This window comes from Echiichthys vipera, assembly GCF_963691815.1.
Source record: "Echiichthys vipera genome assembly, chromosome: 22".
NCBI lineage: Eukaryota > Metazoa > Chordata > Actinopteri > Perciformes > Trachinidae > Echiichthys > Echiichthys vipera.
In genome coordinates, this window is record NC_139847.1 from 10591062 (window position 1) to 10662444 (window position 71383).

At 38.9% G+C, this 71383-nt stretch overlaps 4 protein-coding genes and 2 long non-coding RNA genes across 6 annotated transcripts in view; 2 read left to right on the top strand and 4 right to left on the bottom strand.

Annotated features, from left to right (window-relative positions):
- Positions 1–10637: 10637 nt before the first annotated feature.
- On the bottom strand, positions 10638–14980 carry LOC310963962 (uncharacterized protein; the record flags this gene model as incomplete). Its single annotated transcript, XM_083936919.1, has 14 exons — positions 14894–14980; positions 14721–14785; positions 14350–14519; positions 14077–14243; positions 13089–13153; positions 12718–12887; positions 12445–12611; positions 12271–12335; positions 11903–12072; positions 11630–11796; positions 11456–11520; positions 11088–11257; positions 10815–10981; positions 10638–10706 (listed from the first exon to the last, which is right to left on the bottom strand). Exons 1-14 carry the CDS (start codon positions 14894–14896, stop codon positions 10638–10640), a joined length of 1680 nt encoding a protein of 559 aa, XP_083793045.1. The 5' UTR covers positions 14897–14980.
- An 8670-nt stretch (positions 14981–23650) lies between these two features.
- LOC310963779 (uncharacterized protein) lies at positions 23651–29967 on the bottom strand. The gene is made up of 7 exons (XM_083936704.1): positions 27970–29967; positions 27790–27854; positions 27455–27633; positions 26604–26989; positions 26060–26121; positions 25819–25967; positions 23651–25717 (listed from the first exon to the last, which is right to left on the bottom strand). The coding sequence occupies exons 1-7, from the start codon at positions 29833–29835 to the stop codon at positions 25629–25631; spliced, it is 2796 nt and encodes a 931-aa protein (XP_083792830.1). The 5' UTR covers positions 29836–29967; the 3' UTR covers positions 23651–25628.
- Positions 29968–32353: 2386 nt separating this feature from the next.
- On the bottom strand, positions 32354–35579 carry LOC310963781. The gene is made up of 3 exons (XR_014593708.1): positions 35475–35579; positions 32585–32644; positions 32354–32480 (listed from the first exon to the last, which is right to left on the bottom strand). It is a non-coding gene; the product is annotated as an uncharacterized lncRNA (long non-coding RNA).
- A 1798-nt stretch (positions 35580–37377) lies between these two features.
- On the bottom strand, positions 37378–53991 carry LOC310963780. The gene is made up of 4 exons (XR_014593707.1): positions 53946–53991; positions 50412–50483; positions 38308–49985; positions 37378–37995 (listed from the first exon to the last, which is right to left on the bottom strand). It is a non-coding gene; the product is annotated as an uncharacterized lncRNA (long non-coding RNA).
- Positions 53992–58936: 4945 nt separating this feature from the next.
- LOC310964173 (uncharacterized protein) lies at positions 58937–68131 on the top strand. Its single transcript, XM_083937213.1, has 11 exons — positions 58937–59507; positions 59879–59910; positions 60011–60142; positions 60263–60296; positions 60408–60488; positions 60613–60759; positions 61578–61628; positions 61718–61796; positions 61999–62113; positions 62737–62836; positions 66097–68131. Exons 1-11 carry the CDS (start codon positions 59167–59169, stop codon positions 66962–66964), a joined length of 1980 nt encoding a protein of 659 aa, XP_083793339.1. The 5' UTR covers positions 58937–59166; the 3' UTR covers positions 66965–68131.
- Positions 68132–70020: 1889 nt separating this feature from the next.
- LOC310963963 (uncharacterized protein) overlaps positions 70021–71383 on the top strand; it is a gene marked incomplete at its 5' end in the record, with an annotated part of 4061 nt that continues 2698 nt past the window's right edge. Inside the window, 2 exons of the mRNA XM_083936920.1 lie at positions 70021–70152; positions 70657–70968. Coding sequence (XP_083793046.1) covers positions 70021–70152; positions 70657–70968 — 444 coding nt within the window. The remainder of the gene's footprint in view (positions 70153–70656; positions 70969–71383) is intronic.

The following is a 71383-nucleotide window of genomic DNA, read 5'->3' on the forward strand; positions in this document are numbered from 1 at the left end:
ACCCGATGCAATCTAAGTGAGAAACTTTCAAGAGTTAGAAAATTACCTAAATCTGAGGACAATAGTGCGGATGAAGCGAAGCCCAAAGCTCTCACTGAAGATGAAGTCGCACTGTAAAAAGGAACCAAACATGACAGCAGTTTAAGAAAAAAATGAGCTAGAAAAGCCAAGTTACTCAAAACAGCATGAAAGGTTATATATAGCTCTCAATTTTACCCACCATGGCGACCACTTTTTCTTCAAGAGCTTTGTATTCTGCAGTGTTGCGATTGTTAAGTGCTTCTACAAATGGTACTTCCAAGGTTGCTGTGAGAAGCACAACTGAGTATGGAGGTGTGGTGAAGCCAGTTGTGGTTGGCCCGATAGTTGTTGTTGGTACTGCAGGTGCTGTAAAATAGTGGTCAATGAAAAAAGGTAAATATTAGTGTATTGTCCAGCATTTATATTTATTGGAAGGAAGTTGAGGTTTGTGTATTAAATGTTCACTTACCAATGACTTTGATAGAGTCTGGATCAATTGTGATGTTGAAGGTACTGTTGGAGTTATTCAGAGCCCTTTTTAAGGTGTCTTCAACAACAACAGCCTGTGGGATTTGGTCAGGTGATGCCGTGTTGTTGAACTCGAGCCCCACGTCAACTTGAACTTTTTCCACGTTTTGTCTGTCATGGAAAAAGCACACGTGTTTGTCAAATTATGTCATGTACTTATACCGGGTTTTTAAGTTTTATTAATCACAATTAAGAGGGTTTTTCCCCCAACTCTTTGAACATCTTTTTTAATTTACTGTATCCAACAGTGTAGTAAGTATTCATAACCCGATGCAATCTAAGTGAGAAACTTTCAAGAGTTAGAAAAGTACCTAAATCGGATGACAATAGTGCGGATGAAGAGTAGCCCAAAGCTCTCACTGAAGATGAAGTCGCACTGTAAAAAGGAACCAAACATGACAGCAGTTTAAGAAAAAATGAGCTAGAAAAGCCAAGTTACTCAAAACAGCATGAAATGTTATCCATAGCTATAAATATTACCCACCATGGCGACCACTTCTTCTTCAAGAGCTTTGTATTCTGCAGTGCTGCGAACGTTGAGTGCTTCTACAAATGGTACTTCCAAGGTTGCTGTGAGAAGCACAACTGACTGTGGAGGTGTGATGAAGCCAGTTGTGGTTGGGCCGATAGTTGTTGTTGGTACTGCAGGTGCTGTAAAATAGTGGTCAATGAAAAAAGGTAAATATTAGTGTATTTTCCAGCATTTATATTTATTGGAAGGAAGTTGAGGTTTGTGTATTAAATGTTCACTTACCAATGACTTTGATAGAGTCTGGATCAATTGTGATGTTGAAGGTGCTGTTGGAGTTATTCACAGCCCTTTTCAAGGTTTCCTCAACAACAACAGCCTGTGGGATTTGGTCAGGTGATGCCGTGTTGTTGAACTCGAGCCCCACGTCAACTTGAACTTTTTCCACGTTTTGTCTGTCATGGAAAAAGCACACGTGTTTGTCAAATTATATCATGTACTTAGACCAGGTTTTTACATTTTATTAATCACAATTAAGAGGGTTTTTCCCCCAACTCTTTGAACATCTTTTTTTAATTTACTGTATTCCACAGTGTAGTAAGTATTCATAACCCGATGCAATCTAAGTGAGAAACTTTCAAGAGTTAGAAAAGTACCTAAATCGGATGACAATAGTGCGGATGAAGAGAAGCCCAAAGCTCTCACTGAAGATGAAGTCGCACTGTAAAAAGGAACCAAACATGACAGCAGTTTTAAAAAAAATGAGCTAGAAAAGCCAAGTTACTCAAAACAGCATGAAATGTTATCCATAGCTATAAATATTACCCACCATGGCGACCACTTCTTCTTCAAGAGCTTTGTATTCTGCAGTGCTGCGAACGTTGAGTGCTTCTACAAATGGTACTTCCAAGGTTGCTGTGAGAAGCACAACTGACTGTGGAGGTGTGATGAAGCCAGTTGTGGTTGGGCCGATAGTTGTTGTTGGTACTGCAGGTGCTGTAAAATAGTGGTCAATGAAAAAAGGTAAATATTAGTGTATTTTCCAGCATTTATATTTATTGGAAGGAAGTTGAGGTTTGTGTATTAAATGTTCACTTACCAATGACTTTGATAGAGTCTGGATCAATTGTGATGTTGAAGGTGCTGTTGGAGTTATTCACAGCCCTTTTCAAGGTTTCCTCAACAACAACAGCCTGTGGGATTTGGTCAGGTGATGCCGTGTTGTTGAACTCGAGCCCCACGTCAACTTGAACTTTTTCCACGATTTGTCTGTCATGGAAAAAGCACACGTGTTTGTCAAATTATATCATGTACTTAGACCAGGTTTTTACATTTTATTAATCACAATTAAGAGGGTTTTTCCCCCAACTCTTTGAACATCTTTTTTTAATTTACTGTATCCCACAGTGTAGTAAGTATTCATAACCCGATGCAATCTAAGTGAGAAACTTTCAAGAGTTAGAAAAGTACCTAAATCTGATGACAATAGTGCGGATGAAGAGAAGCCCAAAGCTCTCACTGAAGATGAAGTCGCACTGTAAAAAGGAACCAAACATGACAGCAGTTTTTAAAAAAATGAGCTAGAAAAGCCAAGTTACTCAAAACAGCATGAAATGTTATCCATAGCTATAAATATTACCCACCATGGCGACCACTTCTTCTTCAAGAGCTATGTATTCTGCAGTGTTGCGATTGTTGAGTGCTTCTACAAATGGTACTTCCAAGGTTGCTGTGAGAAGCACAACTGAGTATGGAGGTGTGATGAAGCCAGTTGTGGTTGGGCCGATAGTTGTTGTTGGTACTGCAGGTGCTGTAAAAGAGTGGTCAATGAAAAAAGGTAAATATTAGTGTATTGTCCAGCATTTATATTTATTGGAAGGAAGTTGAGGTTTGTGTATTAAATGTTCACTTACCAATGACTTTGATAGAGTCTGGATCAATTGTGATGTTGAAGGTACTGTTGGAGTTATTCACAGCCCTTTTCAAGGTTTCCTCAACAACAACAGCCTGTGGGATTTGGTCAGGTGATGCCGTGTTGTTGAACTCGAGCCCCACGTCAACTTGAACTTTTTCCACGATTTGTCTGTCATGGAAAAAGCACACGTGTTTGTCAAATTATATCATGTACTTAGACCAGGTTTTTACATTTTATTAATCACAATTAAGAGGGTTTTTCCCCCAACTCTTTGAACATCTTTTTTTAATTTACTGTATCCCACAGTGTAGTAAGTATTCATAACCCGATGCAATCTAAGTGAGAAACTTTCAAGAGTTAGAAAAGTACCTAAATCTGATGACAATAGTGCGGATGAAGAGAAGCCCAAAGCTCTCACTGAAGATGAAGTCGCACTGTAAAAAGGAACCAAACATGACAGCAGTTTAAAAAAAAAAATGAGCTAGAAAAGCCAAGTTACTCAAAACAGCATGAAATGTTATCCATAGCTATAAATATTACCCACCATGGCGACCACTTCTTCTTCAAGAGCTTTGTATTCTGCAGTGCTGCGAATGTTGAGTGCTTCTACAAATGGTACTTCCAAGGTTGCTGTGAGAAGCACAACTGACTGTGGAGGTGCGGTGAAGCCAGTTGTGGTTGGGCCGATAGTTGTTGTTGGTACTGCAGGTGCTGTAAAATAGTGGTCAATGAAAAAAGGTAAATATTAGTGTATTTTCCAGCATTTATATTTATTGGAAGGAAGTTGAGGTTTGTGTATTAAATGTTCACTTACCAATGACTTTGATAGAGTCTGGATCAATTGTGATGTTGAAGGTACTGTTGGAGTTATTCAGAGCCCTTTTTAAGGTGTCTTCAACAACAACAGCCTGTGGGATTTGGTCAGGTGATGCCGTGTTGTTGAACTCGAGCCCCACCTCAACTTGAACTTTTTCCACGTTTTGTCTGTCATGGAAAAAGCACACGTGTTTGTCAAATTATATCATGTACTTAGACCAGGTTTTTAAGTTTTATTAATCACAATTAAGTGGGTTTTTCCCCCAATTCTTTAAACATCTATTTTTAATTTACTGTATCCCACAGTGTAGTAAGTATTCATAACCCGATGCAATCTAAGTGAGAAACTTTCAAGAGTTAGAAAAGTACCTAAATCGGATGACAATAGTGCGGATGAAGAGAAGCCCAAAGCTCTCACTGAAGATGAAGTCGCACTGTAAAAAGGAACCAAACATGACAGCAGTTTAAGAAAAAAATGAGCTAGAAAAGCCAAGTTACTCAAAACAGCATGAAATGTTACCCATAGGTTTAAATATTACCCACCATGGCGACCACTTCTTCTTCAAGAGCTTTGTATTCTGCAGTGCTGCGAACGTTGAGTGCTTCTACAAAAGGTTCTTCCAAGGTTGCTGTGAAAAGCACAACTGACTGTGGAGGTGTGGTGAAGCCAGTTGTGGTTGGCCCGATAGTTGTTGTTGGTACTGCAGGTGCTGTAAAAGAGTGGTCAATGAAAAAAGGTAAATATTAGTGTATTGTCCAGCATTTATATTTATTGGAAGGAAGTTGAGGTTTGTGTATTAAATGTTCACTTACCAATGACTTTGATAGAGTCTGGATCAATTGTGATGTTGAAGGTACTGTTGGAGTTATTCAGAGCCCTTTTTAAGGTGTCTTCAACAACAACAGCCTGTGGGATTTGGTCAGGTGATACCGTGTTGTTGAACTCGAGCCCCACCTCAACTTGGGCTTTTTCCACGTTTTGTCTGTCATGAAAAAAGCATACGTGTTTGTCAAATTATATCATGTACTTAGACCAGGTTTTTAAGTTTTATTAATCACAATTAAGAGGGTTTTTCCCCCAACTCTTTGAACATCTTTTTTTAATTTACTGTATCCCACAGTGTAGTAAGTATTCATAACCCGATGCAATCTAAGTGAGAAACTTTCAAGAGTTAGAAAATTACCTAAATCGGATGACAATAGTGCGGATGAAGAGAAGCCCAAAGCTCTCACTGAAGATGAAGTCGCACTGTAAAAAGGAACCAAACATGACAGCAGTTTAAGAAAAAAATGAGCTAGAAAAGCCAAGTTACTCAAAACAGCATGAAAGGTTATATATAGCTCTAAATTTTACCCACCATGGCTACCACTTTTTCTTCAAGAGCTATGTATTCTGCAGTGTTGCGATTGTTAAGTGCTTCTACAAATGGTACTTCCAAGGTTGCTGTGAGAAGCACAACTGAGTATGGAGGTGTAATGAAGCCAGTTGTGGTTGACCCCATAGTTGTTGTTGGTACTGCAGGTGCTGTAAATGAGTGGTCAATGAAAGAAGGTAAATATTAGTATATTGTCCAGCATTTATATTTATTGGAAGGAAGCTGAGGTTTGTGTATTAAATGTTCACTTACGAATGACGTTGATAGAGTCTGGATCAATAGTGATGTTGAAGGTGCTGTTGGAGTTATTCACAGCCCTTTTCAAGGTATCCTCAACAACAACAGCCTGTGGGATTTGGTCAGGTGATGCCGTGTTGTTGAACTCGAGCCCCACGTCAACTTGAACTTTTTCCACGTTTTGTCTGTCATGGAAAAAGCACACGTGTTTGTCAAATTATGTCATGTACTTATACCGGGTTTTTAAGTTTTATTAATCACAATTAAGAGGGTTTTTCCCCCAACTCTTTGAACATCTTTTTTTAATTTACTGTATCCAACAGTGTAGTAAGTATTCATAACCCGATGCAATCTAAGTGAGAAACTTTCAAGAGTTAGAAAAGTACCTAAATCGGATGACAATAGTGCGGATGAAGAGTAGCCCAAAGCTCTCACTGAAGATGAAGTCGCACTGTAAAAAGGAACCAAACATGACAGCAGTTTAAGAAAAAAATGAGCTAGAAAAGCCAAGTTACTCAAAACAGCATGAAATGTTATCCATAGCTATAAATATTAGCCACCATGGCGACCACTTCTTCTTCAAGAGCTTTGTATTCTGCAGTGCTGCGAATGTTGAGTGCTTCTACAAATGGTACTTCCAAGGTTGCTGTGAGAAGCACAACTGACTGTGGAGGTGCGGTGAAGCCAGTTGTGATTGGCCCCATAGTTGTTGTTGGTACTGCAGGTGCTGTAAAAGAGTGGTCAATGAAAAAAGGTAAATATTAGTATATTGTCCAGCATTTATAATTTTTGGAAGGAAGTTGAGGTTTGTGTATTAAATGTTCACTTACCAATGACTTTGATAGAGTCTGGATCAATTGTGATGTTGAAGGTGCTGTTGGAGTTATTCACAGCCCTTTTCAAGGTTTCCTCAACAACAACAGCCTGTGGGATTTGGTCAGGTGATGCCGTGTTGTTGAACTCGAGCCCCACGTCAACTTGAACTTTTTCCACGTTTTGTCTGTCATGGAAAAAGCGCACGTGTTTGTCAAATTATATCATGTACTTAGACCAGGTTTTTAAGTTTTATTAATCACAATTAAGAGGGTTTTTCCCCCAACTCTTTGAACATCTTTTTTTAATTTACTGTATGCAACAGTGTAGTAAGTATTCATAACCCGATGCAATCTAAGTGAGAAACTTTCAAGAGTTAGAAAAGTACCTAAATCGGATGACAATAGTGCGGATGAAGAGAAGCCCAAAGCTCTCACTGAAGATGAAGTCGCACTGTAAAAAGGAACCAAACATGACAGCAGTTTAAGAAAAAATGAGCAAGAAAAGCCAAGTTACTCAAAACAGCATGAAATGTTATCCATAGCTATAAATATTACCCACCATGGCGACCACTTCTTCTTCAAGAGCTTTGTATTCTGCAGTGCTGCGAACGTTGAGTGCTTCTACAAATGGTACTTCCAAGGTTGCTGTGAGAAGCACAACTGACTGTGGAGGTGCGGTGAAGCCAGTTGTGGTTGGGCCGATAGTTGTTGTTGGTACTGCAGGTGCTGTAAATGAGTGGCCAATGAAAAAAGGTAAATATTAGTGTATTGTCCAGCATTTATATTTATTGGAAGGAAGTTGAGGTTTGTGTATTAAATGTTCACTTACCAATGACTTTGATAGAGTCTGGATCAATTGTGATGTTAAAGGGACTGTTAGAGTTATTCAGAGCCCTTTTTAAGGTGTCTTCAACAACAACAGCCTGTGGGATTTGGTCAGGTGATGCCGTGTTGTTGAACTCGAGCCCCACGTCAACTTGAACTTTTTCCACGTTTTGTCTGTCATGGAAAAAGCACACGTGTTTGTCAAATTATATCATGTACTTAGACCAGGTTTTTTAGTTTTATTGATCACAATTAAGAGGGTTTTTCCCCCAACTCTTTGAAAATCTTTTTTTTAATTTACTGTATCCCAAAGTGTAGTAAGTATTCATAACCCGATGCAATCTAAGTGAGAAACTTTCAAGAGTTAGAAAAGTACCTAAATCGGATGACAATAGTGCGGATGAAGAGAAGCCCAAAGCTCTCACTGAAGATGAAGTCGCACTGTAAAAAGGAACCAAACATGACAGCAGTTTAAGAAAAAAATGAGCTAGAAAAGCCAAGTTACTCAAAACAGCATGAAATGTTATCCATAGCTATAAATATTAGCCACCATGGCGACCACTTCTTCTTCAAGAGCTTTGTATTCTGCAGTGCTGCGAACGTTGAGTGCTTCTACAAATGGTACTTCCAAGGTTGCTGTGAGAAGCACAACTGACTGTGGAGGTGCGGTGAAGCCAGTTGTGGTTGGGCCGATAGTTGTTGTTGGTACTGCAGGTGCTGTAAAATAGTGGTCAATGAAAAAAGGTAAATATTAGTGTATTTTCCAGCATTTATATTTATTGGAAGGAAGTTGAGGTTTGTGTATTAAATGTTCACTTACCAATGACTTTGATAGAGTCTGGATCAATTGTGATGTTGAAGGTACTGTTGGAGTTATTCAGAGCCCTTTTTATGGTGTCTTCAACAACAACAGCCTGTGGGATTTGGTCAGGTGATGCCGTGTTGTTGAACTCGAGCCCCACGTCAACTTGAACTTTTTCCACGTTTTGTCTGTCATGGAAAAAGCACACGTGTTTGTCAAATTATATCATGTACTTACACCAGGTTTTTAAGTTTTATTAATCACAATTAAGTGGGTTTTTCCCCCAATTCTTTAAACATCAATTTTTAATTTACTGTATCCCACAGTGTAGTAAGTATTCATAACCCGATGCAATCTAAGTGAGAAACTTTCAGGAGTTAGAAAAGTACCTAAATCGGATGACAATAGTGCGGATGAAGAGAAGCCCAAAGCTCTCACTGAAGATGAAGTTGCACTGTAAAAAGGAACCAAACATGACAGCAGTTTAAGAAAAAAATGAGCTAGAAAAGCCAAGTTACTCAAAACAGCATGAAATGTTACCCATAGGTTTAAATATTACCCACCATGGCGACCACTTCTTCTTCAAGAGCTTTGTATTCTGCAGTGCTGCGAACGTTGAGTGCTTCTACAAAAGGTTCTTCCAAGGTTGCTGTGAGAAGCACAACTGACTGTGGAGGTGTGGTGAAGCCAGTTGTGGTTGGCCCGATAGTTGTTGTTGGTACTGCAGGTGCTGTAAAAGAGTGGTCAATGAAAAAAGGTAAATATTAGTGTATTGTCCAGCATTTATATTTATTGGAAGGAAGTTGAGGTTTGTGTATTAAATGTTCACTTACCAATGACTTTGATAGAGTCTGGATCAATTGTGATGTTGAAGGTACTGTTGGAGTTATTCAGAGCCCTTTTTAAGGTGTCTTCAACAACAACAGCCTGTGGGATTTGGTCAGGTGATACCGTGTTGTTGAACTCGAGCCCCACATCAACTTGGGCTTTTTCCACGTTTTGTCTGTCATGGAAAAAGCATACGTGTTTGTCAAATCATATCATGTACTTAGACCAGGTTTTTAAGTTTTATTAATCACAATTAAGAGGGTTTTTCCCCCAACTCTTTGAACATCTTTTTTTAATTTACTGTATCCCACAGTGTAGTAAGTATTCATAACCCGATGCAATCTAAGTGAGAAACTTTCAAGAGTTAGAAAAGTACCTAAATCGGATGACAATAGTGCGGATGAAGAGAAGCCCAAAGCTCTCACTGAAGATGAAGTCGCACTTTAAAAAGGAAACAAACATGACAGCAGTTTAAAAAAAAAATTAGCTAGAAAAGCCAAGTTACTCAAAACAGCATGAAAGGTTATATATAGCTCTAAATTTTACCCACCATGGCTACCACTTTTTCTTCAAGAGCTATGTATTCTGCAGTGTTGCGATTGTTAAGTGCTTCCTCAAATGGTACTTCCAAGGTTGCTGTGAGAAGCACAACTGAGTATGGAGGTGTGATGAAGCCAGTTGTGGTTGACCCCATAGTTGTTGTTGGTACTGCAGGTGCTGTAAAAGAGTGGTCAATGAAAGAAGGTAAATATTAGTATATTGTCCAGCATTTATATTTATTGGAAGGAAGCTGAGGTTTGTGTATTAAATGTTCACTTACGAATGACGTTGATAGAGTCTGGATCAATAGTGATGTTGAAGGTGCTGTTGGAGTTATTCACAGCCCTTTTCAAGGTTTCCTCAACAACAACAGCCTGTGGGATTTGGTCAGGTGATGCCGTGTTGTTGAACTCGAGCCCCACGTCTACTTGAACTTTTTCCACGTTTTGTCTGTCATGGAAAAAGCACACGTGTTTGTCAAATTATATCATGTACTTAGACCAGGTTTTTAAGTTTTATTAATCACAATTAAGTGGGTTTTTCCCCCAATTCTTTAAACATCAATTTTTAATTAACTGTATCCCACAGTGTAGTAAGTATTCATAACCCGATGCAATCTAAGTGAGAAACTTTCAAGAGTTAGAAAAGTACCTAAATCGGATGACAATAGTGCGGATGAAGAGAAGCCCAAAGCTCTCACTGAAGATGAAGTCGCACTGTAAAAAGGAACCAAACATGACAGCAGTTTTAAAAAAAAATGAGCTAGAAAAGCCAAGTTACTCAAAACAGCATGAAATGTTATCCATAGTCCTTAATTTTGCCCACCATGGCTACCACTTGTTCTTCAAGAGCTATGTATTCTGCAGTGTTGCGATCGTTGAGTGCTTCTACAAATGGTACTTCCAAGGTTGCTGTGAGAAGCACAGCTGACTGTGGAAGTGTGATGAAACCAGTTGTGATTGGCCCCATAGTTGTTGTTGGTACTGCAGGTGCTGTAAAATAGTGGTCAATGATGAAAGGTAAATACTAGTCGTGTATTGTCCAGCATTTATATTTATTGGAAGGATTTTAAAGTTTGTATATTAAGAGTTCACTTACCAATGACTTTGATAGAGTCTGGATCAAGAGTGATGCTGAAGGCATTGTTGTAGTTATTCAGAGCCGTTTTCAAGGTGTCTTCCACAACAACAGCCTGTGGGATTTGGTCAGGTGATGCCGTGTTGTTGAACTCGAGCCCCACCTCAACTTGGACTTTTCCCATGTTTTGTCTTTCATGGAAAAAGCACAAGTGTTTGTCAAATTATATCATCTACTTATACCAGGTTTTTAAGGGTTGTTTTCATCACAATTCAGAGTTTTTTCCAACTCTTTGAACATCTTTTTTTAAATTGACTGTATCCCACATTGTCGTGATTAGTCATAACCTGACGCAGTCTGAGTGAGAAACTTTCGAAGATTTAGCAAATTACCTAAATCGCATGACAAATGTGCGGATGAAGAGGACCTCAAAGCTCCAACTGAAGATGAAGTTGCACTGTAAAAAGAAAACAAAAATGAACGGAGTTTTCAAATGAAATGACATAGAAAGGCAAAGTTACTCAAAACAGCATGAAATGGTATCAATAATAAAAATTTTACCCACCATGGCTACCACTTGTTCTTCAAGAGCTTTGTATTCTGCAGTGCTGTGATCGTTAAGTGCTTCTACAAATGGTACTTCCAAGGTTGCTGTGAGAAGCACAACTGATTGTGGAAGTGTGATGAAGCCAGTTGTGGTTGGTCCGATAGTTGTTGTTGGTACTGCAGGTGCTGTAAAATAGTGGTCAATGATGAAAGGTAAATACTAGTTGTGTATTGTCCAGCATTTATATTTATTGGAAGGAATTCAAAGTTTGTATATTAAGTGTTCACTTACCAATGACTTTGATAGAGTCTGGATCAAGAGTTATGCTGAAGGCATTGTTGTAGTTGTTCACAGCCGTTTTCAAGGTGTCTTCAACAACAACAGCCTGTGGGATTTGGTTAGGTGATGCCGTGTTGTTGAACTTTAGCCCCGCCTCTACTTGGACTTTTCCCACGTTTTGTCTTTCATGGAAAAAGCAGATATGTTTGTCAAATCATATCATGTACTTAGACCAGGTTTTTAAATTCTTTTTAATCACAATTTAGAGGTTTTTTCCAACTCTTTAAAAACCTCTTTTTATTGACTGTATTCCAAAGTGTAGTCACTAGTCATAACCTGATGCAGTCTAAGTGAGAAACTTTCATGATTTTGCAAATTACCTAAATCGGATGACAAAGGTGCGGATGAAGAGAAGCCCAAAGCTCTCACTGAAAATGAAGTCGCACTGTAAAAACGAAATAAGAATTACAGCAGTTTTTATGTGATATGAGATAGAAAGGCAAAGTTACTCAAAACAGCATGAAATGTTATCCATAGCTCTTAATTTTACCAACCATGGCTACCACTTGTTCTTCAAGAGCTTTGTATTCTGCAGTGTTGCGATCGTTGAGTGCTTCTACAAATGGTACTTCCAAAGTTGCTGTGAGAAGCACAACTGACTGTGGAAGTGTGATGAAGCCAGTTGTGATTGGCCCCATAGTTGTTGTTGGTACTGCAGGTGCTGTAAAATAGTGGTCAATGATGAAAGGTAAATACTAGTTGTGTATTGTCCAGCATTTATATTTATTGGAAGGATTTTAAAGTTTGTATATTAAGAGTTCACTTACCAATGACTTTGATAGAGTCTGGATCAAGAGTTATGCTGAAGGCATTGTTGTAGTTGTTCACAGCCGTTTTCAAGGTGTCTTCAACAACAACAGCCTGTGGGATTTGGTTAGGTGATGCCGTGTTGTTGAACTTTAGCCCCGCCTCTACTTGGACTTTTCCCACGTTTTGTCTTTCATGGAAAAAGCAGATATGTTTGTCAAATCATATCATGTACTTAGACCAGGTTTTTAAATTCTTTTTAATCACAATTTAGAGGTTTTTTCCAACTCTTTAAAAACCTCTTTTTATTGACTGTATTCCAAAGTGTAGTCACTAGTCATAACCTGATGCAGTCTACGTGAGAAACTTTCATGATTTTGCAAATTACCTAAATCGGATGACAAAGGTGCGGATGAAGAGAAGCCCAAAGCTCTCACTGAAAATGAAGTCGCACTGTAAAAACGAAATAAGAATTACAGCAGTTTTTATGTGATATGAGATAGAAAGGCAAAGTTACTCAAAACAGCATGAAATGTTATCCATAGCTCTTAATTTTACCAACCATGGCTACCACTTGTTCTTCAAGAGCTTTGTATTCTGCAGTGTTGCGATCGTTGAGTGCTTCTACAAATGGTACTTCCAAAGTTGCTGTGAGAAGCACAACTGACTGTGGAAGTGTGATGAAACCAGTTGTGATTGGCCCCATAGTTGTTGTTGGTACTGCAGGTGCTGTAAAATAGTGGTCAATGATGAAAGGTAAATACTAGTTGTGTATTGTCCAGCATTTATATTTATTGGAAGGATTTTAAAGTTTGTATATTAAGAGTTCACTTACCAATGACTTTGATAGAGTCTGGATCAAGAGTGATGCTGAAGGCATTGTTGTAGTTATTCAGAGCCGTTTTCAAGGTGTCTTCCACAACAACAGCCTGTGGGATTTGGTCAGGTGATGCCGTGTTGTTGAACTCGAGCCCCACCTCAACTTGGACTTTTCCCATGTTTTGTCTTTCATGGAAAAAGCACACGTGTTTGTCAAATTATATCATCTACTTATACCAGGTTTTTAAGGGTTGTTTTCATCACAATTCAGAGTTTTTTCCAACTCTTTGAACATCTTTTTTTAAATTGACTGTATCCCACATTGCCGTGAGTAGTCATTACCTGACGCAGTCTGAGTGAGAAACTTTCGAAGATTTAGCAAATTACCTAAATCGCATGACAAATGTGCGGATGAAGAGGACCTCAAAGCTCCAACTGAAGATGAAGTTGCACTGTAAAAAGAAAACAAAAATGAACGGAGTTTTCAAATGAAATGACATAGAAAGGCAAAGTTACTCAAAACAGCATGAAATGGTATCAATAATAAAAATTTTACCCACCATGGCTACCACTTGTTCTTCAAGAGCTTTGTATTCTGCAGTGCTGTGATCGTTAAGTGCTTCTACAAATGGTACTTCCAAGGTTGCTGTGAGAAGCACAACTGATTGTGGAAGTGTGATGAAGCCAGTTGTGGTTGGTCCGATAGTTGTTGTTGGTACTGCAGGTGCTGTAAAATAGTGGTCAATGATGAAAGGTAAATACTAGTTGTGTATTGTCCAGCATTTATATTTATTGGAAGGAATTCAAAGGTTGTATATTAAGTGTTCACTTACCAATGACTTTGATAGAGTCTGGATCAAGAGTTATGCTGAAGGCATTGTTGTAGTTGTTCACAGCCGTTTTCAAGGTGTCTTCAACAACAACAGCCTGTGGGATTTGGTTAGGTGATGCCGTGTTGTTGAACTTTAGCCCCGCCTCTACTTGGACTTTTCCCACGTTTTGTCTTTCATGGAAAAAGCAGATATGTTTGTCAAATCATATCATGTACTTAGACCAGGTTTTTAAATTCTTTTTAATCACAATTTAGAGGTTTTTTCCAACTCTTTAAAAACCTCTTTTTATTGACTGTATTCCAAAGTGTAGTCACTAGTCATAACCTGATGCAGTCTACGTGAGAAACTTTCATGATTTTGCAAATTACCTAAATCGGATGACAAAGGTGCGGATGAAGAGAAGCCCAAAGCTCTCACTGAAAATGAAGTCGCACTGTAAAAACGAAATAAGAATTACAGCAGTTTTTATGTGATATGAGATAGAAAGGCAAAGTTACTCAAAACAGCATGAAATGTTATCCATAGCTCTTAATTTTACCCACCATGGCTACCACTTGTTCTTCAAGAGCTTTGTATTCTGCAGTGTTGCGATCGTTGAGTGCTTCTACAAATGGTACTTCCAAGGTTGCTGTGAGAAGCACAACTGACTGTGGAAGTGTGATGAAACCAGTTGTGATTGGCCCCATAGTTGTTGTTGGTACTGCAGGTGCTGTAAAATAGTGGTCAATGATGAAAGGTAAATACTAGTTGTGTATTGTCCAGCATTTATATTTATTGGAAGGATTTTAAAGTTTGTATATTAAGAGTTCACTTACCAATGACTTTGATAGAGTCTGGATCAAGAGTGATGCTGAAGGCATTGTTGTAGTTATTCAGAGCCGTTTTCAAGGTGTCTTCCACAACAACAGCCTGTGGGATTTGGTCAGGTGATGCCGTGTTGTTGAACTCGAGCCCCACCTCAACTTGGACTTTTCCCATGTTTTGTCTTTCATGGAAAAAGCACACGTGTTTGTCAAATTATATCATCTACTTATACCAGGTTTTTAAGGGTTGTTTTCATCACAATTCAGAGTTTTTTCCAACTCTTTGAACATCTTTTTTTAAATTGACTGTATCCCACATTGACGTGAGTAGTCATAACCTGACGCAGTCTGAGTGAGAAACTTTCGAAGATTTAGCAAATTACCTAAATCGCATGACAAATGTGCGGATGAAGAGGACCTCAAAGCTCCAACTGAAGATGAAGTTGCACTGTAAAAAGAAAACAAAAATGAACGGAGTTTTCAAATGAAATGACATAGAAAGGCAAAGTTACTCAAAACAGCATGAAATGGTATCAATAATAAAAATTTTACCCACCATGGCTACCACTTGTTCTTCAAGAGCTATGTATTCTGCAGTGCTGTGATCGTTAAGTGCTTCTACAAATGGTACTTCCAAGGTTGCTGTGAGAAGCACAACTGATTGTTGAGGTGCGGTGAAGCCAGTTGTGGTTGGGCCGATAGTTGTTGTTGGTACTGCAGGTGCTGTAAAATAGTCGTCAATGATGTACAGTAAATATTAGTTGTATATTGTCCATCATTTATATATATTGGAAGGAATTCAAAGTTTGTATATTAAGTGTTCACTTACCAATGACTTTGATAGAGTCTGGATCAAGAGTTATGCTGAAGGCATTGTTGTAGTTGTTCACAGCCGTTTTCAAGGTGTCTTCAACAACAACAGCCTGTGGGATTTGGTTAGGTGATGCCGTGTTGTTGAACTTTAGCCCCGCCTCTACTTGGACTTTTCCCACGTTTTGTCTTTCATGGAAAAAGCAGATATGTTTGTCAAATCATATCATGTACTTAGACCAGGTTTTTAAATTCTTTTTAATCACAATTTAGAGGTTTTTTCCAACTCTTTAAAAACCTCTTTTTATTGACTGTATTCCAAAGTGTAGTCACTAGTCATAACCTGATGCAGTCTAAGTGAGAAACTTTCATGATTTTGCAAATTACCTAAATCGGATGACAAAGGTGCGGATGAAGAGAAGCCCAAAGCTCTCACTGAAAATGAAGTCGCACTGTAAAAACGAAATAAGAATTACAGCAGTTTTTATGTGATATGAGATAGAAAGGCAAAGTTACTCAAAACAGCATGAAATGTTATCCATAGCTCTTAATTTTACCCACCATGTCTACCACTTGTTCTTCAAGAGCTATGTATTCTGCAGTGTTGCGATCGTTGAGTGCTTCTACAAATGGTACTTCCAAGGTTGCTGTGAGAAGCACAACTGACTGTGGAAGTGTGATGAAACCAGTTGTGATTGGCCCCATAGTTGTTGTTGGTACTGCAGGTGCTGTAAAATAGTGGTCAATGATGAAAGGTAAATACTAGTTGTGTATTGTCCAGCATTTATATTTATTGGAAGGATTTTAAAGTTTGTATATTAAGAGTTCACTTACCAATGACTTTGATAGAGTCTGGATCAAGAGTGATGCTGAAGGCATTGTTGTAGTTATTCAGAGCCGTTTTCAAGGTGTCTTCCACAACAACAGCCTGTGGGATTTGGTCAGGTGATGCCGTGTTGTTGAACTCGAGCCCCACCTCAACTTGGACTTTTCCCATGTTTTGTCTTTCATGGAAAAAGAACACGTGTTTGTCAAATTATATCATCTACTTATACCAGGTTTTTAAGGGTTGTTTTTTCCAATTCTTTGAATTTCTTTTTTTAAATTGACTGTACCCCACAGTGTAGTGAGTAGGCATAACCTGACGCAGTCTAAGTGAGAAACTTTCAACATTTAGCAAATTACCTAAATTGCATGACAAAAGTGCGGATGAAGTGAACCTCAAAGCTCCAACTGAAGATGAAGTTGCACTGTAAGAAAGAAACAAAAATTAAAGAGTTTTTGAATAAAATGATATAGAAAGGCAAAGTTACTCAAAGCAGCATGAAATGGTATCACTAACTTAAAATTTGACCCACCATGGCTACCACTTGTTCTTCAAGAGCTTTGTATTCTGCAGTGTTGCGATCGTTGAGTGCTTCTACAAATGGTACTTCCAAGGTTGCTGTGAGAAGCACAACTGACTGTGGAGGTGCGGTGAAGCCAGTTGTGGTTGGGCCGATAGTTGTTGTTGGTACTGCAGGTGCTGTATAATAGTGGTCAATGAAAAAAGGTAAATTTTAGTGTATTGTCCAGCATTTATATTTATTGGAAGGAAGTTGAGGTTTGTGTATTAAATGTTCACTTACCAATGACTTTGATAGAGTCTGGATCAAGAGTGATGCTGAAGGCATTGTTGTAGTTGTTCACAGCTGTTTTCAAGGTGTCTTCAACAACAACAGTCTGTGGGATTTGGTCAGGTGATGCCGTGTTGTTGAACTCTAGCCCCAACTCTACTTGGACTTTTCCCACGTTTTGTCTTTTATGGAAAAAGCATGTTAGTCAAATTATATCGTCTACTTATACCAGGTTTTTCCGTTTTTTAAAATCACAATTAAGAGGGTTTTTTTCAAACTCTTTAAACACCTGTTTTAATTGACTGTATTCCAGAGTGTAGTTAGTATTCATAACCCTATGCAATCTAAGTGAGAAACTTTCATGATTTTGCAAATTACCTAAATCTGATGACAAAGGTGCGGATGAAGAGAAGCCCAAAGCTTTCACTGAAGATGAAGTCGCACTGTAAAAAGGAAACAAAAATGACAGCAGTTTTTTTAAAAATGAGCTAGAAAAGCAAAGTTACTCAAAACAGCAAGAAATGTTATCCATAGCTCTAAATTTACCCACCATGGCTACCACTTGTTCTTCAAGTGCTATGTATTCTGCCGTGCTGTGATCGTTGAGTGCTTCTACAAATGGTTCTTCCAAAATTGCTTTGAGAAACACAACTGGTGAGGGAACTTTTATTAGGTGTGGCGTAGTTGTGACATCTGCACTACTAGTGCCACCTGCTGTAGACTTTTGTCCAGGTGTTACTGATCCATCAGGTGTATTTGTTTCATGTTTAGTTGAACCATATGTTGCGATTGTTCCAGTGGTATCCATTGATGTACCAGCAGTAGTCATATTACGCCCAATTGTGGATGTGGATATCCCAGCTATGTTTTCATTCGCCGATGTACTTAAAAGCTCAATGGCACCTATTTGTAGAAAATATGTTAAATGTGTTTGAAATAAAAACTTCTTTCAGCACTCATTCGCTTTCTTTATTACTAACTTACCCATAATTATCAGCAAAATTGATAAGATGGGTCCAACACCCATCTTGTTCAGTTTTGAATCTGTAAAATCAGATAGTACAGTTATATTCAACAGCAAGATATGTACAGCAAACATATGTATTGTTTTTTGTGAAGTCCCTTAGCGTTGAATTCATCGCATCTCCACTTTGATTACAATTCACACTAACACCAAAACAAAATTTGCCTCAATGTTTTCGGGTTTTAACGAACTTGCTAAATATTTTAGAAATTTTTATTTATTTATTTATTTTTTTGCATAAAATATTGGCTTTGCCATGACTATAAAAATGTTCTAGTAACATAATTAAAGTCAAAACATTAATTATTAACGTCCGCTACATTTGTCTTGTTAGAAATTATTTTATCAAAACTTGACGAACACAAAATCCGAAGGACACAGATTGTAAAATCTGTATGCACAGTTTACAGATCAGTGCGCACAGTTTCCAAATCTCAGGTCACAGTTTACTAATCCACAGATTATGAATCCGAGGGCACACATTATAAACTGTGGGCGTGGATTTTAAAACTGTTTGCACAGATTTACATGTGGCTCTTTTTTTCCTCACCGGGGGGGGGGAATGTGTGTGAATGTGAAATATACTTAGTAAGATAACAGACTGCTAAACAAACTCTGGGGGGTCAGTGCAGGCGTGAATGTGTATGTGTGAGAGAGTGTGGGGCACCCATGGTAAGCACTGAGTGAGTCAGAGGGTAGGCCTACAGGTCCAGATCAAAAAATACAAATAAAAAATAGAAGGATGGGTTAGAAGTTAGAAGCTTAAGAAAATGTATAATATGTAGTACATTTCTCTCTGGTCTCTCTGAAGTGATCAGTGCACACTGCATTGCAGAAAGTGTGTCTACAAATTACTATTATGAAAGGTCCTGTCCTCAAAATCATCAAAGTAAAAGTACAGAATAAGCATCATAAGGCGACCAATTAGGGCCACGTATGAAAAAAAAAAATGCGGACCTGGGGAGGGGGGTAATATTTCGAGATAGAAGTAGCCGATTTATGAGATTAAAATTTGGGAAAATGTATTGTAACATTAGTGTTTTGTAATACACTCGTTATTCTCACATTCTTTAATCTTTTTAAACTTCACGCATTCAACGTATTTTTTGGAGTTTAATTGCTGCAGAAATAGTACACAGCATGTGGCAGCTTCCGTGGTGAACCTGAAGTGATGTAATGTAGTTCAACAGGGGGAGTAAAACACACTAGAGGTGTAAAACAAAACATAATTTTTCTGACTTTTTTCCTCATAAATCTGCTAATTTTTTTATCTAGATTTGCCTCTTTTAATCTCATAAATCTGCTTTTTTCTTTTAGATTTTCCACTTTTAATCGTGTTAATCTGGTACTGTTTACTGGTGAATATACAATTTTTTTCTCAAAATGTTACCCCCCCCCCCTTCATACGTGACCCTAATACACAGTCGTTACATCAAAATATACTAAAAGTAAATAAAGTAAAGATAGGATGCTCATTATTGATGCATTAATGTGTTCATCACTTCAATGTTGCAGCTGGTTAAGGTGGAGCTCACTACAATTACTTCATATACTGCTTGTATATGTGTGTAATGTATATATATAACTAATAATATAACAATATAACTAATAATGTGTATACACATTATTAGTTAATGGAATCTGTAACATTTTCAGATAAATTGGGTTTTCAAGTATCAAATAGCATGATTTGAAAATTTTAAAGTACACTACTTGAGTAAATGTACATTTAACTCCAGTCAATAAATGTTATATGATAGCAATTGTGAAGTAGGCTATTCTGTTTATTCTCAATAGAAATTCTAATTAGAACAACTACTAATATTTTATCATTCACACACAAACTTAATAATTAATCCGGAAAGTGAACAACAGTTTTTAAGGTACACATTTCCATTTTACAACTATTAAGACATGTACTGCGGATGTAGATAAGGTGCTTAAGTGTGTGCTTAAGAGTGCTTAACATAGCATCAAAGTAGAGCTTGTTAATCAAATTTCGGGGGAAAGCTAAAGGTAGCGTTCATAATTGTCAGAGCAACCTAGGTCTGGTCTTTAATAATGTCTATAATAATGTTTAATAATGTCTGTCTATCTGTCCGTCCATCCATCCATCTATCTTATTCATAAATCTAACTTGTTTATATATCTGGGTTTTATATTTTTGAGGATTTATTCAGCCTGTGGAAAACAAATGTATAATGTCCTCTGAGATAATAACAGATGATATCATCAAGTCAGGATTAGAGACTTCACATTTCTAACCATTTGATTTTTGTCCATTTTTCATTTACCAGCTATTAGGGGTTTCACCGCAATACAATAGCTTACCTTGACTAACAATCTCACTATGGATCGAGATAAAAACTATTGTCCATAAAGAATCAATTCAGCCTCATGTTTTTATGATGCTGTTGTTGTTGTGTAAACATGCAACTGTTGAGGCGCCTGCATTGTTGTAGAAAAATATAATATTATATAACATAACATTTTAATAAAAATATGATCAAGTATAACAAAAATATAAAAAAACGTTTAAAACAAATAGTGAGACACACAAACATTCACACACTTTTGTCTGTCCACTCAATTTTTCAGGTATTTCCTTTAAGCTGTAACCATCCATATTTATATGCACTATATACCTATGCACAATATATATACAATATTAATAAATGATACCTACCCAAATTAGAAAAAGAAAAAGAGACTACTTTGAAGGATTAAGTCTGTTCGTTGATCAAGTGTAGATTCCACCTCCACCTTTCACCAAAGTAATGATATAATGGATCTCGGTGTGTTAATTTCTATTCCAGAATTGTTGTGGCACCACCTTAACTCACAACACATACCTGCCTGTCAACTTCTAAAAGTCATTTAAACCCTTTTGTGTTATGATTATTAAAAATGTCCCGCTTCTGCATTCCACTGAGTCTTTGTTAAGAAGGCCGTTTCAACAGTATGTCAGTAAGTTAATTAAAACTAATGAAGGCAAGGCATCTTTATTTATATAGCGCAATTCATACCAAGGCAACTCAATGTGCTTTACACAAAGACAAAACAGTTTTTAAAAACAGCATACAAACAAAAAACAATTAAAAGCCGAAGCAAAGAAGAATAAAAAGTAAAATAGAAGAAAATATACTGTCAAGTTATTAAAAAGAGCTCAGCTATAAGCACGTGAAAAGAAAAATGTTTTTAACCTGGATTTGAAAGTGCTCACAGTTGGGGCTGATTTTAGTTCTGCTGGTAGTTTGTTCCAGTTGTGTGCAGCATAACAGCTAAATGCTGCTTTGCTTCACCATATATAGTTTGAACTCTGTGCTCCACTATCTTACCTGAGTCCGTAGATCTCAGAGCTCTACTGGGTTTATACTCTAGTAACATGTCATTTATGTATTCTGGACCAAAACCATTCAGTGATTTGCAAACCAGTAGCAGAACTTGACAATGTATTCTGTAGCTGACTTGGAGCCAATGTAAGATCTTAAGAACTGGGGTGATTTGATCTGATCTCTTTGTTCTGGTTAAACCTTGAGCTGCAGCGTTCTGAAGGAGCTGCAGCTCTTTAATACTTTTTCGGGGGAGTCAGAAGTCAGAAAACCATTACATTAGTTGAGTCTATCAATGAAAGCATGAAGGAGCTTTCCCTGGTCACTTTGGAACATAAAAACCTTTAATTCTGGATAAGTTCTGAGTCTATCAGCACGCCAAGTTTTCAGACTTGGTCTTTAGTTTCTAAAGACAGTGACTCAATGACTCTCAGTTACTGACAGCAATCCTCTTCTCTTTATTGCCAAAAACAATGATCTCAGTTTTTTCTTGATTTAACTGAAAGACATTTTGGTTCTTCCAATGTTTGACTTTCTCTGAACAGTGACATAATGACTCCATTGGACTGCAGTCAGTGTGTCATCTGCATAGCTATGATAGTCGACCAGAGATTCTCTATGGGGTTTAGATCAGGACTCTGACACTTCCTCCTCCAAATTTAACTGACTTCTCCAGACACTTTGGGTTCAGTTATTCCCAGTCCGATGCCGAACATCATGTTTCCCATCAGACCCAAATAAATGGAACTTTAGCAATGTTATGTCATGGTTTGGGGGATGTTGTCTGCAGCAGGAGTTGGGCCTCTTGTACAGCTACATGGAAGGGTGAATGTAAATGTTCTGCAACATGCAGTACCTTCACTGCAATTATCTCCCAATCAGCCCACAATTTTCATTCAAGACAATGTCTCCTGTCACACGGCAAAATGGGTTATGCAGTTCCTTGAAGCTAATAATATTGAAACAATGAAATGGCCAGCCCAGAGTCCAGATGTAAACTGTATTTCTTGAGAGCCAAACCATCGTGCCAGATTGACTGGGCTAGGAAGGACGTTATATGTGGCTCTGATTAGAAAGTTCAGACTTGCCTGATGGATCTTTCACAGGTTGCGCCTTGAGAGAATGCTCTCCCACTTTTTCCACTGGCCTTGCTGACATTGGCTTCTTGATAGTGAACTTGTCCTCCTCCATCCTTTCTCCTTCTTAAAGTTTGTCCAGCCAGTTGGCTGGTGAGCGATGCTTGGTTTTGGCTCAACACAGTAACAACAATTCTTATTTTACAGCTAAACATGTTTTGGCAAAAATACTGTGCAATATGTTTCTCAAATCACTTTATGCGAGAAATAGACAATACAACAACAGAACGTTGATCCATATGTGATCAGCACTAGCTAGTTTCACAGTTTGATCTGCGTTCTGAGCAGTCATTGATAATGCGTCAACAAATCCGTTACAGTTTTTCTAACAGGTGTGACTATAGCTATTTTTAATCGTTTTTGTTCGGAAATGCCGGATTTCATGGCTTATTGTTGTTTGGAAGATTATAGCTAAGCTAATATAGGCTATGGCAACGATACAGCTCCTGTGGCCTTATATCTAACGTTAATTATAGTTCTGAGTATATCAATAAGGTATTATGTGTCGTGTTGTCATTCTGTATTTTATCCATATAATAATGGTACTGTGTCACTAACGTTACCTGAATGTTTACTGTAGCTGTGGCAACAACAAGCTAGCGTTTCAACATCAATAAGCCATAAAGATAGAATTTGACACTTTTGAACCAAACCAATTACAACTACCAACAGTCATACCCCTCAGGATCTTAACAATGTGTTGTCACAGGTTAAAATATCAAATAAGAAGCATATGTCCCTCTCCAACACAGCACCGGTCTCAAAGGTACTCTAACTATGGAAATGGCAACTTCCATTCGTAGAATATAAAAATAACAGTTGTTTTTCCATTTTTGTCTTCTGGTGAGTTTAATTTTTGTTATCATAACTAGAAAACGAAAATCAAATAAAACGCCTTGTTATTCAATTTTGATTTTAGTATTTTAAAACGAATATCAAATAACCACCAATTTTTTGTTTTTTAATATCCGTTTGTGAATTGAAAATTGAATGACCAAAAGATACACAGCTCATGATGAAGAGCAATTAATTAGACTTCTTTGTTGCATAGGATATATACGTAAGTGTGTTGCTAGTAAAATGACTTCTCTTGAACCACTTAACATCACCCTGCTGAATGTCCATGAGCAAGGCATTGATGCCTTTTATTAGATTAATGGTATTACATTTTTCCTTTCAAGTAATAATGGGACAACTGTGTATTTGAACCTAAATATGAATGGTTTTATCAAGTTGTGTTCCATTTAAACTGTCAGATTATTGATAAAAAGGGAAATAAGTAAAATGGATAGTTGCCAGTCATAAACTGATGGTGTTTCACAGAAAATTGGTCATTGAAATACCAAACGTTAATGAGTTAAATATAAACACAATTTATTAATAATATGTGTGGGTGTGGGTGTGTGGGAATGTGTGTTCTTCTGTTGGAAAGTCAATAGTGTGACTCATTCAACCCAGTCACTCGAACGCAATGTTGGCAGTGTACATTTCTGCAAACCACATGATAAATCTCAACATCTGACAACATGTTCATTCCCTACTTGTGACACACTGAAAACCACAGATGCTTTAACTTTATAAAATACATACACACCTAAAATCAATGAAAGTCATGATCGTTAATTTGCAAAGCGCGTGGTATGGAACCAACCATGTTATTTTGGGTCAATTTAGTTGAAGGACACCCGCATTTCTGATATACGGTCAATTTTATTATTTCTTTTGTCACTAGAATCATAAAACAAATAAAATATTGGTTGAGGTGTTACACCTGAATTGGCTCAGTTACTTGTCCCGGTATACTAGAGGCATTTTTGAGAAATAAATCATTATCATGTTTTAACAATGTTTTTTCCATTACCCTATGAGTTCTTATAAGAACTACAGTCATGGGACATATTAAGTGTTTTAAATGATTCTATGTTGACTGATAATGCCCAGACATAGATATCCTGCCTAGTGAGGCCTTTAAGATACAATATTTTAAAACTGAACTAATCAATGTAATATGAATGACTTTATGTAATATGAAACAAGTCACTCATAGTGAATGTTCCACTAAGTGATCATAATTATCGTTTTCATAAGCCCTCAGTGCTGTACATATTCTACCTTCACATATGACCCAGTCCATATGAGTTGGTTGACTAAACGATAGTTATCAACTTATTTAAGTTTAAAATCAACATCAACATGTTTTTCCAGAATTATTGTCACTGTAGTTAATCCCCAGAACAAGCAAATCATTTTGTATGTAAGTACATTCTGTTTGTCTATATTACTGAATATGTAAGAAAAACTCAACCCTAGGAATTAAATGCCATCTTCCAGTTTCCATCCAATGTAAAACAATAAACAATTTAGTGTCCCACACTTAAATGTTAATTTGAACTAGGTATTTTAAAATGTGTATAATAAAAATACTTCTGGAGAGATTTTCTTCATACAGTGTTGCTCCACTGCATGTCTCCAGAATTATTGTCACAGTAGTTAATCGTTAAAACAGGGACAAGGGGTATAAGTAGTCTTAGTGAAGACCCAGGGCCATTGGGAAACTGTGTTTCACTATTTCATTCCTGAACACACCTGAATCACTTACTCTATTCAGAAATACTGTATTTTTGGGGCAAGTAAGTTTCCGGAAACATTAAGACAGGGTTTGATTCTCTCAACATATCTTTAGTGTTTTTAATGGAATTATTTTCAATATAATGTTTTACACTTTTTTAATCCACTTAAGATGGTAAAAACTTAGTGATATAGAACAAACATTGTTTTATTGTAGTATTCTGATCATCAAGACAGTATTTTTTAAGCTGTCAAAAATACAGATAAGCTCACAGAATACACATATATGATAATATAAATACATATAAATAAGAAAAGTGACTGGATAATCATACAGGGCATCATGTTCAATTTAAATGTTTTTCTTATTCTTAGTATGTTATTTTAGCAGTTAAAACTGTGTTTTAAATAGTGAAAATTGCATGTGTGGTTTGTCTGATATACAAGCTTTTATATACATTACTCTTATTTCTAAGCCATTAATTATAGTGATAACTCTTTTAATTCAGTGGACCAGGCCACCCTCATGGATGGGTTTTCTAGGAACAAAACAGAGAAATCAGGAAAAGTTCTTGTGCCGTCAAGGTTGAATAGATGTGCCATTACAATCAACGTTCGTTATCGATCGTCATCTTATGTATGGTCATCCCAACTTTGAATTTAATATCTGGAAGTTCTTCCCAAGCCATATAACAACTGCAATCATCAGAAGTGCTCTTGGATTTTAAATGGGAACAAAGTCCTTTTTCATATCAGTAATAGAAGTCCTTTTCTAATGGTATTTCACATGGACATAACCCCTGCACTATTGCTGGCTTGACAGTAGCCATGACAGCAGCACAAAGAAGGATGCAGTGATGAGACTGATGTTGTGACTCACTCCACTTGAAACTTCTGTAATGGTTGACAAGAAGGAAACAACATCACTTTAGCAAATAAAAAACAAATCTGTGACATTTAAAATTTTTGATAAGGTAGCATCCAATATTGCTTACCTGTGCCATCCACAAAAATGGAGGTGGTGTTGATATTAAAGGCTGTGATGTTTGAAGCTGCAGCAACCAAAACACCTGCAATCTGAGTGGCATTGGGAACAGATGTGGATGCGAATCCAAGGTTCATGTTGTTGACGATTGATCCATTACTGCAGAGGTAATTACCAAAAAATTATGTTTTTTTTGCATGAAAGTATGACCAATACACTTAAGATTCTGTCAACATACATTAACAAATTACCTGAATGAAGTTACCGTCAAGAAGCGGAATGAAGAAAATACTCTTTGGTAGTAAGGTTCAAGCTGCAGATATACAAGCAAACCATTTGTATGTACATTTATTTTATTGGCTTGTGTTTTTTCACATTTGCATTGTTTTTTAGTTATTGTATTTTATTTGGTAAGTAATAATTCTATTCCATTTTCTTCAATAACTACCACATAGTTTCTGTCTTTTTACTGTATATGGATTGATGATCTATTTATTTATTTAGTGTTTTTTCTTTGAAAACTCAGCACCAGAAATGAAATACCATCTTCAAGTTTCTATCCATTGTGAAATAAGAAATGATTTGGTGTCCAGTAGATGGCAGTAGAAGCACCCACACAAAAATGTTAAATTGGATGTCTTTGCATTGGACTATGTGACAATTTTAGGTGAAAATCAAAGGAGGAGGATAAATCCATGAATGGAAATAAAAGATGGCACATTGCAAAAATATTGTGAAACTTTAAGTATCTAGACAAATGTTTCCATTTAATTAAGTAATTAAAAAATGACTTACGGTGGACTTTATTGTTGAGGCTCGACTTGTAAACGCTGCGGATGACGGATCCAGCAAGTCACTTGTGAATGTCTCATCAGAACTAAACGTCAGTTTCTTTGTTGTGACTGCCTCAGCAGTTGTGGTAGTTGTCATCACTGATGTAGTTGCAGCAGCGGTAGTTGCAGCACTCTTCACCGTAGTTGCAACATTTGTAATTGTAGCAGTGCTGGGGGCTGTAGTTGCCGCACTTAAAACTGTAGTTGCAGCACTGATCACTGTAGTTGCAGCATTTGTAATTGTAGCAGCACTGGTTGCTGTAGTTGCAGCACTGGTGGCTGTATTTGCAGCGGTTGAGATTACAGAAGCTGTAGTATTTAAAGTGGGGGCTGCAGTTGTGGTTACTTCTGTAAAAAAAAATGTAACAATATGAACAAATATATAGAAATAAATTATAAAAATCCATCTTTTGAACAAATATGCGGGTACATTACTGTAAGTTTTAATATTGCAAATCACAACAGTGTTAATATTTTTCACAGTAGACCTTCTGGCAATTATGATTGTGTATGTTTTTTGTCAACCTACCAATTTCTCAAAAAGGGATCAGGAAAGTAATCCATAGTCATTGGATAGTAAGGTCAGTAATGATATTGGCAGTGAATAAGGATAATTAAATTGTATTTGAACATGAAAATAGGTTATTCTCAGATAAAAATCCTGACTATATAATAAATCATCCTTGGATACTTCATACTAGGCATTTTACTGTGGTTCACCAAAAATGTTATATTATATTTAGTTAGTTATAGTATAGTTATATTTTCTTGCTCTTACTACTGGAGTGAAGAGGAGGGCTAGTGTTTACTTACCAATTACTTTGATGGAGGTGACTTCTATAGTCACGTTGAAGGTAGCGTTGGGGTTAGATATAGCCTCTACTAATGTTTGTGCAACAGCCTCAGCCTGTGGGATTTCTGCAGGTGAAGCAGTTTGATTGAACTCAATCCCCACTTCTGCTTCAGTATTATCCATTCGTGTTACAGCTGGTCTGCATCATAAAAGCAAGTACTATATTCATCAAATGATAATATTGATAACTTATGCATGTGTGGAATTATTAATTTATTATTATTATTAACTTAAAACATTGAAGACTACAACCAAAAAAAAGCAAAGTCAGTTGAACCAAAATGTAAAATGTTACCTAAACGCTATGACAAAAGTGCGGATGAAAAGGATGCCAAATCTGGCCCTGTAGATGACATCATACTGTGGGAATAAACCAAAAAAAAGATTTTAAAAGACAAAAACATACAATGTTCTTTAAATTAAATTATACAATGCAAACTTAATACACAGAACAATACTAGTAATGAGGACTTACCACTGCTACAACTCGTGCTTCAAGATTCTGAAATTCTGGGCTGGTTTTATCAGTGAGTGCTGGTACAAATGGTTCTACCAAGACCTGTTGGAGAACCACAACTGGTGCGGGAGCTGCTGCAGTAGTCGTAGACGTTGTTGTTGAATCTCCAAGTGTAGTTTGTGCACCAATTGTTGATCCTACAGCTGTTGTAGTTGAGCCGCCTGTTGTTGGGGATCCTCCAGTTGTAGTTGCTGCATTAGTTGTTGTGGGTCCTCCAGTTGTAATAGCTGCACCACTTGTTGTGGATCCTCCAGTTATAGTTGAACCTCCAGTTGTTGACACACCAGTTGTAGTTGATGCACCAGTCATTTTTGACACACTAGTTGTTGTTAAACCTTCAGTTGTAGTTGATGCACCAGTTGTTGTGGCTCCTTTAGTTGTAGTTGAACCTCCAGTTGTTGTGGGTCCTCCAGTTGTAATTGCTGCACCAGTTGTTGTGGATCCTCTAGTTATAGTTGAACTTCCAGTTGTTGACACACCAGTTGTAGTTGATGCACCAGTCATTGTTAACACACCAGTTGTTGTTAAACCTTCAGTTGTAGTTGATGCACCAGTTGTCGTGGCTCCTTTAGTTGTAGTTGAACCTCCAGTTGTTGTGGGTCCTCCAGTTGTAATTGCTGCACCAGTTGTTGTGGATCCTCTAGTTATAGTTGAACCTCCAGTTGTTGACACACCAGTTGTAGTCGATGCACCAGTCATTGTTGACACACCAGTTGTTGTTAAACCTTCAGTTGTAGTTGATGCACCAGTTGTTGTGGCTCCTTTAGTTATAGTTGAACCTCCAGTTGTTGTGGGACCTCCAGTTGTAATTGCTGCACCAGTTGTTGTGGATCCTCCAGTTATAGTTGAACCTCCAGTTGTTGACACACCAGTTGTAGTTGATTCATCAGTCATTGTTGACACACCAGTTGTTGTTAAACCTTCAGTTGTAGTTGATGCACCAGTTGTTGTGGCTCCTTTAGTTGTAGTTGAACCTCCAGTTGTTGCAGTGGATCCACCAGTTGTTGTGGATCCTCCAGCTGTAGTTGATGCACCAGTTGTTGTGGCTCCTTTAGTTGTAGTTGAACCTCCAGTTGTTGCAGTTGATCCAATTGTTGTTGTGGATCCTCCAGTTGTAGTTAAACCTCCAGTCGTTGCAGTTGATCCACCTGTTGTTGTGGATCCTACAGTTGTAGTTGATGCACCAGTTGTTGCAGTTGATCCACCTGTTGTTGTGGATCCTCCAGTTGTAGTTAAACCTCCAGTCGTTGCAGTTGATCCACCTGTTGTTGTGGATCCTACAGTTGTAGTTGATGCACCAGTTGTTGCAGTTGAACCTCCAGTTGTTGTGGATCCTCCAGTTGTAGATGAACCTCCAGTTGTTGTGGATTTTTCATTTGTAGTTGAACCTCCAGTTGTTGACACACTAGTTGTAGTTGATGCATCAGTTGTTGACGCACCTGTTGAAGTTGACTCCACTGTTGTAGTTGAACCTCCACGTGTTGACACACTGGTTGTAGTTGATGCATCAGATGTTGATGCACCTGTTAAAGTTGACCCCATTGTTGTAGTTGAACCTCCAGTTGTTGACACACTACTTGTAGTTGAAAAAACAGTTGTTGCCCCCTCTGATGTAGTTGAATCTCCAGTTGTGGATCCAGTTGTAGTCGGTGCACCAGTAGTTATACCATTTGTAGTTGATGCATCAGTTATAGTTGATCCACCGGTTGTAGTTGATCCACCTGTTATTGTTGATGAACTAGTTGTAGATGATGCACCAGTTGTGGATCCATCTGTTGTTGTGGATCCTCCAGTTATATGTGATGCACCAGGTGATGTTGACATGCCAGTTGTAGTTGATGCATCAGTTGTAGTGGATCCCCCTGTTGTTGCTGAACCACTAGTTCTAGTTGATTCACCAGTTGTAGAGCCTGCACTTGCTGAAGTTGATCTACCTGTTGTTGTTGACCCACCAGTTGTAGCTGGTTCACTAGTTGTAGACCCTGTCATTATTGTAGTTGATCCACCTGTTGTTGGTGTTGAATCTCCAGTTGTGGTTGATCCACTTGTTGCTGTTGAATCTCCAGTTGTAGTTGATGCTCCAGTAGTTGTGGAACCACCTGTTGTAGTTGATTCACCTGTTGTTGAATCTTCAGTTGTTGACCCACCAGTTGTAGCTGGTTCACCAGTTGTAGACCCTGCCATCATTGTAGTTGATCCACCTGTTGTGGGTGTTGAATCTCCATTTGTAGTTGGTCCATCTGTTGTTGTTGTTGGACCTTCAGTGGAAGTTGATGCACCAGTTGTAGACCCTGCTGTTGTTATAGTTGATTCATCTGTTGTTGACTCTCTGGTTGTAGATAATGACTCAGGTGTAGTCAATCCACTTGTTGTTGGATCACCGGTTGTAGTTGATGCACCAATTGTGGTTGATCCTCCTGATGTTGTTGGATCTCCGGTTGTAGTTGATGCACCAATTGTGGTTGATCCTCCTGATGTTGTTGAATCTCCAGGTGTAGTTGATGCACCAGTTGTAGTTGATCCACCTGTTGCTGAAACTCCTGTTGTAGTTAATACACCAGTTGTAGACCTTGCAGTTGTTGTAGTTGATTCACTTGTTGTTGATTGTCCAGTTGTTGTTGATGCACCAGTTGTAGTTGATCCACCTGTTGTTGAAACCCCAGCTGTAGTTGATACACCAGTTGTAGACTCTGCAGTTGTTGTAGTTGATTCACTTGTTGTGGGATCTCCGGTAGTTGATGCACCAATTGTGGTCAATCCTCCTGTTGTTATTAAATCTCCTGTTGTAGTTGATGCGCCAGTTGTAGTTGATCCACCTGTTGTTGAAGCTCCAGTTATAGTTGATGCACCAGGTGTTGTTGACCCACCTGTTGTTGAATCTCCAGTTGCAGTTGATGCAACATATGTAGTTGATCCACCAGTTGTTGTTGAATCTCCTGTTGTAGTTGATCCACCTGTCGTTGAACCTCCAGTTGTTGACCCACCAGTTATAGTTGATATAGCGGTTGTCATTGAACCTTCAGTTGAAGCTGATGCATCAGCTGTAGACCCTGCAGTTGTTGTAGTTGATGCACTTGTTGTTGTTAAATCTCCAGTTGTAGTTGATGTACCAGCTGTTGTTGACCTTCCTGTTGTTGTTGAATCTCCAGTTGTAGTTAATGCACCAGTTGAAGTTGATCCACCTGTTGCTGTTGAAACTCCAGAGGTAGTTGATACAACAGTTGTAGACCCTGCAGCTGTTGTAGTTGATTCACCTATTGTTGCATCTCCAGTTGTAGTTGAAGCACTAGGTGTTGTTGATCCATCTGTTGTTGAATCTCCAGGTGTAGTTGGTGCACCAGTTGTAGTCAATTCACCAATTGTTGTTGTTATTGGATCTCCAGTTGTAGACCCTGCATTTGTTGTAGTCGATTCACTTGTTGAATCTCCAGTTGTAGTCAATGCACCACTTGTTGTTGATCCACCTGTTGTTGAATCTACGGTTGCAGTTGACCCCCCTGCTGTTGTTGAATCACCAGTTGTGGAATCTTCTGTTGTTGACCCACCAGTTGTAGTTGATCCACCAGTTGTTGAAACTCCAGTTGTTGACCCACTAGTTGTAGTTGATCTACCAGTTGTTGTTGAATCTCCAGTTGTTGTTGAATCTCCAGTTGTTGTCAATCCACCAGTTGTACTTGATCCACGAGAAGTTGTTGAAGCTCCATTAGTTGTTATTGAACTTCCAGTTGTTGTTGATCCACCTGTTGTTGTCAAACCTCCAGTGGATGCACCAGTTGTTGTTGAGTCACCAGTTGTAGTTGATCCAGCATTTGTTGTCGTCAATGCACCAGTTGTAGACCTTGCAGTTGTTGTAGTTGATCCACCTGTTGTTGAATCTCTGGTTGCAGTTGATCCTCCTGTTGTTGTTGAATCTCCAGTTATAGTTGATCCACCTGTTGTTGTTAAAACTCCAGTTGTAGTTGATACACCAGTTGTAGACCCTGCAGTTGTTGTAGTCGATTCACTTGTTGAATCTCCAGTTGTAGTCGATCCACCAATTGTTGAATCTCCAGTTGAAGTTGATCCACCAGTTGTTGAATCTTCTGTTGTTGATATTGTACCAGTTGTTGTTAATCCACCAGTTGTACTTGATCCACCAGTAGGTGTTGAAGCTCCATTAGTTGTTGTAAAACTTCCAGTTGTTGTCACACCTCCAGTTGATGCACCAGTTGTTGTTGACTCACCAGTCGTAGTTGGTCCTGCAGTTGTTGTTAACCCACTAGTTGTAGTTGACACACTGGTTGTTGTTGTTGCTAAGCCTCCTGTTGTAGGTGAACTTGCAGCTGTAGTTGTTGCACCAGTTGTTGTTGTTGATCCTCCAGTTGTAGTTGAATCTCCAGTTGTTGTAGGTGCACCAGTTGTCGTAAATGGATCTCCAGTTGATGTAGATCCTCCAATTGTTGTTGTTGTATTAACAAGCCCAATGGAAACTTTTGGCAAGAAGAATGAATATAATGATAATGATGTCTTTAAGATGATGTATTTTCAGAGTGCTGTAAATACCTTCACAATATTGCAGTAATAATTTACTTACCTATAACTGTCAGTAAAATCGATAAGATTGGGCCAACACCCATTGTGTCTGCTCTTAAACCTGTAAAATGACAGAACAGTGATTTACTCATATAAGCAGCATATAAACATAATTTTTAATTTTTCATAAATTATAGTATTGTATAAATACTGTATATACTATATAAACTATATGTAATATAGTAAAACAAGCCATGTCATATACATCCTGAACTCTCATGGGGGCAAGTTTATGTGGGTCAAACTAAAAGACATCTTAAACAAAGAATAGCTGAACACACGAAGGCTATCCACTCTAGGAATATGGACTATGCTATTGCAAATGACTACTTCTGTGTCTCCTAAAGTCGCACTCAAGAGCAATTTTAAATGCTGAGATGTTTGTGCAAAATAGATGGTTATTGCATTTTCTTCAATAATACATTTGTATAATATTATAGGATTTATAGGATTTTTAAAGAATTATTTTCAATGTTTTACAAATTAATTGGTCTTTTTATTAAAACTACCCAAAGTAGGTGCATTTTTTGTTTTGTTTTTTAAGATAATTTTCGGGCATTTATTTATTTTTTTGCCTTAATTGGATAGTACAGAAGGCCGCCTGGGAAAAGGTGAGAGATAGTGGACAACATGCACCGAAGGCCTGGACTCGTATCAATGCAGCAGTAAGAATATAACCTTTGCAACTGGGGCACATGCTGTACCAGGTGAGCTAAATGGCTATAGACAACATTTAGGGCTGGGGTGTGTGTATGTTACTTTATATCCACTGCTTTTGCTACTAAACTCTTTTGGTGTTCACTTCCTGCAAGTACCTCCAACTCCGAATGATATAAGATTCTTTTGTGTTTTTTCTTTTGAAATCCCTGTGTGGCTGCAGTCTCATGCCCTTTAATGGGGATTGGCGGGGCGTTTACCTATGCCAATTAGGATAAACTAGGACATTTTGTAAGAATAAGTTTAGGAAAAATGTTTTGGGGATATTGCTAACTGAGGCCTTACGAGTTCTTTTGTAGGGGATTGATGTTTAAGATTACTTGTGGCACATTCTTATATAGCTTGGGAAAAATATTATGTATTATTTATGCATTAGATGTGGTTACTTAAGTCATATATTTCTCTTTAATGGATTTTGGTATGATTGGATACCCTGTTTATTGTCTCCTCCCTAATCTTCCAACAACTCTTCTAGTTTAGGCTTAGTTAATTCCTTATTAGTGGGGTAGCATTTCAATTTCTAATTTATATATGTTGTATTCATGTTCTGTTTTACTGCCAGCTCTTACATTTATATATCCGTGGTTACTGATGATATACTTTTTCAGTTTTGTTAAAGGAAAACCATGCCCTTATGCAGCCTTAACCCCTCCAAACTTTTCCAGTCTGTGCTGAATCAGTCCTAAATTTGGTGAGGTTAAAGAAAGTGAGATGTTTTGTCCTATTTGATTATGATGAAGACGCACTTGGCGTCGAAACATTGATAAACGTCAATCTAGTAATTATTCTGCCTGCTATCAATGTGCTCCATTATACTTCTTGTATCTTCTAAGTTTCTCTTGTTAAGAGATTGCCCTGTTGTTTGAGTACAGCTTCATCTGAAGTAGTTGAAGCCCATCTAACTCTTCCTTCATCTGACCTGACATGATATCTCCATTCTTCTATCAAACTGAAGTTTCACCAAAAGTGACTTTAGAGGATTATGTTTGTGGCAGCCAAATAATACATTGGACATTGGAAATGTTGCGACAAAAACAATCTTGCATTGTAAAATAGATTGTATTTTCAAACAGTTTGAATAAAACATGTTATTGAATAATATGCTCGAATAGTAAGAAAGATATGGTACAAACATTTTTCCTACCTCAAGAAGCTTGAAATCAATCTCAACATGAAAAGTATTTTACATTGTAAGGTGAAATGGGGTTGTATGAGGTACGTATCCATAGTCAGTGTATTGACTACAGTAAATGGCACAAAGTAATGCACTGCTGTGGGTACCTCATACAACCCCACTTCAAAATCCCCTAACTGTACCTTTTTTTTAGATAATTTTTCTTGGCATGTTTTCAAGCCTCTATTAGATAGGACAGACAGGAAATGGGGTGGGGGGGCCCGCGGCCGCTGCCTCAAGTACCTTCAGCCTCTTTACAAGGGGCGACTGCTCTAACCACTCAGCCACTGGTCGACCCCTAACTGAAGACCTCAAGGGCTCAAGAATTTCAAAATAGATAACCAGCACAATTATCTAAAGGACAACACTATATCAAATGTATTTACATGTGCACTGAATAAGGAGACTTTACTATCAACAGGTTTACAACCAGCAGACGCTGACCTCTGACCTCACTATGAAGAGACATAAGCAAAAGGAGGTTTTATCTTATAATAGTTTGAATGGAATCAAAATAAGATGAGCCTTACAAAAATCTAATAAAACAAGATTTCACAAAGAATTGCAGAAACAACACATAAAAGGCAATTAAAAATACATTATAGTGAAGCATATTTTACACTGAATAAATAAACCTGTATATACAATATAATAATACACTTATTAGAGTGGACAGCAATCACCCCAAAAAACCTGTTCAGGATATACCAGTGGGTCTAATCTGTAGAAACAGAGGCAGACTTTAGTAATTAAATCTAATTAAATAAAATTTAAAAAACATTTCCGTAGCAGATTATATTCTAGATCGAGCTTACTGAGTAAAATCCTTACTCTTGCTTATGTTTCTCTACAGATTTTTCACCTCTGGCAGGAGAAATAAGAAATACAGTATTAAAACACAGGCACATTCTGCCAGCTGTTCCTGCTATGAAAAAGATGCTCAGCCCATACAGGTAAAAACATAATGTTAAATCTTCCATAAACACAACAATGTACTTACCCAAAGCAATGATGTTTTTTAGATATGCACAATTTTAGAACTTATTCAGAGGCTCCTTATGTACAGTCCTCTACCCTCTCTGGCAATGCCACCTGTTTGTTCAGGTCCTATATTGATGAAGATAAGGAAGTGTTGTGACACTGGGGATGGGACAAGGAAACAGAAAAAAACAGCTCCCAGACAGTTTGATTGTCACTCAGCAGTCCTGAGTGAGTTTGTTTATGCATTCCATCCAAGTGAACTAGCAGGATGTCATTATAAAGTATCTTACACAGGTAGAGCTGCAAGATTATTGCTTAATGACATACTTTCCATTCATTTACTGTGTGATGAAATAATATGTTTTTGATGGCTAAAATTAAAAATATTTTTTCCTTAATTTTGTGAATTTCCACATATTCCATTAGAATTTGGAGTTTGTGTGCTTGGCACTCTTTTCTTTTTTTAGCCAGTCAAGTCACAGTGGTGATTGTTCTTATTTTTATTTTTTTATATTAATTTTAAATGTATTAGCAAATTTTACATTAGAAATTCATAGTTGGTTACATTCTATCTTCTTCTTTTCCACCACCGAGTGAGAAGCTTGATAAGACCACCAACATACTCTATAGTTTGTCCCTCCGTTCTGAGATTTATAACCTGTTGTAAACCCCTCAAACACCATTGTACTTTGTATTCTATACATTATTTTAACTGAATTTACAAAGCAATCCTTTGTCTGCTTCCCACTTATTTATCCCCTTTCATGTCATTTAAAAAGTGCTGCCATAGCTTACACTGCTAGGGCTTCATTACTTTCTCCGTCCCCTCAGTCTGGACAGAATTTGGTAAAAAGGCCTTCGCCTACTCTGCCCCATCAACCTGAAACAAGCTACAGCAGAAACTGAAGCTGTCCAGCATGATTCCACAAGGGGATTTTTGAAACCTCCTTTACTTTCAAAGAAATCTGGTGAGAGAGTCTGTGGGGTTCTGCCCTTGTTCTTCTTGATAGTTTTAAGCTACCACTTTGGCACTTTTCACATAGCACTTGTATGACTTGTGTCCTTATTATTGTATTTGGTCTTTGTATGAGTGTCCTATTTGAACCTTGTGTTTTATTACTGTTGTGTGTTGACCAAGTCTCCCTTAAGAAGGAGACCCGTGTCTAAATGTGATTAACTGTATAAAAAATAAAATGAACTTTCTTTTAGTCTTCATGCTCTATAATTGTTTTTTTTTTTTTTAATTTTAGGGTTTAAGGTGGAAATGTCATGCTTTTGCTTATGATGTTGATAGCTGTAATGTTTAAGGCATTTTAAGATTCACTAAAAACTGTGTTTTTATGCTGACTTACCCTGTCTTGTCAAATAGTAATAAATGGAACCGTAAATCTGGCCAGGGTGCATTGGTGCACCTGTACATTTTTTGTTACCCCTCATTCGAAGTTCATTTAAAGTCATGTGAAAAATATGATAGTAAAAAAAGGCAAGGCAACAACGTCATGTCTGTAACCAGACTCTTACTTAAGCTTTGACTCACCCTTTGTTCTGAACATTCACAGATAATGTAATTCTTTCCTTGTGGGTGGGGATAACTGCAACATACATGCCCTTTCGGTGATTTGATCAAACCTAATACCTTAAAGCCAACATTTGTTCTGGCCTAGGAAAATAAGATCATACTGACATATTTAACAGTTTGACTGGGTATGAGTATATATATTCAGAAGTCCATTAAAAGGCATTAACCTTAAATAACAGACATTAGTTATGCATGGCTTTTTGGGAGTCCTGAATACCAATTCTACACAAAGAGAACAGAAAGAATAGCTAAATTGTGCAGGTGGATTAGATAACAAAAAAATCTGCAAAACATTAGAATGACAAAGTCAATAAACAAAACTCAACCTAAAAAAAAACTCAAGTCACAGGTAATGTATTTATTAAAGTCACATAGGTAAAGGCATTCTTCTTCTGTTTAAGAACTTTGAATATCATTTCAGACACAGAGAGAATAGAGAAGAAAAAGTATTCTCTAATTTTCAGAGTCACAGTGGACCTACACAATGCCATCAGTCCCCTCAATGTCTAAATAACAGCAACTTTGACAACCTTGTTAGAAAATTAAGTGGCAATGGTACCCAGAAACAAACACTTGGCATAACAAAAAAAACAGAGAAATGAATCCTGAAGCAAACAATCTTTCAATCATGTGTTATATTAGCTATAAATGTGTTTTCATGTATCAGTTTGAATATAGGACTTGAGTGTTATCTTTGTAAAGGACACACAGACAAAGAGAAATGGAGGTGTAACAGGCAGAACCACAACAAAAATGCAGGAAGAAACTTTAAGGCCATCATTCAGTGCCTGCCTTACTTGAACAATCCTAGTTGTTACCATCCATGGCATGTGGCTTGTACAATGATTTAGTGTGTGTAGTGGCTCACTGATGGTAGGTCCAGGTGATCATCAGTCAGACTCAAAATGAGGATTTCAAGCCTTCAACCTCTAATTCACACTTCTGGTGGCAATATGGGAGTCTGTGAAATTGAAAAACAGAGATAACTTACCATAGAGAATATCTGGATGCAATTAAAAACATCAACATCCAGGCTTTTTTAATGCCTTGTTAATGTGGATGTATTAGGCATAAACAGTAAGCACATTGCTGGAGCACATGTATTCCAACACATATACAGTGAAATATATAAAGGGCCTACCATCACTGACTGCCAATGAGAAGAAAAGAGAAATGAGAATTAATACTACTATTAATCTTCTCCTTTAACTTTTGAAAACAGAAAGAGATATTGCCCAAAATGTCAAACTATTCCTTAGAAGTGTGTAATTACCTCACTTGTGTTGTTCTCATCTGTCTAGTGTTGCTCCTCAGGGTCTGCATGGAAGGCATCCACTGAAAGTGTTGTCCAGTTCACAATTGGGTAATCAAAGGTAAGGGGCCTCACAGCACCAATTTTGGGGCTATATTTGAAAAACATTGTATTTCCACCAGATAACTGACCAGAATTAGGATCAACTTGCTTCTCTGTTGTGTTGGCTTTGCCGGAATTTATGGTTGGTGCATCCGAGGAAAATGACAAAGGCTGAAGGGAACTTGAGTCTGTAGCAACATTTGTAAATGTTGACGCAGGTTTGCGGGAGTCAGATGATGTGGTTTCTGACACAAGTCCAGCTGATGGCATATAGCTGGATGGCACAGTGGAAGGGGCAGCATCTGACATGTTAGTTGGCGTAGCCGTTAAAGAGCTATTGTCTTCTTTTTTAACCGTATTAATTCCTGAACTTTGGGTAGGTGTCCCATCTGTGGATACAGACATCAAGGTTGTTTCCATAGTTGTAGTCTTGTTGGTCTGAGATGAATGCATTGGCTCTGTTGTTGTGTAGGATAGCTGTTGTGTTGGGTTTGTAGATGCAGTGCTGGATGGTGCTTTGCTGGGGACAAATGAGACAACTTGTGTCTGTGAAGCAGAAGGGGTGCTTGTAGTTTGTAATGCTGATGCATCAGTTGGCAGTTTGGTGAATGTGTTGGGAGGAACTGATGAATGTCTAAAAGTTTGTGTATTTATGGATGTAGTTGGAGTTCTTGAAGGGCCACTTAACGAAGGACTGGTTGTGATGGGAGAAGCTGAACTCTGCGGAGGAGTGCTTATTGCAGATGAATTTGGAGATGTTCTTGGTTGCTTTGTAGCCTCAATAAAAGATGTCATGGATGCTTTAGATTGTGTTGGTGCCACTGTAGATAATGTTAGCAAGGCTGTTGACAAAGAGGCTGTCTCTGTTGTTGCTGGAGAATATAAACCATGATCTGTGATTTCAGTTGCCATTAATGTGGTTGTTTCTATTTCTGTTGTGACAGAATCTGCAGTGTGTGTTGATACAGATGTTTTTTCGCTTATAAGAGGCGTGCTGTGTATTGGAGTTGTGTGAAAGTTCCTTGACGCACTTGTTTCAGATGCTGAAGCTCCTACTTGGGTTGTTGCTGGTGTAGTCATAACTGTAGTTTGTGTTGATCTTTGCAATGGTGTTGACAAGGATAGTGTACTTTGTGTCAATGTTTTTGGTGTTTCTATTGTAGGTGAAATTAGCTCCGTTGCTGTTGCTGTGGATATGGTTACCCCCGATCCTCTAGTTTGCAATGTAAATGCTTTTTGTGTTGGTGTAGCTAATCTGCTGCGTGTTGGTCCTGTGCTCGTTGATCCAAGGCTTTGTTTTAAAGATGTGAGCAGTGCTGTTGTAAATAAGGCTGATGTAGGTGTTGCTGAAGTGACTGAATCTGTTGTTATATATTCTATACTTTGTCTTGGAGTTTCTGATTCTGAGTCAGCAGTTTGTGTCATTACTCTGACTGTTGTTTGCTTAGTTGTAGTTGGTGGTTGTGTTACAGGCGATGTAGTTTGTGCTGCAGTGATTTGTAATGGTGTTGTTGTTGATTCTGTTACTACAGATATTGCCTTGTCTTGTTGATTTGTTGTCGGTACTACAGTGTCTGTTGGTGTTGTGAGTGTCGTTCCTATGTATGGTGTTTCTTGTGTTGTTATGTTGAATGTGGCTGTAGATGCCATGGATATAGTTGGTTTTGCTGTGGATGCTGTTGTCATAGACGCTGCCATCTGTGTAGATGTAAGAGTAGTTAAGTGGATATTAGTTGTAGATGAAATAGATTTTGTTGGTGTTGCTGGGGACACCGTTTCTACATATCTTCTAGTTTGTGTCGTGAATGCGGTTGCCATGGTTGCTGTCGTTTTTGTTGTTGTAATCACTGATTTACTGTGAGTTGGTGCTGTGTTTTGAGTTTCTGTTACAGCTGGTGATTCTTTTGTGAGTTGAATATTCTGTGTTGTTGTTGGTGTAGTTGTGGACACTGTTTCCACAGATCCTCTAGTCTGAGTTATCAATGCTGTTTCTATAGTTGTTGTCATCACTGACTCACTCTGTGTTGGTGTTTCTGATTTTGTTGAGAGTGGAATAGATTGTGTTGGTGCGGTTGTGGAAACAGTTTGTTTTGTGAATGCTGTTGCAATTGGTGGTGTCGTTTGTGTTGTTGTAGTCACTGATCCATTTTTTGTTGGTGTTGTGCTGTGAACTGCTGTTGATTCAGCAGTTTGTCTTTCCGCTGTGTGTGGCTCTGTTGTTAATGATGCTGATGTTTGTGATGTGGCTGATTCTGTTGTTACAGATTCTGTACTTTGTGCTGATCGCGAGGTTACAACTGTAATTTGTGTTGGTGAAGTCATAGATAATGTAGTTTGCATTGGTGTTGCTGCTGGTTCTATTGTGGATGGAATAGATTCTGTTGATGAGGTTGCTGACACGTTTTTTGTTGTGAATGCCGTTGCAATAGTTGGTGTAGTTGGTGTTGTTGTAGTCACTGATTCACTGTGTGTCGATGTGCTATGAACTGCTGTTGATTCAGCATTTTGTACTGTAGCTGTGTGTGGTTCTGTTGTTAATGATGCTGATCTTTGTGAAGTCACTGATGTTGCAGGCGCCCCTTCTGCTGAAGCTGCTGATTGTGAGGTAACAGCTGTTCTTTGTGTTGGTGTTGGTTCTATTGTGAGTGGGATAGTTTGTGTTGGTGTATTTGTGGACACAGATCCTCTAGTTTGAGTTATCAATGCTGTTTCTATAGTTGTTGTCATCACTGACTCAATCTGTGTAGGTGTTGTTTTTGATTTTGTTGTGAGTGGAATAGATTGTATTGGTGATGTTGTGGACACAGTTTGTGTTGTTAATGCTGTTGCAATCGGTGGTGTAGTTTGTGTTGTTGTAGTCACTGATTCACTGTTTGTTGGTGTTGTGTTGTGAATTGCCGTTGATCCAGCAGTTTGTCTTACAGATGTGAGATCTTGTGTTGTTAGTAATGCTGATTCTGTCCTTTGTGCTGATCCTGAGGATACAACTATAGTTTGTCTTGGTGAAATAACAGATAATGTTGTTTGTGTTGTTGCTGATTTTAATGTGGGTGGAATAGATTGTGTTGGTAAAGTTGTGGACACAGTTTGTGGTGTGATTTGAGTTGCAATAATAGGCATTGTTTGTGTTGTTGTAATCACTGATTCACTTTGTGTTGATGTGCTATGAACTACTGTTGATGCAGCAGTTTGTATTGCAGCTGTGGGTTGTTCTGTTGTTAATGATGCTGATGTTTGTGAAGTCACTGATGTTGCAGGCGCACCTTCTGCGGAAGCTGCTGATTGTGAGGTTACAGCTGTTGTTAGTGTTGTTTCTGATTTTGTTGTGAGTGGGATAGATTGTGTTGGTGCAGTTGTGGACACAGTTTGTGTTGTTAATGCTGTTGCAATCAGTGGTGTAGTTTGTGTTGTTGTAGTCACAGATTCACTGTTTGTTGGTGTTGTGTTGTGAATTGCTGTTGATTCAGCAGTTTGTCTTACAGTTGTGGGATCTTGTGTTGTTAGTAATGCTGATTCTGTCCTTTGTGCTGATCCTGAGGTTACATCTGTACTTTGTGTTGGTGAAATCACGGATAATGTAGTTTGTGTTGGTGTTTTTTCTGATTCTATTGTGAGTGGAATAGATTGTGTTGTTAAGGTTGTGGAACCAGTTTGTGTTGTAAATGCTGTTGCAATCGGTGGTGTAGTTTGTGTTGTTGTAGTCACGGATTCACTGTTTGTTGGTGTTGTGTTGTGAATTGCCATTGATCCAGCAGTTTGTCTTACAGATGTGAGATCTTGTGTTGTTAGTAATGCTGATTCTGTCCTTTGTGCTGATCCTGAGGATACAACTATAGTTTGTCTTGGTGAAATCACAGATAATGTTGTTTGTGTTGTTGCTGACTCTAATGTGGGTGGAATAGATTGTGTTGGTAAAGTTGTGGACACAGTTTGTGGTGTGATTTGAGTTGCAATAATAGGCATTGTTCGTGTTGTTGTAATCACTGATTCACTTTGTGTTGATGTGCTATGAACTACTGTTGATGCAGCAGTTTGTCTTGCAGCTGTGGGTTGTTCTGTTGTTAATGATGCTGATGTTTGTGAAGTCACTGATGTTGCAGGCGCACCTTCTGCAGAAGCTGCTAATTGTGAGGTTACAGCTGTTCTTAGTGTTGTTTCTGATTTTGTTGTGAGTGGAATAGATTGTGTTGGTGCAGTTGTGGACACAGTTTGTGCTGCGAATGGTGTTGCAATCGGTGGTGTAGTTTGTGTTGTTGTAGTCACGGATTCACTGTTTGTTGGTGTTGTGTTGTGAATTGCTGTTGATTCAGCAGTTTGTCTTACAGTTGTGGGATCTTGTGTTGTTAGTAATGCTGATTCTGTCCTTTGTGCTGATCCTGAGGTTACATATGTACTTTGTGTTGGTGAAATCACAGATAATGTAGTTTGTGTTGTTGCTGACACTAATGTGGGTGGAATAGATTGTGTTGTTAAAGTTGTGGACACAGTTTGTGGTGTGATTTGAGTTGCAATAATAGGCATTGTTCGTGTTGTTGTAATCACTGATTCACTTTGTGTTGATGTGCTATGAACTACTGTTGATGCAGCAGTTTGTCTTGCAGCTGTGGGTTGTTCTGTTGTTAATGATGCTGATGTTTGTGAAGTCACTGATGTTGCAGGCGCACCTTCTGCAGAAGCTGCTAATTGTGAGGTTACAGCTGTTCTTAGTGTTGTTTCTGATTTTGTTGTGAGTGGAATAGATTGTGTTGGTGCAGTTGTGGACACAGTTTGTGCTGCGAATGGTGTTGCAATCGGTGGTGTAGTTTGTGTTGTTGTAGTCACGGATTCACTGTTTGTTGGTGTTGTGTTGTGAATTGCTGTTGATTCAGCAGTTTGTCTTACAGTTGTGGGATCTTGTGTTGTTAGTAATGCTGATTCTGTCCTTTGTGCTGATCCTGAGGTTACATATGTACTTTGTGTTGGTGAAATCACAGATAATGTAGTTTGTGTTGTTGCTGACACTAATGTGGGTGGAATAGATTGTGTTGTTAAAGTTGTGGACACAGTTTGTGGTGTGATTTGAGTTGCAATAATTGGCATTGCTTTTGCTGTTGTAATCACTGATTCACCGTGTGTCAATGTACTATGAACTGCTGTTGATGCAGCAGTTTGTATTGCAGCTGTGGTTTGTTCTGTTGTTAATGATGCTGATGTTTGTGAAGTCACTGATGTTGCAGGCGCACCTTCTGCTGAAGCTGCTGATTGTGAGGTTACAGCTGTTCTTTGTGTTGGTGGTGGTTCTATTGTGAGTGGAATAGATTGTGTTGATGCGGTTGTGGACACAGTTTGTGCTGCGAATGCTGTTGCAATCGGTGGTGTAGTTTGTGTTGTTGTAGTCACGGATTCACTGTTTGTTGGTGTTGTGTTGTGAATTGCTGTTGATTCAGCAGTTTGTCTTACAGTTGTGGGATCTTGTGTTGTTAGTAATGCTGATTCTGTCCTTTGTGCTGATCCTGAGGTTACATATGTACTTTTTGTTGGTGAAATCACGGATAATGTAGTTTGTGTTGGTGTTTTTTCTGATTCTATTGTGAGTGGAATAGATTGTGTTGTTAAGGTTGTGGAATCAGTTTGTGTTGTAAATGCTGTTGCAATCGGTTGTGTAGTTTGTGTTATTGTTATCACTGATTCACTGTTTGTCGGTCTTGTGCGGTGAACTGCTGTTGATTCAGCAGTCTGTTTTGCAGCTGTGGTTGGTTCTGTTAATGATGTTGGTGTATGTGAAATCATGGATGTGGTTGTTAAAGTTGATGCAGATTCTGCTAATGTTGCTGATTGTGGGGTTTCAATTGTAATTTCTGTTGCTCTTGTTTCTGATTCTGTTGTCGGCAAAATAGATTGTGTCGTTGCGGTTGTGGACACAGTTTGTGTTGCGAAGGCTGTTGCTGATCCTGAGGTTACAACTAAACTTTGCGTTGATCTTTGTGGAGGTGAAATGACAGATATTGTAGTTTGTGTTGGTGTAGTTGCAGGTTCTATTATGAGTGGAATAGATTGTGTTGGTGAGGCTGTGGACACACCTTGTGTTGTGAATGCTGGTGCAATAGGTGGGGTTCTTTGTGTTGTTGTAGTCACTGAGCCACTATGTGTTGATTGGATGTGAACTGCTGTTGATTCAGCAGTTTTTCTTTCAGCTGTGGGATCTTCTGTTGTTAATGATGCTGATGTTTGTGATGTGGCTGATTCTGTTGTTATAGATTCTGTACTTTGTGCTGATCGCGAGGTAACAACTGTAATTTGTGTTGGTAATATCATAGATAATGTAGTTTTTGTTGTTGCTGATTCTATTGTGGGTGGAATTAACTGTGTCGGTAAGGTTGCAGAAATAGTTTGTGTTGTGAATGCCGTTGCAATAGGTGGTGTACTTTGTGTTGTTGTACTGTGAACTGCTGTTGATTCAGCATTTTGTATTGTAGCTTTGTGCAATTCTGTTGTTAATGATGCTGATGTTTGTGAAGTCGCTGATGTTGTAGGTGCACCCTCTGCTGATTGTGAGGATACAATTGTAATCTGTGTTGGTGTTGCTACTGATTCTGTTGTCGGCAAAACGGATTGTGTTGGTGCAGTTGTGGACACAGTTTGTGTTGTGAATGATGTTGCAATAGGTGGTGTAGTTTGTGTTGTTGTAGTCACTGATTCACTGTGTGTTGGTGTTTCGTTGTGAATTGCTGTGGATTCAGCACTTTGTCTTACAGCTGTTGAATCTTGTGTTGTTAGTAATGCTGATTCTGTACTTTGTGCTGATCCTGAGGTTACAACTTTAATTTGTGTTGGTGAAATCACGGATAATGCAGTTTGTGTTTGTGTCGTTGACGGTTCTTTTGTGGGTGGAATAGATTGTGTTCTGAATGCTGTGGCCATAGGTGGTGTAGTTTGCGTTGTAGTCACTAACTCACTGTGTGTTGATGTGCCATGAATTGGTGTTGATTCAGCAGTTTGTATTATAGCTGTGGCTGCTTCTGTTGTTACAGATTCTGTACTTTGTGCTGATCCTGAGGTTACAACTGTAATTTGTGTTGGTCTTTGTGTTGGTGAAATCATGGATAATGTAGTTTGTGTTGTTGCTGATTCTATTGTGGTTGGAATTAACTGTGTTGGTGAGGTTATGGACACAGTTCTTGTTGTGAATGCTGTGGGCATAGTTGGTGTAGTTTGTGTTGTAGTCACTGACTCACTGTGGGTCGATGTGCTTTGAACTTCTGTTGAATCAGCAGTTTGTCTTGTAGTTGTGTGTGGTTCTGTTGTTAGTGGTGCTGATGTTTGTGAAGTCACTGATGTTGCAGGTGCACCTTCTGCTGAAGCTGCTGATTGTGAGGTTACAACTGTTCTTTGTGTTGGTGTTGGTTCTATTGTGAGTGGGATAGTTTGTGTTGGTTCGGTTGTGGACACAGTTTGTGTTGTGAATGTTGTTGCAATCCGTGGTGAAGTTTGTGTTGTTGTAGTCACTGATTCACTGTGTGTTGGTTCACTGTGTGTCGGTATTGTATTGTGAATTGCTGTTGATTCAGCAGTTTGTCTTACAGTTGCCGGATCTTGTGTTGTTAGTGATGCTGATTCTGTACTTTTGGCTGATCCTGAGATTACAACTATACTTTGTGTTGGTGAAATCACAGCTAATGTTGTTTGTGTTGTGACTGGTTCTAATGTGGATGGAATAGATTGTGTTGTTGAGGTTCTGGACACACTTTGTGCTGTAAATGCTGTGAGCATAGTTGGTGTAGTTTGTGTTGTTTTAATCACTGATTCACTGTGTGTCGATGTGCTATGAACTTCTGTTGATTCAGCAATTTGTATTGTAGTTGTGTTTGGTTCTGTTGTTAATGGTGCTGATGTTTGTGAAGTCACTGATGCTGCAGGCGCACCTTCTGATTGTGAGGTTACAACTGTTCTTTGTGTTGGTGTTGGTTCTATTGTGAGTGGGATAGTTTGTGTTGGTGTATTTGTGGACAAAGATCCTCTAGTTTGAGTTATCAATGATGTTTCTAAAGTTGTTGTCGTAACTGACTCACTGTGTATTGGTGTTGTTTCTGATTCTATTATCAGTGGACTAGATTGTGTTGGTGAGGTTGTGGATACAGTTTGTGTTGTGAATGCTGTTGCAATAGTTGGCATAGTTTGTGATGTTGTAATCACTGATTCACTATGTGTTGGTGTTGTGCTGTAAACTGCTGTTGATTCGGCATTTGGTCTTTCAGCTGTGTGATCTTTTGTTGTTAATGATGCTGATGTTTGTGATGTGGCTAATTCTGTTGTTACGGATTCTGTACTTTGTGCTGATCCTGAGCTTACAACTGTTATTTGTGTTGGTCTTTGTGTTGGTGAAATCACAGCTAATGTTGTTTGTGTTGTGACTGGTTCTAATGTGGATGGAATAGATTGTGTTGTTGAGGTTCTGGACACACTTTGTGCTGTAAATGCTGTGAGCATAGTTGGTGTAGTTTGTGTTGTTTTAATCACTGATCCACTATGTGTCGATGTGCTATGAACTTCTGTTGATTCAGCAATTTGTATTGTAGTTGTGTTTGGTTCTGTTGTTAATGGTGCTGATGATTGTGAAGTCACTGATGCTGCAGGCGCACCTTCTGATTGTGAGGTTACAACTGTTCTTTGTGTCGGTGTTGGTTCTATTGTGAGTGGGATAGTTTGTGTTGGTGTATTTGTGGACAAAGATCCTCTAGTTTGAGTTATCAATGCTGTTTCTATAGTTGTTGTCGTAACTGACTCACTGTGTATTGGTGTTGTTTCTGATTCTATTATCAGTGGACTAGATTGTGTTGGTGAGGTTGTGGATACAGTTTGTGTTGTGAATGCTGTTGCAATAGTTGGCATAGTTTGTGATGTTGTAATCACTGATTCACTATGTGTTGGTGTTGTGCTGTAAACTGCTGTTGATTCGGCATTTGGTCTTTCAGCTGTGTGATCTTCTGTTGTTAATGATGCTGATGTTTGTGATGTGGCTGATTCTGTTGTTACGGATTCTGTACTTTGTGCTGATCCTGAGCTTACAACTGTTATTTGTGTTGGTCTTTGTGTTGGTGAAATCATGGATAATGTAGTTTGTGTTGATGTTGTTGCCGGCTCTATTGTTAGTGGAATAGATCGTGTCGGTGCGGTTGTGGAAACAATTTGTGCCGTGAATACTGTTGCAATTGTTCGCATTGTTTCCGTTGTTGTAGTCACTGATCCACTGTGTGTCAATGGGCTGTGAACTGCTGTTGATTCAGCGGTTTGTCTTGCAGCTGTGGTTTGTTCTGGTGTTAATGATGCTGATGTATGTGAAGTCACTGATGTGGTTGTTAAAGATGATGCAGCTTCTGCTGAAGTTGTTGATTGGGAGGTTACAACTGTAATTTGTCTTGGTGTTTGTGGTGGTGAAACGATAGATGCTGTACTTTTTACTGATTGTGTGGGTACAGCTTCATTTTGTTTTGATCTCTCTGTCGTTTGATCAGTTGTTGAATTGATTTGTAATGGTGTTGTAGTTGATTGTAATGCTACATATATTGCTTTGGGGGTTGTTGCTTTAGATACGGTTGCTGTATTTCGTGTTGGTATTTCTGTGTGAACTATTGTGGATGCGGTATTTTGTGTTGCTTCTATAGATGACGTTGTTGTTACTGGGATATGTGTCCATGATGCCATTGATGCTGATGTGGCAGACGTTCCAGTTTGTGGTGAAGTCAGTTGTGTTGTTACAGGTGTGAATGCCAGGGATTGCAAAGGCATGACTCTAGATGCTGTTATCAAGGATGCTCTAGTTTGTGCTGGTGTTGTTGGGTACCTCGTTGATACGATAGTCTGAGCTGGTGTTGTGGCTGCTGTTGTCGTGACTGGGTCTGTTATTAAGGATACTATGTTTTGTTTTAGTGTTGAAATGGATTCAGTCTCAAATTCCTTAGTGGCTTGAGTTGGTGTTGTGTCCGTGGTTTCTACCCTCACATTATTTGACTCGGCTGTCAAAGGTGCTCTGTCCGTTGTTGTCATGGAGTGCATTGTGGCTGTTTGTGGTGGTGTTGTGGTAGACACTGATGGCGATGACAATGTGATAGTTGTTTGTTTTTCCACAGAGGTTGTTGTTTGTGCTGATGTTAGAACAGACATTATTGTCATGGATACCGTATTTTGTATTGGTGTTGCGTGTGAATTTGTTGCTACAAATGTTGTACTTTGTGTTGCTTCAGATGTTTTAGGTTGTATAAAGGAATCTGTCTCTGCAGATGTTTTGGTTGGTGTTGGGATGTACGCTGTAGTTTCTTTAGCAGTTGCAGATGATAGTGTTGTTACATTGATTTTAGATAAATCAATTTCATTTGTCGCAGTGGTCGATCCTGACAGTGTAAATGGTGAATTCTGAGTTGTAATTGGTTCAGTGGTTTGTTCCTTGGTGGTTTGAAAGTTTTTAAAAGTATGCCCTTTAGTGACATTCAGTTGATTATAGCCAGATGTTTCATGTGTGGAAGAGGAAGTTCCACCTTCAGGGGACGGTATATATTGCCAAGCTGAAGTGCTGCTCCTTGTTAAGGAAGTATTTTGTTCAGGTAAACTTGTTTCTGGTGTTGTTCTGAGATTTGAGGTTGAATTTGTGTAAACTTTGACTGTACTTGGGGCTTTTTTCAGAGTAGTGGATGCAGAAGTTAGTTCTGTTGCAGATGGGCTCAGATTTGAATTATTGCCTTTGAAGTTGATCAAAGCTGAGGAATTCAGTGATGTGTTGGTCACAGATGCGTTGTTGGATTTGTCTGAAGTTAAATTTAGCTCCTCTATCTCTGTTTCGTCTTGGAATTCGGCTGTAGATGTTAACATAGGATTTGTTTGTGATAACTGTGGATTGCTGGTTGGCATGCTGTGATCTGTGACGTCTGAGGCCTTGGGTGTGACAGTCACAAATATGTCTGTAGCAATGTGTGTATTGTCCAGGGTTGTAGCTGTGGGAGTTTCATGCCCTGATACCGAAGGGGTGTAACTGGATACCACTCTTTCCATCCCAGCTGAGTTCGGTAAAGGTGAGCTAAACTCTGGCAGTGTCAGAGTTGTCGCAGTTACAGTTTCTGCTGAGAAATTTATCAGTTCTGAGACATTATGCGTCAATGTGGAAGTGATAGACCCAACAAAAGATGAATTTTCAACTCCATTTGATGAGAAAGAGAGGAAAGGGGGAGAATTGGTAGGGTTTACCGCTGATGATTCTGAAGCTGGTTGGCTTGTGTTCATGTCAGGCAACGGACTGGTTTGGGCAGCTTCAGCGAGAATCACAGGTGTGCCGTGAGAAACATTGGCTGTATTTTCAATTTCCTCTGTTGATGTAGCATTTATTTCCTCAATCAACTCCATCATTCCTTTGACTCCAGTTACTGAAGTTATTGCACTCTCTGAGCTAGATGATATTACCTCAGTTGAAGTAAATACACCAGACACCATGGGTGGAGTTGTTGACGTCCATGTTTTTGGTGTAGGCGAATATGACCTGACCTCTGGTACTGTAGTGGTCAAAGCATTTGTTGAGTTGAATAAAGGAACCTCAGTAGAGGCTGCGGCCCAGAAGTGAGGTGGACAGAGAGCTGTGTGACAGAAAAAGGCAAATAGTCTCTTAGCAATTCATCTTTCACAGGCTTTACATCATAAACAATGACAGCAATTAACTTTTAAATTCAGTTGTATGGTTCTTTTACCCTGGCGATTTGCCACCACTATGCCTGAACCCAGGAAAGAAAGACCACTAACACTAGTCGGACACGCCTTCTTTCTATAATGCAGGCGAAGCACAGCGCTTGGTGTGCTAATGACTCAGCCTGTGTTGAAATCACCTGAATAAAAAGTGACAGCTGCAGTATCAATGTGACATTAAGAGATTTTCTTTTTGCCTTTCTTTGCCTCAAATATTGTCTTGACTTTATGGAAACTGAAAAAAGATTTTCTGTCAGTTTGGCTATACATGTAGAGTTAATCCTGTCAAGGAACTTTTGATGCAATGTTACCTGACTCACCTGTCAGAAGGCTTACAAAATAAACACAGTTCATGGTGGCAAGTGATGGTTATCCATGAGCAGGAAGCATGTCTGATAGCAAAAAGACAACAAAAAGAAAGGCATTTGTCTTCTATTATTTGAGGCCAAACACCATAACCTACAAGAGCATACTCAACATACAAACACAATTTCAACAATGCATGAGATGATGTGTTGAAGATTCCATTCCTACACCCACTGGTACTGTACATATGCATCACTATTTTTTTACGTCTTGCATGACTAGGTGGTATATATGAAGAAACCAACCTAACGACCGACAGTAGACTTCAGTAGAGGTTCATGTATAGCAAGATTAAAAAGTATAATGTTTGTATTTAGCAACAAATGAATATAGCAAAATGACTGTTTAAATGTGTAGAACAGACATTGCAAGAATGAGGACAAGTATTCTTCTTTTATGTTATCAATTCAAATAAAGCGAGGCATTTCGACACGACACAGCAGGAGATGCACAGGTCTAATTAAAGGAGTACTCCACCAATTTAGCTTTGCACTCCTATAATATTGTCTCACAGTGGAGGAAAAAAAGATCAAAATCAAGGCCATACAACCGGATCTATCTTTTTTTTTACACACATTTTTTAACATTCCTTGTCAAGACTTGGCGCCTGCATTACCCTCAATGCAATTCGATCATTGTCATTTAAGTCAGGTGTAATGCAGTTGAGTTGTCAGCCTCAAGCTGAGATCAAGCAAGCTACAGTGGTCTGTTAAGCCCAGTTTAGACCAAAAGTTTGTGACGAAACAAAATGTTGCAGGTGAAAGTTTCAGCAGTGTGAACTAAGCCGTCTTGTCTTGACTCAAACCGACTGATGTTGTTGTCTGCGACTCAGCTTGTCATATCGCCAGCAGCCGGTTTTAGAGCGTAACACACTTCACTTGTTTCAACGGCCAATTAACTTGTAGCAGATGTCGCTTGTCAAGTCACTAAACTGTCATCTGTTTGTAAAGGCCATCTTAGACGGAGGATCAGCGAGAGGGAGAGAGGAAGAGATGGAGAGAGAGGGTCGAGCGAGCTATACAATAAATAAGGAGAGGGAGCGGCTTAATCGGGAATAAATCAGAGAATCAGGGAATACAACGGATATTTTCACCGTTTTATCACAACTACAAATGCAGCTTTAGCAATTGTGTCACTCCCTCTGTCCTCATTAATATTTTATAATGCTACAAATTATTTCCAGCGCCGAAAAAAGCCTGAAAAGTCGGAGGTCAGAACAGAAGTACAGAGAGGCGTTGCTATTGAGATGATACACCAAGCTTACCTCATCTCGCTGGTGTGAACTGGCGGGTTTCAGAAAGTTGCAGACCTTCGCGTTGGAAGTATTTGCAAGTTTCAAGTAATCTTGACGCATATATTTGGTCTGAACTGGGCTTAAAGCTCACTTCTTTCTAACTCCACACCCCCAGATTTAAAAGAAATAATAATCATTGTAGTCTTCAGCCCGAACTGACTCAGATGACATCCTCTGAGGTAGTTTATCAGATTTCACAAAGCTCCTTCTGAAGACCTCTGAAGATAAATGGCTTCATACAACTAATATGTAGTATTTCAAGACATGTAATTGGTGGCCCCCCTTTAAACTAATAATAGGTGCCTTCCTATTGATCCAGGGTTCACTTTGATATTTTTCATGCTGGCTCACTGGCATCACTTACTGTTAGACTTTAAGTGCAGCACAGCACATTGTTAATTTTATTGCATGTGCTTTTATGGCCTGTTGGAACTTCACTATTGCTGTAGATCCGATTAGGTGTGAACTAGATCTAAACACCCTAACAGGGCCCATTCCATCCAAACTTACTTTGACCTGCATAAAATACTGAAGTATGCTGCTATTATTATCTTCTATCTTGTTGTAAAAAACCGTTCACCCCAACACCATGCATCAAAATAGTTTTGACTATGGTAGCTTAATATAATAAGATGACTGAACCGCTGACTTTTTTGTGCTGTGGTAACCATGATATTATATTTCATATCAGGAAGGAAGTTTACCAGGTGCTCACTATTTCAACTCACCCAACTCGCCTTACTGTTATATGTGTTAGTTAGAATCAATCTATTCTATCGTTTGGATTCTGTCTGCTTGAAACTACAATATAGAAAATATAATTCAGTTCTAACCTTAGTGGGATCAGATTTTAAGGTGCTTTTAGTGACCTACAAATTTGCAAATAGGCATGCCCCCTTCTACCTCTCTGATAAGCTTTATATTGCAATCAGGACTCTCCCCTCTCAAAACACAGAGCTGCTGTCTGTTGCCAGAGTTAAAAAGAAGTAAACATGCCTTTTTCGCGCATACCCCTTCCTCTAATAAGCTCCTTGTGGACATCTGAATCAGTTCCAAACTCATCTTTTTTACTTAACCTTCAATTTATTGCTTCTTCCTTCATTATCTCGCTGGTGGGTCGGTCTAAGCCTCAATGTATCTTGTATAAATGTATCCACGCTATGCATTTAGACAGAGGCTCTCATTTTTATTTCCTCTCATCATAAAAACAATATATATCCTAGAGATACACAAAATAAGTGCTTCTCCTTTTTTCCCTCTTATCAGTGAAATAATATAGACATTAGGAACGGGGCAATAATCATTTTTGTTGCGGATTGTAATAAAAACACTCACAGTAAGTTAATTGTGTGAAGATTGTGAATGTCCTCATGAGTGACTTGAACGGCAAATTGAGTGGAATTTATTTTAGTTTTTCCTCTAAGTGTAACAATCATTTGGGCACAGTGCATAAGTTGCAGTTTAAAATCAAGCACAGTCCGTTTGAGGGTAAAGTCCCTTGAGGAAAGTTTGTGATTTGTGAAAATAAATAAGATAAAATAAATAAAATCCAATTGACTACTGTTAAACATTCTACAATTTAAAATATACCTCTGAACCCCAGATGTCATCCTGCTAATGGATATTTCTTTTACGTTATTTGATGTTAACATTTTATGACCCCTAGTTGAATGAATAAAAAGGTTGAAACACACCTGTCGGAAATGATCAAACAGGTAGTAGCAAAGCATGACTCAGCATTTGCAAACAGGCAAATGCTGAGTCATTTAGGCAAATCAAAACTGTATTTAGAACATCAATCGATACTTTGTGAATTTTCATAAAACAGATGAATGCAAACACATGTAATGTAGTTAATATTATCATGGATTGTAGGTATGTGCACCATCACCATCAAGACACAATGTCATAGGCTAGGATCTGGTGGTCTGGGACTTTCACAGCCCCCCCACCTGTCTGCTCTCTCTCTCTCTCTCTCTCTCTCTCTCTCTCTCTCTCTCTCTCTCTCTCTCTCTCTCTCTCTCTCTCTCTCTGTCCCTCTTTCTCCCTCTTTCTCTCTGGCATTTTAAAGCCAGAACTTAGTTCTACAACTTTTACACTGCATGTTAACCTTACTTGACTGAGCAGACACAGAAGTTTAAATGAGTTAAAGGACTAATCGTTTGTGAGTCAGAAAAACTTAAGTCAAGCTCACCTTTTAACACCTGATATCTTCCGTGAATCTTCAGTACACCGATAACCGTAAACAAAACTATAAAGAAGAGCAATCTAAAGTCATCTCACAAAACCAGTTTTTCCGGCTACAATCACACCTGTCAGTCCACTTCATAGAAGTGACGGTGGACAGGAAGAACATTTCAAAAAGGGCTCCCACGATCATGAAAAACTTGGACAATTAAAACTTCATTCATTGAATAAGTACGATCCTTTTGTTAGGAAAACAGTTTTGGAAAAGTCATGGAATTGTGTTGTGCTTAATGCAATTATTACAGTAATCTTCCGTGGATTGCCTTCCATGTAATGTAACATAACGGCAAAGCTATTTTCTGTAGCTACTGACGTAACGTAGCTCTAATCTGTGATAAAGTCACGTACATTTCTTCATTTTCTGTTCTGCCTGCGATCCGTTTCTCCTACCATATATACCAACTAGCTTATTACATTGTTTGAATAGAGTTTGAATCTGATATGTTTGAATAATGCTGGGCAAGTGCACTATTTTTTCAAGTCTGTTTGTTGAGTTTAACATTTTAACAGACGAAACAACAAGCAAACAGACCCAGTTTCCAGTTTAAGAAAAAAAAAACACTTCTACTACTCACGTCCAGCTCACGTGAGTAGGTGGAACTGAGGGTTTCCGATTCAGCAGAATCAGTCTCCTTGCCAACAGAGCTATAAATGCTATCATGTCCTTGTTAGCAGAAGATTGGTTACATGGAGCGGGCAATACACCAAATAGAGCAGTAAGAACATTAGGAACAAGACTCCCCCCAGTTACCTTAACTAATGTGTTGAAAACCTCAGACCAAAATCTTTCCAAAGAGGGACAGGGCGCAAACGTGTATAATTTGACACCGGTCACACAAAGAGCACACTGTTTCAAACATTTTTGCAGGCCGAGCTTTGGTGTAGTGAGCTCAGCACTGAGTGAAACTGTGTTTAGCACAAATGAATGACCCTCATCTCACTGGTGTGAACTGGCGTGATATCTCCTCCCAAACATCCCCTGGAATTTTCTTTCCAATGTTTGAATATATAGTAGAGCCCCCTTCAGTGAGGGGACAGCTTCTAAAAGCATATCATGATCCAAAACATGAGCGATGGCTGGAAAGTCTGGAAATTAACTCGAAATTACCAACTTGGAGGTACCTGAAAATGTGTCCTTTAGGAGGGGGAACTTGTTAGCTAATTGTTGAAAAGATGCAAAAACAGCATCCGCATACTTCACTTCACAGTTCCTGTACCCAACCTGGCCTAGACAGAAAAGGTACTGTCCAGCAAAGATGGAGGAAAAATATGATTTGCTTCTAGAGGTGTCCTAGTAGAAAGCGTTTGCAGACCAAAATGGCGTCCAAATTGAACCCAGATTTTTAGGCAGGAGGCCACTATAACATTTTTAGTGTAACTAGAAGTAGAAGAAAGAAGAGGTGAGGGCAATAGGGCCTTCAACGCTACCAGATGAGTGGAATTTGCCTCAAATTTCTAATATTGATTGCCCGATAATAGAACAGAATATTTGGCAGCGACATTCCACCCAACACCTTGGGCCTCTGTAAAATCTGGCCTCGCATTTTAAGGGTCTTTTTATTCCAAACAAAGTCAATAATAAGACTATCTACTTTGCGTAAAAAAAGGAGAGAATAAGAAAGAGTGGTACGCACTGGAACAGATATAAAAAACGTGGAAAATATTAATCTTGATAGTGTTGATTTTAGCGGCAACAGACAGATTAAGGAGGGACTATCACTCAAAATCTTGTTTAATTTGTGTGAGCAAAGAAGGAATATTTTTTCTATAGAGGTTTGGTTAACATATAGCCACATATACTCCAAGATAAACTCTTATACTCCAAGTCTTCATTTTATGTGTAGGGATACTTATCATGCTACTGCAGAGGTTGGGTGTTTTTTTTTAGCAATATGTCAGAAATCAATTTTATACAGTGGGGTTTTCTCATAATTTCAAGTTATCAAATGCAATTGGTTTTACTACAATTGACTGGAATAGACAAATTCTTGGCAGACTCAAGAGGGGGGGGAGATTTGCTATTGTTTGAAACTGAGGAAATCAACTGTGTTTGAACTGTCTGGGGATCTTCCTCATGTTTACTATGGGTCACAAATGATTAGGAGTGTTTTCAGTTGTGTTTGAATGTATTGCTTTGATGTTTCTGTATAAATCGTAGAATTTTCTGAATGTTGGGAGAGAACAAATATAACTGGTTAAAAAAGACGTTTTATTGCCTTCACCGTACTGCCCCGAGCTAATTAGTGTTAGCCACATCCGACTGTTAGCAACAATCCCGGATTTCTCTGTTAATAGCTTATAGACGAAACAAAAAAATGTCTCGAAGTGCCGAAAAAACACCATGGGATGATTTTGGGCCAGAATTACACTTGATACTCCTTTGCATACCTATTGACATCCCTGCCTCGTGGAGCGATATCATCAAGCATAGGGCAAGTGTACATTTAACATTTCATAGCTCTCTGTAGTATGTGGGCTGCATAGATATATTTGTGTTGTTGCATTGTTTTTCAGACAGAAATTAGTTTGTAATCAAATGCATTAAGAATACACTGATGGAACAATCACTTCCGTCCAGCGCCACATAGAAGTGCTTGTACATGTAAACACACTATATCGTAGTTTGAAGTGAATATGAACATATACATTGGTTGTTTATTTTCATACAATAATAAACACTTGGAGTGACATATATTATACAATTCTGTTCGTGTTGTACGTTATGAAAGGTCATGGATATTGTATTGTGCGTCCTTGAGAAGTCATTAAATGAAAGTTTGTCCATGAAAATGCATGATAACCCTGTTAAAAGCAATGACTGCTGTATGTAGCTGACAGTAAATGACGTATACAGAAAGTAGGTGTGCGCAAATTTCCTCCTTCTGGTAATAAATCACACCTGTTCAGAGGAGCATGACTTGGCTTTCATTGGTAAAAAAATAACAGAACAACAAGTAGGCATTGTTCTCACTAATCTGTTACCATTCCTCACATCGGAGAAGAGTTTAGTTTGCAGGACACATGTTTTGATGGTTACTGATAGTGGTGAGCAGAAATAGATGCATCCTGTTCAGCAACAATCCATTTAGTTCATTTTTCCACATGGTACCCACGAGACTGAGCATGAAAATCCCCTTGAATTCTAGTAACCCTGACACACCTAACAGACTTCCCTGTGTTGATGGATGGCTGATACCTGAAGACATTTCATGCTGAACTTCTTTTTTAATTTGTTTTTATTTTATTTATTTACCAATGGGAGCTTTTGTTGAAGAAAAAAACAAAGATGACATATGTGGGTGCAGTGATCAGTTTGGCACTGGGCAACTCTACTGGAGAAGATTGAGGTTAATATAACAGGAACATGTATCATAATATTAAGGGACACATAAAAAATAAACAATAAAACAGAAGGGTAAATCCAGCGAGTTACAGTGCTTTTTTATGACCTTTGGAACAGTGAGCCAACATATCTGCAAAGACAGCATCGTAAATGCAATTTTTCCTTAAACCATTTAGCTCTTAATAAACAAACAAAAAAAATATTTTACACACAAGAAGCCGGTGCAGGGATCTGAGAACTGGAGTATTGTTTTACACTTCCTTCATCTATTCTGTGCCGTACATTCTTGAATTGTGTTGGTGAAAATAAGCATATTTGATTTTAGAATTTAGTTCCGGGTCAATGACTACACTAAGATTTCTGGCTAGGTTTGAGGCCTTTAATACTGAGCACTGACTTTTAATCATTATTCTTTGCCAAAATGAATATCTGTTGTGTCTTTAATTGGAAGTTTGGGGCACCTAATCACAGATTTGTTCAATAAGCACTTGGCTCAAAGCCACTTCAACATTGTCCTCAAAACTCACCCACATGAGTCCCACTGACCAGCCACACATGTTCTGAACTGTAGCGGGACAATATTTGTTATAATCTACAGTAAAAACCTTTCAAATCAGTTGCATTGCATTGCAATCTAATGTAACTGTGATTAATTGTGCAACTAACTGAAGCAATTTACAGGTTTCTGCAAATTTATGGGGAATGAATGGAGATTAATACAAGAGCAAAACAGGCATACACAGTAATGTTTGATGCTCTGAATTAATAAAGGAACTACTCATGACTTATGATCCATAACGTGAAGAGGATATGATTTACTCAAGTCAAGTTTCATCAGATGACAATGGCCAACAAGAGGAAGTGTTCAAACCTGAAATACAAGAGCTTTAATACACTTTTGGCAAAGGTTATTAAACTGACATAACACTGGAACTTTCTACCTCTTTTCATCTTCCATCTCCATGTTTCAGTCTGTGCCACACCTAACCATACAACATTGCTGTCACTCATGTCAGTGCAGAAGACAGTAGCCTACTTTATCATTTCATCTACCATGCCGGAGACATTGTCGTCGCCTTGTCGTTACTGTTGAAACACAGCTACACCTAGATTTAGAATGTCTGTCAGTGACCACTTGCTATATTGCACAATATGGGGAAGGTACTTAGAGTATGTGTGCCCTATAATAACAGATTAGTGTTTGATTGAAGATGTTTTAAATAATAATTAATAATGTAATACTTTTTTAATGTAGGCTAATAAATGATAGTATTTAATTATTATAAAATAATATAGCCTAATGAAAGTGAAAGTATATGTTTTTAAAAGTAATACTTAAGATTTTTTAATAGGTTATTTAATTATTCATAGGACCAAAACAACTTAGATTAATATTTGAACGGTTTTAGCACAATCGCATGCACCTTCATGCATATATCCAATTATAACTACATTTCCCATAACCACCCTTTTCGATTAGTATGGAAACTCGTGAGTCCAAACGTATTATGTTCGCATATCTGCCTTCTGCGCTTGCTCTTAAAGGAGACGCATCCCTAACGGGCCTATTCTAGGTTAAAGAATTATGACATTTGCTATAGCTTTAAGAAGTAAATAATGCGGAATATTTGTAAAAATGTATTAATTATACAACGTAACTTTTTATTAAAAAGATAGTTAATGAAGGGCTTGCGTAGTAACCAAACATTTGACCGAGCTAACAAAATTCGGTCCCAACAGGGCCTTGAACGTTACGTTGGTCTGACATTTTCTGTGTTCATAACAAACTAATTACAAAGGACCATAACACTTAAATAAGAACAGGATGGACTCGGAGGAAGACGAGGTTGCAGGGGACGTCACTCGTCCTGGGACTGAGCTAACCAGAGACTCAACGGAGGCCGCCGGAGCATCCCCGGACTCTGCTGAACCGTCAAGCCGGAGAAGAGGAAGTAAAAGGCTGGTGAAAACCGCGGTGACCTCCCCGGGCTCCGGTGACTCTCAGTCGGGTGCTCGTGTTCTGCGAGCCAGGGGAGCTGGAGCTGGCAGGGCTAACGTTAATGAGTCAAATAACGCCTCTTGCGAGCAAAAACCTTCGAGTTCGCACCGTGGACGTGGGAGACCTGCGGGACTACGCTCCAAAAACACGCCGGTCATGCACATACAGTAAGTGTATGCACTAGACTACTAACTCACATCACCCACAGTGGCTTGTTACAAGTACTAGTGAGATTGCACTACAAGGAGGCTTGGGGCTGTAATTGTAGGAAGTGTGTTATAGCACAGGGGTTTCTTAAAGCTGTAGGTTTACCAGATACTGAAACCAAAACAAACGAATGCATGTGTTGTCCTGTCTGTGCTCTTGTGCTCCTTTTCTTGTTCATTGCCAAAGGGCAGTGGAGTTAAAGCATACTGTGTATACTACAGATCATTTTGGATTTGCACCTGGCTGTCATTTACTGTAGTCTCTCTCTCTCTCTCTCTCTCTCTCTCTCTCTCTCTCTCTCTCTCTCTCTCTCTCTCTCTCTCTCTCTCAGACCTGCAATAAAGAAATCCACGGCCAAAAATGGTAAACATGACATACATTTTAATCTATCACTAGGATGTATTTTTCTTATAATGAAATAATGACACCTGTCACTAATACCTGGACACTCTGACGTCCTCAGCATCCAAACACACTCTTGGACCAAAGGTGTCCAAATCCAGAAAAGGCAAAGGGAGACCTCCCACCCGACCCTCTCGCACCACACCAGCAACAGCATGCAAGCCTGAAGCAGAGATGGAGGCCTCCCCGTGTGGTAAGCGAAGACCTTTTGCATTATTTTTTACTACATATTATACAAATGTCATAACAATAAGAGACTACAAATAACACAAATCGTCTGCATCTGAAATTACATATTATCTCGGTTTTTCAGGAGAAGACGCAGGGTCTTTGAAAGGAGATGACAAGTGAGTGGTATAAAACTTATTGAATGAAATGAACATTAAATGTTGGATTTCGTGTTTGATGTGCCGATGTAAATTTAATTGTGGCCAGTGTGGTGTTGATGTACATATTAGCGTTGCAGATCCAGATGCGGCTCACGATGAGGACCCCCTATTCAGAGGTGACCCGGGTGACCTCATCTATAAACCCGAGACGTATGGTGATCTCACTGCCTTCCCATAATGAGTACTAGTCACAAATGTTACTTCATATGAATCTAGATTAATGTTAAAATGTTGGTTTCCATGGTAAATAAAGCTCCATTTCTTAACTCCTTAGGGAAAAATCCAGTCAGCAAACGTTAAAACAAAAGGTCAAGAAGGAGGAGGAAGAAAAGGAGGAGGAAGAAGATGACATTAAAAAGGAAGAATCGACAGAGATTGTTGTGCAGAGTGAAGATGGAGTGAACACAGAGACCCCCAGAAAGTAAGCAAAATACGGGTTGAAGATAAGTTTAAGGAATGCACAGAAATAGGTGTATTTCATGAAGCCAAACCAATGCAGGGCTGTGTTTGGTCTGATAGTCCCCTTGCTGGCAAAAGGAAATGAACAGTATAGATATTATCCTATTCTGCTTATAATAAGGTTGTCAAAAGCAATAAGAAATGTTTCAAAACGCTATCCACATTTGAAAGTAACAAAAGTATCTAAGTTACAAAAAAAGCAGATCTACAATCAGATTTTCAACTCAGATACACACAATTAAAACAATGGGCAAAGAATCAAATGTGTGTTTCATGACAACCGTAGCTTCCAATATACAATAACTTGGATCATTTAACCTTGACATTATTATTCTTTTTAATAGTCAGACCAAATTTATCCAGGACCAACATTAAAGCATTAAACATTTTTTTCTGACTTAGAAACTGACACTGAATTGGTGTTCTTAGGTTATCTACCCATCAAATGAAGTCAAGAGTAAAAGGGAGCTGGGCGTGCCAAAGTAATTGTAAGCGGTGCATAAAAACCTTTTGTAGTTGCAGCAAATATTACAGCAGCACACAGTATCTTGAAAATATGCAGAACTGCTCTCTCACGCAACCTCAGTCTGACTCATCTGATCTTGCATGGCTTGTTTTACATATTTTTATTAGTGTTAATCATCATCATTACTATTGTTATGTAATTAAATAATAACCTCCCTTAAAGTTCAAATCAAATTGTGCAGCCCAAAGCAATGAAGGTCAGTCGGAAGTTTGGGAAGAGGGATTCACGTTTTGTTAAATTCTGTTTCCTTTCAGGAGAGGTAGACAACAAAAAGATGACAAAGTCCCTCGACTGCCGAAACAAAGGTAAAAGTCTTAGTTGTATTATTCGCTATCGATGACTATAATCATATGCAAGTATGATTGTCATACAATTTCCCTTTCTGTTGTCGTAGGAAAAAGCCCCCAGTGCAGTACGTCCGCTGTGAAATTGAGGGCTGTGGTACCGTCTTGGCCCACCCACGCTACCTACAGGTTTGCCATCCTGTCAACTGTAATCATGACAGCCCCAAATAGTTTGGTACAATAGCAAAAATATTGGCATCACTGTAGAAACCAAATCGGTATACTGCATTTTTAAATACTGTTTTAGATCTGTGAACTTAAGGTGTAAAGCATCAGATGTGTGTGTGTTTACTGTAAAATGTACTCATTATGTCTCATCTCTTTATTTCAGCACCACATAAAATACCAGCACTTGCTTAAAAAGAAGTATGTGTGCGACCACCCCTCGTGTGGGCGCTTGTTTCGTTTGCAGAAGCAGCTGTTGCGCCATGCTAAACATCATACAGGTGATGTTGGGGCACAGATATTTATTTACACAGTGTTAAGATTGGCACCATACGTTGCAGGGCTCTAACTTTTAAAAGTGGTTTGCGAAACTGAAAATATATATCGGCCACCTTATGAGATAAGTTCGGTTCATCTGGTTCTTTGTCAGTTTCATCAACTTGCACATTTGTCCCCAATGGTGACGGGTTAATTGAACTTTTGATCACCCAGTCAAACATCTCAATTTGCTCCGTCATTGTAAAACATATGCCTGTGTGCACATGAGTCAACGCATTCACGCACATGAAGCGTTGTCATGTTCAGCTGTCTGGTTCCCGTTCTGACTGTAACAGCAATATTTAAAAATCACTAGTGACATTTAAAACAACCACATTTAGGGGTGCACTTTTTGCTCTCCCCATTTTTAATATGTGCAAAAGTGGTTACGGCTGATGGCAACCGATGGCCACAAATAGGCTGCCAATGGCAATCTGGTTAATGTTACGTTCAAGCCCTGCCTTATGTTTATTGTTTATGAAAATGATTTGATTAATTAATTTCTGAGCTGCTTGAAAAGCACACATGTGTTTTCTTTGCCTGTCCTGTCACATAGTTTGTTTATTGCTTTTCATTTGTCTTTCAGATCAAAGGGATTACATCTGTGAGTTTTGCGCTCGTGCCTTCAAGAGTTCCCATAACTTAGCTGTGCACAGGATGATTCACACAGGAGAGAAGCCAATACAGTGAGTAACCACAAAAACGCTATCAAATATAATCAAGAAAGAACTCACGTAACACAAAGTTACGTGAGTCAGCCTTTTGTCCATTGCTTTGTGTGTCCACAAAGAAGACAGGACTTTATTTTAGTTCAGTCTTATTTATTAAAGCAATATCTCGTTATAGCACAGCTAATGGGCGTTGTTCGACCCGACCCAAAGTGCTGAGTAATGTTCAGTTCACAGAATTAACAGTATAACTTTTGTGGGAGAACAGTCAATAAGGATCAAACGAAGAAAGATGAAAAGACAACAAGATCGGTTTCTCCGAGTGAGTTTATTTCTGAATTCTTCTCCTTTATAAAATGTTTCTTAGGACTTCTTGCATTTCTTCCCAATCTGTGCAGCACACAAAACTGAAAATTGCAAAACACTCATAGATTCACACACATCCCTACAGCCTGCCACACACATCCCTACAGCCTGCCACACACATCCCTACAGCCTGCCACACACATCCATACAGCCTGCCAGACACATCCATACAGCCTGCCACACACATCCATACAGCCTGCCACACACATCCCTACAGCCTGCCACACACATCCCTACAGCCTGCCACACACATCCATACAGCCTGCCAGACACATCCATACAGCCTGCCACACACATCCATACAGCCTGCCACACACATCCCTACAGCCTGCCACACACATCCATACAGCCTGCCACACACATCCCTACAGCCTGCCACACACATCCATACAGCCTGCCACACACATCCATACAGCCTGCCACACACATCCATACAGCCTGCCACACACATCCATACAGCCTGCCACACACATCCATACAGCCTGCCACACACATCCATACAGCCTGCCACACACAACACATCTCCCAGCACAGCACACTTCATATACTTAGATGCTATTTCAGTGTAATTATTCAAGTTCACACATGTTGTAGTTAACAACAGTTAACATTCACTAATTCACAACCCACAATACTCTGCTCATCCAGGAGGATGAAAAAAGAAGAGAGGAGGAAATTTCTGATAAAGGGAAGGACACATGCTGCTTCAACAAGAACTGTTTTCTCTCCATATTTCGCAAAGACATTTAGACCCGTGAAAGACAAGAAAACATGTGAAAGAAAACAAAAGACGCATGTTTTCTCTAGTGCTATTCTCTCTTTTTTTGACGCAGTACACACAACAGGCAAGAGTTAATAAAGGAAATGCACACAAAAACAATAAAGCCCTTGTCACCGCAAGGGACTTTCTTCTGCAGTATGGTCATGCAACACATACACAGGGTCCCCTTCAAGAAAAAGTGCTTTTAACTCACTGGGTAAATTCAGACCTGGCAGTTAGCCAATTCTGCCTGCTAGCTCAACCGTCCTACAAACACAAACTGCTTGGACTTTCCGACTTTCATAACAACATGTTACAAACTTTAAATGTTCGACATTACTATTCAAACAGACTTTAACTATTGGAGAGAGCAGTGGCTCAATCTGCTGGCCGGCCTATTCGTACAGACATTAACTGTACGCAATAACAAGTGAGCTCTAACCTCAAGCAGACGAGGGACTCGAACTCCCCTCTTCTAGTACACGCAAAAGGGAAAAAACTCACCTGAGAATTTGTTGAGACCTTCCCACAGGTTTGTGGACCTTGGTAGTGAGAGGGCACTCTGTTTTGTCAAATTTCACTGTCAGTCCTGCCCCACACGCGCCTCTCACTACTCAATGTCTCATCTTGGGTACCAAATCATTTTCTTGCAAGGAAGGCTGTCTTTGAGAGTCCCACCAAGGTCAGGTTCTGTAGAGTTTAGAAACAGCCCAGCTGGCATGACGTTTACAGCATCATATCAGAACACAAGTATGACTTGTCCTGTGTTTTGAGTTACACAAAGTCATGATTATAAATTTCCGTCACATAACAAAGTTTATACTGTATAATAGTATATCCAGGTTTGAATTAAGAAATGTATTATTAACTGTTTTTATAAAACAACTTTCTCAATTGTACCTCAGTCATATGGTTAGTATTGTCATTTATTTTACAATAGTATTTTGATATCACTGTGCTTGCAGTTTTTATCAGTCGGTCATTTCATTATGTGATGTAATTATTGTTACTTTCTGTACTTAAGTATAGTTCTGAGGTTCTTCATTTTATCAAGATTTTTTTCTACTTTATACTCCACCAGGGTTAAGATGATGTAAAAAATGTCAAACCATTTTGATATTAAGCCCAAGACCTGGCCGGTAAAATGAATTTAACCACTCTGTATCACACTTGACTCACTACCACCTCGCACTAACTCTAGCTATAGCTGAAGGGGGCTTTGAGTGAGGTGGTCGGGGCGTGAGCTGCTACTGAGGTGCTACAGGCCACAGCTGGACCACATTGCTCCTGAGTGGAATGTGATGAGACTGAGAGCCCGTGAATTAGAGTGTAGCCACTCCAGTCCACTCGGTGTTGGTAACGTACCTCCTAAGCCGGTTTGCCAACTGCCAATAAACACTTAACGAGACGAAGAAGGAGGACATCTGACACAACATGTTTTTATTTCTCACAACAGCCATTCAACTTAACTTTTATTTTTCTAAACATCAAAATAATGAATGAAATAATTGTTTGGCCTAGAGCAAATGTTAGTCTGTTTTGAAACAAACAGAATGCAATACAAGTTTTCGGCACTGGAGATAAAATTATATGTTTTATCCAGAATCCTCTGATATCTGTGTGAAGTGGGGCTCAGTAGACTGCCTCGTGCACTCCTTTTGCTTCGTTTGGCTACGTACAATAAGGAACATGGTGTGAAGTGACATCCAAGAATGGCTCTCTTGTGAGCCATACTACTTGTGAAGCACGAATTAAATCGGCAGAGAAATGTAAGATATCCTATGGGATGGCAGATTGTTTTCGTCCTCTACTGTAAGAAGCTCATTTTAAAAGTGTAAAAATACAAAGGCTCCTACTCTACAGAGTTGGAAAGAATGAATTAATTAATTGAGTACAGAAAAGACATTGTCAGAGGAAAGAAAGACATTGAAATGTTCAATGAGATATGGAAGCATATTTATGAGGACCTATGAGTTAAAAAAAAAACCCCAATAAGAAATATGTTAATTATTATAGACTAGAATAGCAAGACCTTTAATTGTACAGTATTATGAACATTTTGAATGAGGTGAAGGTAAAGTGTCAGAGATTCAGAATCTGGCTTCAAGCCAGTTCAGACTATAACCTGTCCTTTGTCTCCACCCTGTGGCAGGTGTGAGATCTGCGGCTTCACCTGCCGTCAGAAGGCCTCCTTAAACTGGCACATGAAGAAGCACGATGCAGAATCCTCCTACCAGTTCTCTTGCTCTATTTGCAGCAAAAAGTTTGAGAAAAAGGATTCCGTTGTTGCCCACAAGGCCAAGAGCCACCCTGAGGTGCTCATAGCTGAAGCCCTAGCAGCTAATGGGGGCTCAGTAATAAGCACCCCCATCCCAGAGACTGTCCCAGTTCTCACCCCGACCACAGAGACTGCCCCGGTTCTCACCCAGTCCGACCAGCCCTCAGTCAGCCAAGAGAACCATGAAGTGCTGAATAGTGCCCTCACTCCACTGCAGCAGGTGACGCTCCCGCTCGCTCCACAGACTCAGATGGATGTATCTCAGGGCCAGTTCCTCCCACGGCCCACACATCATGTTGTGCAGGCAGCCCATCAGCAGCAAGCCCCCACCTTGCTGCAACTCACCACCCCTTCTCCTGCTCACCTCTTCAGCAACAGCCACCCCCAGCTCATCCAGCTCTCCACCATACCCACCAGCACTGTCACATCCATGGCCATCGTGGACCCCCAGAGCAGCCTCCTCGCCCTGAGCTCCGTCACCGCACTGGCCTCCACAGCCTCACTGGCTTCCCAAAATGCTGTGCAGTGGGGCAGGGAGACTCATGAGGATGCACACCTACCTGGGGAGGGTGAGCTGTGGGACAGGGTGGTGGTGGGCGGCAGTCATCAGGATGTAGGGGAAATGATGTGGGACAGTAACGAGGAGAGGAGGAAGGAAGATGAGGGGATTGTATGGGAAAGGGAAGGAGGAAGACAGATTCTGCTACAGTGTGCGGAGGCTCATGGAGATAGTTTAATGTAGATAGAAAAATGATCTGAACAGGAACTTTATGCACAGAAAAGTTTGGATTTCAGAAAGGAACAAAAGACTGAAGGAATTATAGGATAAGCTAACTTCTAAAGATTTGAAATAATTAAAGACTTTATCTTCACAGAGTGTAACACAGTAGTCATATAAAGTGCATAGCTACAGAGAACTACTTATATCAGGGAGTATCAGTTATAATATTCTAGATCACAAGTTTTACCACTTGCTGAATAGTTTGGCACCCTTGTGTTTGTATGTGTGTATGTTAACATCTTTAGAAGTAAAAACACTGCAATAGGATTGTACATAAGAGCATTTCACAGTTGTAAACATAAATATTCTAAATGTGTCCCAGGAAATAATTCCTGTTGCAGTGATCAACTGACAGGAAGTCAACAAGGACCCAGGCTGATGCGTAGAAAGTCACAGATAACATTTATACCTATAACATGTCCATATGTGAGTGGATGAGTATCATTACCATAATTAGGGGAACTCCAAGTTCTAGTTCTTAAACCAAACAGAAAAAAATAAATGTAATCAACTATTTCAACCAAATGAGGTCCTCGGTGTATAAGAATCTTTGTTGTAAGATTATGATAAAAGACATTTAAAAAAGGAGTTGAATGTTTCCAAGTTAATTCAATTTTATTTATAGTGCCAAATCACAACAATAGTTACCTCAAGACACTTTACATATAGAGGAGGTCAAGATCATAATCTATGACTTATTTATGATTTACAGAAAAATCTATTTTGACGGAGAAAACACAGGAGAAAAAAAAACTATAATTAGTTTTTTCTTTCACAACAGACATTAAGAGACAGTCGGCCATTTCACTGAGCCAGCTTGCTATGCAACAGGTTGAAATGTCTTTTGTGTGTGTGGGGGAGGCGTATTACCTCATTTTCTAAAGAAAAGATCCAAATTCCCTTCCTTGTTTGCCTATATTCCAGGACCTGGGTGGTGTCACTTCCCTTCCGAATTGTACTTAACATTTGACTTCATTCCTTACAGGCAGCAGAATTATGATGGAAAGTTTTTCTCAGCAATTTTCTTTTGAAGCAAGACACTGCCACTACTACTGAGCACTCGTTATCAATCTTAATTTATCAGAAAATATGTGCACAGTAACTATAATAAATACATTGTGGTCTGAAGTGTTTGTTTATTATTATTCTTGTATGGATTATTCTCTTATCCTTTAAACAGGTTGATACCATTTTAGTAGATTTTTGAATCAGAGACAATAGTTAGCATCAATATGATGAAAATATGCCAAATTTAGCCAAATTACGACATGATGAGTATGGGTTACTTTTCTATATTACAGGTTAAAGAAAAGGACAAGAAAATAGATAATAAACCAGTTGTAGAGTAGACCAGAACATACAGAGTCCATGAGAAAATGACCCTACTTTTCATTTGATTACCTCAGTGCACATTTTCCTAATGAGTTTATGGTCTCAATCGTAACAATCCAGACATTTTATTCCATATAGACACCACAAGACTTTTGCGTATTCATGACAACGTGAGCCGTCAACTTGGGAGAGCAGTGGGAGTTGTCAGTGTTACGACTTTGACCCTCTTACAGTGTGATTTCACTTCATGAAGGTTAACTGTAACATTTGGGCCAAAAATGCCTTGTTCAGCGTTGTGCTGCACAAGAAGCCACTCTAAGGAGTCCACTGTTCATTTACTACAAACTATCTTTGACATTTCTGTACTTTGAACTGTAGCTTACCTTATTTCCCCATGTTACAAGGCACCAACGGTTGGGAAAAGACATTTTCTATTATATATTTCTGTCCAACAATTGTATTTACAACAATGGCAAGGGCAGTGTCTTAACACAAAGAGGGGAAAAAACAGACACAACAATTAAATTGATTTTATTGTCGCCGTTATTTAGTTTAGTGAAAATTGTATTTTTCTAATAATATGAAATTAATTAAATTCATATTTGCTAACTTTTTCACATATTAATTCAAACAGAATAAGTATGCAATGTATAAACCAAGCATTTTCTAGACATGTTTTAAAGTCAGACTATTCTCTATGAATAATAAGTAAATGACTAAAGACAACCTAAATATGAAAATATTTTGTATGATGGTTTTCCTTGTAGTTTTCAGTGAGAAATTCAATGGGAGTTTCTAATACTTGTTTTTTGTTGTTTTAATTTATAAATCTGTATTTCAGATTAAGGACAAACAGACAATCAGCAAAAATAGATATTCATACAAATAAGACCTGTGTGCAAATAATACATATCAAAAATATAGCTAAACAATATCAAATAATAAATTAAGTATCAAACAAATTTAAACAATGACAAAAAATAGTCACAATAGGTCAAACAGGAGCCACTGAAACCAATTAAACTCTGCAAACGCCGATGTTAGAGAACGATTTAGAGAATGAACTTTAACATTTTGATGGCCTAGGTGACATTTCATTAATACAACAATACTTTTGGGAACAGCTCGCATCACAGAAACAAATCCTTTATAAATGACAGGAAAATATGGAATTCCTAGATAATATTCACAACTATAAAGATTACCTTTATCATCACACAAAGTACACACAAAGATAATGCTCCTTTCAATACAGTTTTCTCTATATAGACTTTTCTTGTTTACAGTGATATCACCATTATTCCGAAGTAGAGTTTTTATGACTTGTGGAAAGATGGGTGGGCCACATGGTGACGTTTTGGGGAGAAAAAAGCCCCCCCTGTGCGTCCCCCTAAAGTCGCCCCTGTGGCTTTGCGGAACCAATTAAATCCCCTCTCGTTGCGTGCGTGCCAACATGAACACCGACATAAACACGCTCCGTTGACACTCGCTGTGTCGAGCTCCGGTCCCTGTTCGAGCCGCTTAAGTATCCAAAAAGGGATTCAGCTTTTTACAAAAAAAAAAAACGTTGTTTCGGTGCCAACATTTTCGTCGGTGGGGGGCTGCTCTGCTCTGCTCTGCTCGGTCTTCATCCACCAGCTCGCTGCTAACCCACCTACACACCGTCAAACAGGGCTGGAGTGCAAATGGCAGAGCAGGAGGAGCAGCGGCAGATAACCGCGCTGGACACTCCGGTGCCCGGCCCGTCGCAGTCGGGGAGAGCGGTGGCTCTCGCCCGACTGCTGCACCACGAATGTACCCGTCTGCTCCAGCTTTACGTGAGTTATCAATTTACAAAGTCGTTATGCTTACTCCACAGGCCACTCGTGACACACTCCCCTTCCCCGTTACTTGTGACTGGCTTTTAATGCGCGCATGTGTTTGTGCTGAGGCAGCTAGCTACCTGTCGCATTTGAGTTATGTGTTTACTTTCCCTGTGTACAGGCGTTTACGTTAACATTCACCAGTGTGTGCACTTGTTTATTTCTTTTAAGGGATGCTGTGGTGCAGTGTAATCACACTAAAAGTCCCCACTCCCCTCACCCCCTGCCCTCCATTTTCCCTGGGGGGCCTAATGGGTAGAGTGTATTGGATTTTCCCTGCTGTCATGCTTCTGTGCCTCTCCTTTTAGAACACCTTTTAATTGATCAATATGGCGGTCACTTAGTGCTACGTTTGTAATGGAGCTCAAATAAAGTAAAAAGGCAAAGGCGCACCTTGTATGTGTCTGCTTTGCACTCAGCACCGATAGGAAACACATCTCTTCCCCTCGCCCCTTTCAGACAGAGAAGGAGACCTTCTTGTCGGACCACACCCCTGACGGAGGACGCATCGTGTCCCTGTCCCCAGAGTCGGAGAAGCCGAGCACAGAGCGGCAGGTGCAGTTGCTGCACGCAGCCCTGCGGCAGTGCCTGGGGCTGATCCACTGTGTCATCCTGAAGGAAGAGGAGGAATGGGGTGAGCTGGAGGGCGACTACGAGACAATGAAGAAGAACGTCCGAGTCCGGCTGGAGCACTTGCTCCACAGCACCAAGGGTCTGGTGGAGACGGAGGACGTGACCCTAGATGTCACCCCAGACCACAAATGTAATGAGGTACAGAATTTGCTAGCAGTCTAAAGTTTATCCAGATAAAGGGTATCTTTCTTCATCTGCCGTGTGTGAAAAGCCAACTTAGAATTTGTGCATTATACCAGTTTTTAAAAAAGGTATACTTTTTTATCTTACTAAACAAAGTACAGACAGTTGTAAACAAACATTCCAGGGGTGTCCCAGTTGATTTCCTGTTACAGTGAATGTGAATGACATCAACTGACAGGAAGTTAACAAGGGCCCTGGCTGTTTCCTAGCATTGGAATTCCATTGAAAAAGGTCAAATGCATTTCCCTCAATGGGCTGGGACATCAGAGGCTAACATGCCCCTAATGAAAACCTGCTTTTCTCCATTCAATAAGTTTTCGTCTCCCACATGAGTCACATATATGCATTTATTATTAGAACATGACAAGAA

What these genes read in the sequence shown, in the direction of transcription:
- LOC310964173 (XM_083937213.1), top strand. Translation starts at nt 59,167, where the DNA reads ATGGACTCGGAGGAAGACGAGGTTGCAGGGGACGTCACTCGTCCTGGG. An exon ending in TCTTTGAAAGGAGATGACAA is followed by an intron (nt 60,297 to 60,407) that starts GTGAGTGGTATA and finishes TGTACATATTAG; the next exon opens with CGTTGCAGATCCAGATGCGG. An exon ending in CCTCGACTGCCGAAACAAAG is followed by an intron (nt 61,629 to 61,717) that starts GTAAAAGTCTTA and finishes CTGTTGTCGTAG; the next exon opens with GAAAAAGCCCCCAGTGCAGT.
- LOC310963779 (XM_083936704.1), bottom strand. Translation starts at nt 29,835, where the DNA reads ATGTCAACATCACCTGGTGCATCACATATAACTGGAGGATCCACAACA. An exon ending in CACCTCCATCAAAGTAATTG is followed by an intron (nt 26,990 to 27,454) that starts GTAAGTAAACAC and finishes TTTTTTTTACAG; the next exon opens with AAGTAACCACAACTGCAGCC. An exon ending in CCTCAACAATAAAGTCCACC is followed by an intron (nt 26,122 to 26,603) that starts GTAAGTCATTTT and finishes GTATATCTGCAG; the next exon opens with CTTGAACCTTACTACCAAAG.